The sequence below is a fragment of the Cydia pomonella genome, chromosome 4, assembly GCF_033807575.1.
Source record: "Cydia pomonella isolate Wapato2018A chromosome 4, ilCydPomo1, whole genome shotgun sequence".
Lineage (NCBI taxonomy): Eukaryota > Metazoa > Arthropoda > Insecta > Lepidoptera > Tortricidae > Cydia > Cydia pomonella.
The window spans coordinates 26534882-26606970 of record NC_084706.1 but is presented as its reverse complement, the minus strand read 5'-3'; the positions used below and the strand labels follow the sequence as shown (position 1 = coordinate 26606970).

At 37.0% G+C, this 72089-nt stretch overlaps 5 protein-coding genes across 8 annotated transcripts in view; 1 reads left to right on the top strand and 4 right to left on the bottom strand.

Annotated features, from left to right (window-relative positions):
* Positions 1 to 4670, bottom strand: part of LOC133517365 (juvenile hormone esterase-like) — a 7688-nt gene extending 3018 nt beyond the window's left edge. For 2 of the 3 annotated variants that reach the window (XM_061850662.1, XM_061850664.1), the window contains exons 1-3: positions 4116 to 4670; positions 2586 to 2686; positions 949 to 1091 (exon numbers count right to left, since the gene is read on the bottom strand). In XM_061850662.1, the coding sequence (XP_061706646.1) occupies positions 949 to 1091; positions 2586 to 2670 (228 nt within the window). In that variant the 5' untranslated portion in view covers positions 2671 to 2686; positions 4116 to 4670. Of the gene's footprint in view, positions 1 to 948; positions 1092 to 2585; positions 2737 to 4115 lie in introns of those variants that run through there. The other variant, XM_061850663.1, reaches the window with a different exon arrangement.
* Positions 4671 to 5975: 1305 nt separating this feature from the next.
* On the bottom strand, positions 5976 to 11548 carry LOC133517364 (juvenile hormone esterase-like). The gene is made up of 5 exons (XM_061850661.1): positions 11513 to 11548; positions 10943 to 11046; positions 10343 to 10485; positions 8207 to 9462; positions 5976 to 7500 (listed from the first exon to the last, which is right to left on the bottom strand). Exons 2-5 carry the CDS (start codon positions 11028 to 11030, stop codon positions 7305 to 7307), a joined length of 1683 nt encoding a protein of 560 aa, XP_061706645.1. The 5' UTR covers positions 11031 to 11046; positions 11513 to 11548; the 3' UTR covers positions 5976 to 7304.
* Positions 11549 to 27902: 16354 nt separating this feature from the next.
* Positions 27903 to 34856, top strand: LOC133517363 (acetylcholinesterase-like). Its single transcript, XM_061850660.1, has 5 exons — positions 27903 to 28042; positions 31169 to 31269; positions 31957 to 32099; positions 32563 to 33815; positions 34454 to 34856. The coding sequence occupies exons 2-5, from the start codon at positions 31185 to 31187 to the stop codon at positions 34659 to 34661; spliced, it is 1689 nt and encodes a 562-aa protein (XP_061706644.1). The 5' UTR covers positions 27903 to 28042; positions 31169 to 31184; the 3' UTR covers positions 34662 to 34856.
* LOC133517362 (esterase B1-like) lies at positions 31569 to 51244 on the bottom strand. 2 transcript variants are annotated; one of them, XM_061850659.1, is made up of 4 exons: positions 50591 to 51244; positions 49776 to 49918; positions 47948 to 49209; positions 31569 to 31720 (listed from the first exon to the last, which is right to left on the bottom strand). In XM_061850659.1, exons 1-4 carry the CDS (start codon positions 50955 to 50957, stop codon positions 31639 to 31641), a joined length of 1854 nt encoding a protein of 617 aa, XP_061706643.1. In that variant the 5' UTR covers positions 50958 to 51244; the 3' UTR covers positions 31569 to 31638. The 2 variants fall into 2 exon arrangements, with proteins under 2 accessions (XP_061706643.1, XP_061706642.1); XM_061850658.1 differs by lacking the exon at positions 31569 to 31720 and adding an exon at positions 42322 to 42563 and having other exon boundaries at positions 50591 to 51240.
* Positions 51245 to 62068: 10824 nt separating this feature from the next.
* Positions 62069 to 64908, bottom strand: LOC133517360 (uncharacterized). Its single transcript, XM_061850654.1, has one exon. It carries the CDS (start codon positions 64634 to 64636, stop codon positions 62411 to 62413), a length of 2226 nt encoding a protein of 741 aa, XP_061706638.1. The 5' UTR covers positions 64637 to 64908; the 3' UTR covers positions 62069 to 62410.
* Between the last annotated feature and the right edge of the window lie 7181 nt (positions 64909 to 72089).

Sequence of the window (72089 nt, the reverse complement as noted above, 5' to 3'; positions counted from 1 at the left end):
TCTCCATCATCAGATGAGCTCGATGGTACTATAATATTGCATTGTCACTCGACTTACGATATGTATGCTAAATTTCAGCTCAATCGGAAATCGGGAAATGGGTCAAATTTCGCTTCCGAGATTTGACCCACACTAACTAATAACAGTAATAACTAACGGTAAGATAAATAAAAGCTTGTAAAAAGCTTATAATAAAAAATAATGGTATGTAAGATCAAAGACATAGGAAGTTAGATCGATATTAATATAACAGAAAGAAGGAACTTAATGCAAACGGTGAATTGTTCAAGCTTCGTGATTTATTTTTCACCAGTTAACTACGAGTGCGAGTCGGTCTCGCACAGGAAGGGCTCCGTACCATTATCTATAAAAACGGTCACCCATCCAAGTACTGACCCCGCCCGACGTTGCTTAACTTCGGTGATTGGATGAGAACTTCGATATTGGAAAGAAATATTTATTTTATTCTGTTTTTAGTATTTGTTGTTATAGCGGCAACGGTAACACGGTTCATAAGATACAGCCTGGTGACAGACGGACGGACGGACGGACGGACGGACGGACGGACAGCGAAGTCTCAGTAATAGGGTCCCGTTTGACCCTTTGGGTACGGAACCCTAATATTTCTAACTGTTTGTGAGATACAGCTTGTTAAATAATACTTCTTCTTAATGTGTTGTATTATTTGTATTGTTTCTGTATTGAAGTGTGCAATAAAGAGTATTTGTATTGTATATTAGTGCAAATATTTGCATGTTTCAACCCTAGCAAGTAGATCCGATGACGTCATCTAGACTTAAGTATTTTTTAGATATCTAAATAAGACCTGTCAATTCGTCGATTTGTAGTAAACAAGCTCAATGACACCATGCGAGCGAGAACTGTACAGCACTTCAAAAGATTTCCTATTTTTTTAGTTCTTACACCGAAAAACGTTTTAGTACTTACACCAAAAACATTTTCTGGATCAACTCTCGCATACGGGATACCCAGGAACATGGAGTAATCCCCATCCTGAGCCCGAAGACCTCGAAAACAGCCTACTGGAGTGTGCACTATGGGTCTGGACGACTCAGAATCCAATAGAGTTTCTGAAAAATAAACAAGGTGCAGTAAATAAACATTTTTAAAGAGATTTCGAAGCGCCTCGTGGAGGCAACGGGTGACAAGAGGGCTGGCTCTTACCTCTAACAACGCATTGGCATTGCTGTCCAGCGCGGCAATGCCGCCAGCCTTCTAGGCACCTTGCCACAAGGCACCGAGCTGGAGCCGATTTTTTATTTATAACTTTAGTTGTAGTTTTAGTTTTTAATCTTTTTCCTTTTTAGCTTTATGTAGTTTTGTTTAAGGTAGGTTTATTTTAATGTAGTTTTTATTTTTTTATTTTTCACAAATTTTTCATTTTCGTACTTCTTACACTTTTAAAACGAATATAAATAAAATAATTGGGTCAAATACTTTTTACTCTGAGTAAATGTTATGCATCTGTGGAGATCATGTAATAAACGAACAGGTGCAGTATATGTAATTTAATTTCTGGTTCTTCCTTGCGTCACTCGTAAGATTGTATTGGACGTGGTCATCATATCAGTAGAAATATGGGTGGACAAATTTAATAAACCATAATCTAGCATATAATTGCAGAATAAATTTATTTCATATTGTAGCTTGGCACATAATAGTTAATTCTGAGACCTGTAATTTCTTAATATTTGGAGTAAAAATCTTTTCATTCTGAACCACATATACAGTGTAAATAGCCATTGGGAAATTATTCTTAAACATAACATCTTTGGTCGTCGATGAGGTGACTGAAAATTGTTCTTTAAAAATAAAAGCCCAGTCGTAGGAAAAGTACTGTATGCATCGTTGTACAAAGACTCACGCTAGAATGACCCGGGTCTGGGCCAAGGTAATTAAAAGACGAAAGGAGTGGTCATTTCTCCATGCAAACGTACTCGACTGTTTCCTCCTTGGTTTTTGAAGCAAAAGCAATTATTTTTCAACACAGATTATTATCATTAATATCTGTGTCGGACTGTTTTGCTTTTTTTTATATTTTTGTTTCTTTAGGCGTTAGTGGACTTCAAATATTCGCAAAAACGGCCCTATTCACCAGGTGGCAAAGAGAAGCATGTTATTCAAAACTGACATCGACTAGCCTAAAAAGCAAAACAATGCGACACACATAATTTCATTACCATTTAGATGACAAAATTTCTTTACATTTGGTTAAGTTTTGGAGGAAGAAACAGTCGCGTAAGAAACGTCGTCGCCTAACCTGGTGTTGTCCTCATCGCGCTAGTTTTAGGAGCTGCTTCCATTAGCGAGACTGATATATTGAAATCTCAGCTCCCGTATCCTCTTAAGCGATGTTTTCTATAGAAAACAAATTGTCGCCCTACTCGGCCCGGACCTGGGTCCAAAGTGTTGCTGCTGCTGATGCTGGGTCCAATAAGTCAAAAATCCTCATGGCGACTTTCTTAACATTTTCGTCTGCAGCCTCACGCCATTCGCCTCTTTCGACTTATTTCTTTTACGTTTTTCCAATATATGTTTTTGCTGGTAAGGCAACAATAGTTTACCTGGTACAGAAGCCTGGGATGATTGGACACTTATTATTACAAGGAAGAAAACCACCTGATTGATGACCTGGACTGCGTTGAACATCGTGACCTTGTGGTTTCTGGTAGAAATACAAATAATTAAATTCAATATAGTTATTTAATTTATATTATTATTATTATATAATATAGTTATATAATTTATACTTCTGAAAATTTATTTTCTGGCATGTTCCATCGTAAGGTATACTTTTTTATTTTATTTTATTGTGATGTATGTATTAGTTCGTAAGTCTATTTTAATTTTAGAAATAAATCAATGAAATAATTGACTACCTACTTCATGAAAAACTTCGTTGTATATGGACGAATGTATAGACCAAAAACGGTATTTTGATAAAATTCAACTTAGAAGATAGATAGGTATGACGTTTATTTGGCTGTATACAAATAATTTACAATAATTTAATGAAACATAAAAAACGAACATAAACTAATTATTTTTTAGAAAAAGATTAAAATAAATATTACAACACAATAGTATTTCATACAATCGTTATATAATAGAGAGCTTTTCAGTTCAGTGTTTAGGCAACGAAGCTAGCTGAGTTACCTAAGTAAGGTACGAGATTGAAAATCTTGATTTTATCACTATTATATACAATACTTTTTCTACGAGTCATCTAAATGAATACTTTTTTTTTCCCATAAAACCTAAATCATTTATGAAAATCGGTAAGTATGCCAGTAGACAAAAATGTTTAGTCTTTTCTATGGAAGCGCGGCGGCACGTTTTTGGTAAAAAAAAATTATAGATGACTACAGCGTATTGAAGTGAATCTTATAGTTGAGTTGGAAGCCCATGTATGAAGTACGCAATTATAGTTTGGTATACGAAATCTTTATTCAACTATTACAGTTGACGAATAGACAAAAAATGTTACAGCGAACATAAAAGGGTTCTTACTCAGTTATATGCTTCGCTCTTTCGAACATAGCAGTAATTAATGTTCTGACGGAACCCCGATAAGGTCACAATTCACCGCCAAAGACGTCAAGTGACGTTGGCAGCGATTTTTATAGCCCAGACGGTGCAATTTTCAAGTAAACGTCACGTCATAGTTTCATAGAAGTTTGACATTTAAAATAACTCGTGCCCCATCAGGGCTATCAAAATCGTTGCCAACTTATCTTGGTTTGAGTCTATAAACTTTTGGTCATTCCGCCAAGGTTTATGATGAGGCGCTGCGGACGACTGGCGTGGCGTTCAAAGTAATAAACCAAAAACCTTTACGGGCCATAAGGATAGTTTTATTTAGTGTTATTTATGATGTTATTTTTAGTAAATAGTACTAATTATTAATTTATATGTTTACGCCCGAACTATTATAAATAATTTCATTTAAGATGGTATTAACTCCGATGAACGAACTTATGACTAAAATAAATATTATATTTATTTTATTATATAAAAACACTTTTGACGATGGTATCGCTTGCTTTTATTTTGGTTTTAAAAAGATTACTTATATAAATGTATGAAACACTTACCAAATACAACAGTTGAAATATAATGTCAGCAAATTAAATTTCAAATTGAGTGACTGAATATGTACTATAATTAATTTTTTGATGAATTATACTTTATTTCCACAGTTAAATATGATATTTTAACTCAATTTTTACTGACATTTATTTATTTTATAAAATTGTTTACAACAAAATGAACAATGAGCAGTTCCTATTTTGCCGCGGCCTCAAACTTCTCTAAAATGAATAAATTGAGGTAGGTTATTAAAAAGTCATTTAATTATTCACCATGACTGAATATAACAATAATATCATCAGACAAGGTATTGAAAAATGATGCATTACCAAGACGAATTTGTTACTGTTTTTCCCGAATAACGTGATGTGAGTAAAAATTAACTTATTCAGTTGCTTATAGGCCAATTGGAGATTTAGTTATTCGATCTGTTTCCGATATGATACCGATCTGTTAGTGTCAAAAGTGACATTTATCTTAAGGTCTTTTAATCTGATTAAGATAAAGAAGACGGAGGACTTTTGGGGCGTGTGAGTCAAGGTACTAGAAACTATTCTGGATGTTGTATGTTGTGGCACCCACTCTAGCTTGTATCCTTAATAGTTGTAGAGACAATGGCTTTTTTCCGAACTTGATGAAGTATAGTAAAGTAGTTCCCATTTTTAAATCAGGCCATAGAGATAAATTTTTCCGAAATAGCAGTGGAGATGGGAGTAGCCCAAGGATCTATTTTAGGCCCATTTTTATTTCTTGTGTATGTGAATGACCTGCCATATATAGTAAGCCGAAGATCAAGCATTGTTATGTTTGCTGACGATACTTCTTTATTGTTCAAAGTTTATAGGAAAGATACTGACTTTTCAGTTGATACTGAAAATGTAGTCTCTAATATGTCTGAATGGTCAAACTTTAGAATTTGTTAAGAAAAGACTACTATTTTTCTAGGAATAACATCAGACTCCTAATTACAATGGGGCTCCCATATAACTTCATTAACTAATAGGTTGAGCTCCACTGCGTTTGTAATAAGAATAATAGGGTCGCTTACCAATGTAGAGACGGCACGGTTATTCGAATTCGCTTTCCTTAACAGTATAATTACTTATGGTTTCATTTTATGGGGATCAGCTGCTGATATTGATTCAATATTTATTTAAAAAATATTTATTTTCTAAAAAAGTGCAATTTACAAGCTGGGGTCGCGTGAGTCACTAAGAGAATTATTTAAGGAAATACATATTCTAACTCTGCCGTCGCTTTATATACATATATTTGAAATGATAATGTTTGTAACAAAAAATTTACACAATTTCTCAACGAATGTTGAAAAGCCAAAGGCTACAATAAACACAGGAAAGCTTAAAGTAACATCTTACAGACTGGCTAAAACAGAAAGTCGTTCTTGGGAAATTGTATAAAATTCTATAACAAAAATGTCACCGAGCTTACAGTACCCCTAGTGTAAATAAATTCGATTTCCAAACGTGACGTACGCGTTTGCGTTTAGTCTCATTTTGTATTGGATTTCGAAAGAGCGCGCCAAGCGGGACGTTTTGGAAACTCAAAATCCTATACAAAATGAGACTTAACGCAAACGCGTTCGTCACGTTATGATGTCGATCAAAGTTACACTAGGGGTACTGATTCTAAATTCAAAACTGTTTTTAGGCAAAAACTCATTTCGCGAGCATACTGTAAAATAAAATAAGCAATTATATCATGGATAAGGATGTTTGGCAATGATAACGTCCTGCATTAGCATTATTAGCAATCTAGTGCCTCAAATTTGCTATAAGAAAATATCTACTGTATGTTATTATATGATTTTTTATAATTTACATTGTATTTTTTTATTTAATGCATGATAGTTATAAGATGAAATGTTTTGAAATGATGTGCCCGCCGAGTTTCTTGCTGGTCCCATATTGGGAAACTCTCCTACAATTTGGGAGCGATTTAAATCTTCTCGGGTTCTTCTGGGCACCCTCAGACATCCTCGTTTCTCCTGGAGTATGCCAGGTCATCAGTTTCGTCTAGCATACAAGAACGCATGCAGAGGGGCCACGTGTCTGCCGCACGACATCCATCGCGGCTTAGACGTTCTTGGTGATGCTGCCGGACTGCATGGATGAGACGTGACGGTTTCGCACGGCACGCCTGCTTTTCTGACATTTTTGTCTCTCACTACATTAAAAGACAATTAAATTGTGTAAACAAAAGTGATAAGACGTCACAGTGATCTTTGCCACGAACTTTAGTGCCCTGTACACATTAACTTTCAACGGCTTCATCTGAACTGCCTTAATTATATTCCAAATACATTAGTTAAGTATCTTGTGCTGCTAGAGCAGCCTGCTTGTATCTTAGAACTAATTTAAACTAACTCTAATGAATCGCTGGTTAACTAAATTCAACTTCTAGTATTTTGAGCTCAAGCAAAATAGTTTATTTTATCTCATTACAGATCTACCTTCTTTTGTACGCTTTAGCAAGCTTGCTGGCGTCCAGTTATTCTTATCAATTTCCTTTGTCTATATAATAGAGATTTCTAGGAATTTCACAGACGGGTAGTGAGGTAGTATAGCGTTGAACCTACGAACCCTGAGAAAAACAACTGATAGTCCAATCTCATAGAAATTTCAAGTGTAATAAACACACGTAACTTGCAAACTGAATTCGGGAAGGTTTGATGTTAATTTTAAAAAAGTAAGCAAGATTGGGGTCTGATTATATTTTTCCTGTAAAATATATAGTAATGTTAATATCATGTAAAAAAAATCATAATTTTTCTTCGGTAAACTTCGGAGATAAGGGGGGGGGGGGCGTTATTTTTATTACACATTTCCCTTGATAAACCATTTTTAGTTTTAACAAAATAATACTTTCAATGTGTCTGGGTTAGCGTTGTTCATAACTATTCCAAATTTCAAATCAATAGCTTAAGTGGTTCTCGAGATATTTAGCGATGTGACAGACGGACGGACGGACGGACAGAGTCGCACCATAAGGGTTCCTTTTTACCATTTTGGTACGGAACCCTAAAAATGATTCTTAGGGGATATTGTGCTCGTCAGTTATTAAAACATTTTTCTTTACCACACCAGCTCGTAAAGGCTCTCTTTATTCTTCAAAAATGAATAACAAAGTTTCTTTTTATCCACAAGCTACAGTTGTAGTCATTTGTTTGTTCGGTTTCATTGTCCAGTCCACAAATGCTCCTTATGATAACGTCCAATATGCTTGTACAGAAGGTCTAGAAAGCTCATCCGCTCGTGCATCGGTCTGGAACCTAGGCGTAGTTCAGTGTTTATCTCCAAATATGGCAGTTTGTCCTGGGATACGCGTGGCCATTGGAGAGGAATCAACTTCGATGGTTTCGGTGTCGGATTTCTGAAAATTAAAATTCCTTTTAACTTTTTTCGCATTTTGTAAGTAAAAGGTCAATAAAGAAATTTAATTGGGGTAAAATAATATTACATCGTTAAGAATAGAGTGAATGATTAATAAAGAATAGTAATAGATTACATCATTGCAGTCGAAAAACCAAAAACCAAGGTCTGACTAGAAGATTATAAATAAAAAAAAAAAAAAAAAAAAAAAAAAAAAGATAAAAAAAGATAAGAAAAGAAAGGTAAGATTATAAATGTGATTGTAAATGTCGTTTGGCATTTGTCAATGTACGATTGATCTTGGCTAGGCCCCAAGTGGTCAGCCTTGTGAGATCATTACAATCTATACGTAGCCTTAAGGTAAGTTCATACTACTTTAATATACCTATTTGCCTCTTACTTCTATAGCTGCAACTTATAACCACGTTAGCTTCTGCTGCTTTTTCGGATTGTTTTTGAAAGTAGGATTGGGCGGGACAAATCTGTCGGGTGCTCCCGGACATATGGACCAAAATGGCGACCGGATGGCCATCACAGATAACTCCAGGCAGAGGTAACCTAAAAATGACATGACGAGACAACCTGGACTCATTTCGTGGTGACTGGCGGGAACGAAAAGCCGTGACGAGTGGCAGAAGACAGCAGAGGCCTTTGCCCAGCAATTGGACATAATAAAGTCTATATTTAAAAAAAAGCAAAATACGTACCCATATTTAGCAAAATTAGTCCAAAATTCAGTCATCCTGTCTACAATTAGCATGTCTTCGTCATGCAAAAGTTCTTTCAAATAAGATACATCAAATAAATATCCCAGCTCATCTCCGTGGGCAGCACCACCTTTTATGTGTGATGTATTACATTTATACTTGGAAAAACTCCTGTCACCCAAATACGAAAACATATAAAAATACATGTTTTCTACACCACTGTCCAGATATTTTTTAACAGTTCTTAATACAGGATTGTACATAAAAAAATCAGCAATTATATTCATCCCCGGTCTCCTGTTATCGGCACTATTGGGATTATCGCCATAATAAAACTTCCGTACAATGTCTTTTATTTCATCTGAAAGATGACTTTCATTTTTAAAATCATAATTATCCTCCAAATTCTCAGACACGAAGTCTCTACTCTCAAAGTCCTCTTTTTGCATCGTAATGGTTTTATCGAAGAATTCGTCATTATTAAAACCAATTAATACATCGACATTTCTAACACTGCTCATATTAGTAGGATATTTCGTTATGTAGTTATCAACATTCTCGAATTGGTTTTCAACACACGGTCCAACAATCATACCAGAATCCCTTGTTGCAGCAATAAGTTCATGTGGGTCTACTCTGCTAAGAAACGATAACGCATCGTTAATATCATTTGTTATATGATTCAATTGCTTTGATAATTTCAAAGGAGCATCTGGATCAGGATGTTGAATTACTCCATTAGTTAATAAAACACCGCTTTGTAAAATCACTCTATTATAAAGTGGTTCTTGTAGAAAGTGCTGAAGCAAATCCACAGACATTGAACCTGCACTGTTTCCCCCTAAAGTAATCTTGGAGTCGTCTCCGCCAAAATATCGTATATTTTCTTTAATCCAGCGTAGCGCTTGTACTTGATCTTTTAAACCCTGATTCCCTGGTACTTTAGGAGTGTTTAGACAAAAAAATCCATACGGGCCAACGCGGTAGTTTACAGTAATTAAAATGACGTCATGTCTAACAATGAAGCGTGGCCCATGAACGTCTCTGGCAGCACAGCCGAATTGGAATCTCCCTCCATGTATGTGTATCATAACAGGCAAATAATTATCTATACTGGCACTATTTGGTACAAAAATGTTAATGTGAAGGCAGTCTAGTTTCCCCATTATTGTGTTGTTATATTCTTCTACTTGAGGACACCTTACTGTGTCCTCGACTGCTTCAAATGTGCCTTCAAATCCAATCGGTATGGAAGGCTGAAATATTAAATGCTTTTGGTGCATATTTAATTTTAAAATCACATTGTTACTTTATTTTGGAATTTATTAACTAAAGGGTTGAAATGGAATGGTAAATGGTAAATGGAGCGCTACGTTGTAGCCAATAACCGGTTTTCCCAGTATGTTGTGAAAATGGTTCGTAGAGGCAAAACGATAACGTGTCGTGATTAGCGATGAATAGGTTAAAAAGAAAGTAGGAGATAAAAGTAAAAGATTTTAAAATATTTTTATGCCTGTATACCTCGAGTACTTGTTAAAACAACAAACGAATTTAACACATTAACAAATGTTAGATCAAATATTTTGTGTAAATATGTAGCGTAATTTCCAAAATCAAATATTCTAAACGTAGGACAAAATATCGTTAGAAATTTCGCAATTTATACATTTTAAACTTAGGTCAACTGGACGTAGGAAATATTAATTAATTATTTCATTGTCATTAGTATTTTCTTTAGTAGTACAAGTGATTGGATGTCAGTGCACGTTCGAATTGACATGTAAGGTACCTATAATGACATCAGAAAAATATGAAGTAGATAGCAATAGTAACACGTACCTAACTTAATATTTTATATTGTATTTTTGACATTTTATAAATAGGTTGATTAATCTTTAGGAATTTCACACATTAAACATTTTGTATTTCGATGTTTAGAAAATATGCTACGTACCCGTTATTTAGATCCAATGAAGGAAAATAAAGACAAAATGTACCAGGGACAAACGTATAGTTTGAAAATAAGTGAGGAGAGAACTGCAAAGCACTGCTGATGTGCAAGTTTAGCAACGTGTACAAATGCACATCTTTACGCAGCACTGACAATAGATTTTCTGTAATTTTTTTAGAACTTACACCAAAAACGTTGTCCGGATCAACTCTCGCATACGGGATACCCAAAAACATGGAGTAATCCCCGTCCTGAGCTTCAAGACCTCGAAAACTGCCGGATGGAGTATGCACTATGGGTCTGGCTGACTCAGAGTCTAATAGAGTTTCTGAAAAATACACAAGGTATTGTGTGCTGTGTGCGTTGCAGCAAAACAAAAGGGTTCTGGCTCAGTAATACGCTCCACTCTTTCGGGTGAAGCACTGATAATTCTGCTAACCCAGATCACGAACAGATTAACGATGTAACAAAAAAACATATATATACATAAATAATTAATAAGTGTCGTAGTAAGGATTATGTAAAAGTGTGGTGTGTGTTGGTGTATAGTATTATATCAGATGTCGAGTATAAAACGGCCTACAATAATATAAAGAATTTGTACACATACAGACTAGATTCAGTAATCTGCAACCAAGTACCCGTGCGGAATTCCTGCAATTTGTTTATTTGCAGTTATTGTGTTTTGGTTTTTTTTAGAATTGTCTTAACGGGTATTAGTTGCCTGTTGAAAGAAAAATACAGTCAGTGATAAAAACTTGTATCAAAAATGAGATTTAATTTACCCGTTATAGAAGACTGGGATGATTGCTGTACACTTATTATTAGAAGGTAGAAAACCACTTGATTGGTGGCCTGGACTCCATAGAACATCGTGATCTTGCAATTTCTGTTAAATAAGATAATAATTAATTTGTAAAACCTGTTCAACTCCAAATTATAACAGGGGTGTTTACGGGCCATTATGGGGTCAAAGGGGTTTTGGCCAGGATGGGACACTCTGACAACACCGATTGTCGAATGTGAGGTGAAGAGGAAGAGACAGTAACACACCTAATGTGTGAATGTCACGCCCTCGCCAGACAAAGAATGAAGGACTTTGGAGCAGGCTATCTGGAACCAAAGGAATTCAAAAGGCTACCCATAAGCTCCATCATCCGACACATGGAAATGGTCAAAAAGGGTCTTTCCTTAGGGGGCAACTACACAAAAGATCCTTATGGGTCGAAGTGTATCCGCAAGGGCCCCCGGAAATTAGAAGATAAGATAAGATAAGAAAACCTGTTCGGAAAACCTTGTAAGGCAAAATTTAGACACAAAATGTACTCCTGTAAAATCACTAAAATGGTACTTACAATGGTATGCCTTTCAGGTACGAATTTCGTTCAAGTTTAACTCGAACTCTATTACTCGAATATCGTATTTTTATGTCAAGATATTTATTAAAATGTAAGAAACAACACACAAATTCAGTTAACACAGTAGGTGTCTTAGTAGTGTAAAAGTACACTGTTATTTATATTTAAAATTGCATACCTGTTAAATTTGTGGACTATTAGGTAATTTCATGGTATTAAGAATATAAATCTTTTTATTTACCATGACTGAGGAATAATATTATCAGATGAGGTAGATATTGAAAAGAAGATGCATTATAAAGACGAATTTGTTACTGTTTCGCCGCAAAAGATTTGTTTTGAACAAAAATTTGCATAAGTTTAAGATAGGACGTAAAGTCAAAAAATTAGAAAGAAAACAACCGGCCAAGTGCGAGTCGGACTCGCGCACTGAGAGTTCCGTACAAACCTGTAAGTATATAAGTAAAAGTTCAACCATCACGACAATCGAGTCATATTAATTGTTAAAAATATTTATATTAAATGTTGTAACAAAAAAAATACGGTTTTCGCAAGTTTTTCTTTATTTGTGCTATAAGACGTTGCTTCGTACCAAATTTCAAGATTCTGAGTTCACGGGAAGTACCCTGTAGGTTTTGATTCCTTTGCGAGTGTCGAAAATTTGCGGCATAATCGGCTGTATCTTTTGATTGCGTTGGCTTAGAAGTTTGATTTTTTCACAGCTCCAAGGGACAGTAGACCTGAGTACTTGATATAAATTTTAGCTTGATACCTCTACGTGTTCCTGAGAAAAAGGCTCTTGACAGACAGACAGACGGATGGACGGAAAACAAAGTGATCCTATAAGGGTTCCGTTTTTTCCTTTCGAGGTACGGAACCCTAAAAACTTGCGCCGCGCTAAATTTGCGATGGAAGATTTGGCATTCGCGCGGGTTTTAATATTTTACCTCTCAATAGACAATAACTCTAATCAATGGTTTATTTTTCTTGGATATATATTTATTTATTTGTAATTTACAGCGTTTAATATAATTGGTATAAATAATTTACTGATTAAATATAAAAAGACATTCTGATAAAAAAAATATAACTAGAAATAAGCCCTATGTCCCGTTCCGACTGTCACCTGATCCAATTCCAAATATGCCAAAAATGCTAGCGGCATTGCCGCGTCGCACTGCTAGCGATATTTGCTGAACCAGGAAAGAGCCGGCACGGGGGTCCCTGCCCCTATCTCTCAAACGCCGCCCCAAAGTACTACCTAATAAGTTTTTTGGCCTCCACACACCAAGGCGCCGCAGTTTCTATAGCGACCGGAACAAAGTCGTACGCTGGTAACAAGTTTATATTTCTTGTATATTTTTACTGAGGTGTGCCAATAAAGAGTAGGTATTCTATCTATCTAACTCTGAGCATACTTGTGTTTACATTTTTTCTAGTCAAATCCCTTGACTACGTCACTTGGTATACAAAATTGATATTGATGTGGTTAGCAGGGTAATGATATAAAATTAGAAATAAATGAAAATTAGACACGTTCTCATGATTTTTACAAACTATTATTTAACTTGCAATGTCCCTATTAAGCAATGTTTGTAACGGGTCAAATTTTGCAAATTAAATTTGACCCACTTCCCGGTTTCCGATGAAGCTGAAAATTTGCATACATATGTAAGTCGGGTGACAATGCAATATTACGGTACCATCGAGCTGATCTGATGATGGAGACGAGGTGGCCATAGGAACTCTGTGAAAAACAACGCAACCTAATTATGTTTGGGGTTTTTAGAATTGTCTCGATGAGTATGAGTGGCGATAAAAGCTTGTACCAAAAACGTCATTTTTGCCCAAAACTTTTTTTCTACCAAGCCAGCTTTAAGCTTTTAAAGTTTTGGTTAGTCTGTCCTCGTAAATATAGTCTAGATTTCGTGTTTTTTTTATGGAGGATAGGCAGGCGTTTGACCATAATGTGATTTTTTTATCGCATTTGCCCGTGATAAAAATGTGTGAATATTCAATATAAAAACTACCTACATTTTTGCGTTGGCCCCCTTTTAATGCATATTACTACAGAGTAAGTTGCTTAGAAGCCAATTAAAATTTACACAATGACATCAAAATGACGTCAGTCGTGCGTGCATTTTTCTCGTACATTTCCGTACATGTATGAGCGCGAACGAGACGCACTGGCGACTGGCGATCATTTTGATGTCACAATGTAAGTTAAAAAAAAAGTTTAAATTGACCTCTAAGTGAAGTCGAAATTAATTTGCTTGGTAAAAACTCATGCATACAGTGTATTCATCCTTACGTGTCTTATATGTAAACAAACATGACGTTTCCACAATTCGATAGACAATCTAGACACCGTATGTCAGATAATATGTCCGTTAGTGCAATTATTTATTTATTTATATTTAATTTTTTTTTTATAGCCTATATTGTGTCCCACTGCTGGGCAAAGGCCTCCCCTGTTTTCCGCCACTCGTCACGGCTTTGTGCATGCTTCCGCCAGTCGCTACGAAATGAGTCCAGTTATTTATTTATTATATATATTATTGTTGTATATAGTTATCTACATTTTACATTTATATATGTACTTATATTTACATTACATTAGTAAGTACTGTATATTAAGTTTTTAGTGTTATTTACATATCCCGCACCAACTTTGTTTCTCTGTTTGGCCCAAAGGTTGACTGGTAGAGAATGCCTTGTGGCATTAAGTCCGCATTTTGTAACTGTATATTTTTACTGTGCAATAAAGTTTAAATAAAAAAATATTGATAAAAATCATATTTTTCAATGGCTCTTAGTTCTGACACTTAAGAGACAGACCTCTAAATAATTTTATATTTTTTTTATATGTTTGTGTTTATTTTTTAATTTTTTTTTTATTTTTATTTTTTTATAACATTAAGCGTTTATACATCTCCAAGTAATACTAATACTTTAGTTTGAATTGATATTTTCAGTTAATTGTATTTTATAATTGTTTTATATGTAAATTCCATGTTGACATGTAAAAGTGCCCTTGTGGCCTATTTGCTGAATAAATGTCAAACGCCACAAAAACATTGAACAATGTATTTAAGTATTTATATGTATATTATATCGTGTCCTAGTACTCACAACACAAGCCTTATTGAGCTTACTTTGTAACTTAGCCAATTTGTGTACTAATGTAGTGTGTGTGCCAGTGTTGCCAGGCGTACGATAATTGTCGTACACGTACGATAATTTGGGCTCCGGTACGTTGTACGTTCCAAAGAGCATTATCGTACGCAAATGTACGATAATTTCAGCCCTTAGACGATGGCACCAAAAATTTAAGCAAATTATGACACTTCCTTGAGAAATAGGCTACAATTAGCACCTTTTAGGTGTTCGGCTCCTTGATTTACGTCAAAAATTTCGAAATTTCCTGTTAATCGTTTGGATCTATCACAAAAATACACAAATATAAAGCAGATTTTTGCGCAATTTAGACGAAAATTGCATTTTTGTTTGATTACACATTGGATATGTAAGCTTATTTTGCAAGAAATTTTGGGAGTAGTGCCTTTTTGACAGGCGTACGATAATTTTTTCATCGGTACGATAATTTTGACAATCAAATACGATAATTCTCTTCCGCTTACCTGGCAACACTGTGTGTGCTCCGTTAGTGGCATTGTTTCAGTATGTATGTGTTCCACAATAGCTGCTTCGGTTCCAGTCAGTCGTACTGCTTCACCGAGTGAGGTAGACTTAGAAAAGCTCTTCCCTCAAGTCACTGCTTTACTGCGTAGAAACGGACTCCTTGTTATTTAAGACACACACACTACACTAATATCCTATAATATATATTTATTTATTTATAATCATCGTTATTATTCCTCGTAAATGATGTTATGGACAGAAGCTAGTTCATAAAAAGGTAAAAACCCTTTGTTCGCGCCCTTTTTCATTCATTATCATTCATATTCATCCATCTCGCTCGCTTTTCTTTCATACTATCTACTCTATTCAACCTCATTTTTATTCTCATATCACCCGCCTTTTTGCCGACCTACTTAAACGCAAAACAAAGAAGCTAAAAATTTAAATACATGTCAATTGTTGGACAACGTCAATGAAGTAAAAAATCAATATACTTTTTTCCTGATAATATGAATAGAATAATACGATGAAATAATTATAATAAACGAGAGTGATAAACGTGAGTGTGAAGGAGTAAGGAGAGAGAAGAACGAACCAAAAATTAAATACGGCGGCCGCCGTTAACAAATCGGAATCTATATCCAGGTACGGTCGGCCTCATAATTAACATCCTTTTAATTTTATTCTCATTTTTAGTTTTCTCATAGCCATAGTCCCTCTGTATTTCTTGGACTGCGCTTTTCCTCTGGTCCTTCGGCATTCCTCGCGTTAACATTTCTGGTCCTTCGAACCGGATTCTCTTTTCTTTTCCTTCTCTCCTCATACATTCATTGCTAATCGTTCTCCTCCCGCACCGCACCGCCCTTATAAATATTACCTAAATTATTCTATATTAATCGCTCCCGCAGTTTAGGTATTTATTTATATGAGTATTACTATTCGCCGCGCCGCCCTTATAAATTAATTACCTAAATATAATTTCTTAATCGCACCCGCAATTTAGGTATACGTTTATAAGAGTTAATCCTTATTCATAGGAATATAAATTGTTTTACCGCATAAATAAAATTAAACCACTTAACCCGTCTCCTGTATTATGGCGAAAGATACAAGAAATATCGAAAGCGTCGACAGCGCGTATTATGAAGACGAGCTGTCGATGCTTGAAGCAAAACGCAATATCTTCTTTGAACTCGTCCAGGGTATTTACAAAAAATCGCTAGTTGTCGATACCGATTTAGCCAGTCGCGAGAGTTTCCTTGATGCTGCTGACACTATCGACGAACTCCGATCAGAGTTCAAAGAGGTGGTTAATGAGTATAATCGTACGTTGCTAAGAGCTAGGGCGGCTGCTGTCCCTAATTATCAGCCGATTATAGCCTTCGAAGATTTGTACTGCCGCATCAGGAGAGTGGTTAAGCGGCTGCAACCAGCCGCACCGCCGGCCTCTTCGCTGCCTTCTATAGTGGAGAGAGCCAGACCTTCTTTGCCAACGATGGAACTGGTAGCGTTCGATGGAGATATACGTAACTGGCCGCTTTTCTACGCTAGTTTTAAATCCAGAGTGCACGAAAATCTGTCGCTTACTGATGAAGAGAAGCTCTTCTATCTTATTGGGAAATTGTCACCAAAAGCTCAAGCCGTCATCGCGGGTATAACTCCGAGCGCTGAAAACTATCAGCTTATCATCGATAGTCTAATTGACAGATTTCAAGACAAGCGCACTCTTGCCTCGACCTACATGGATCAAATGCTCAATTTAAAGATTAATGGTCCCGCTTCCTCGTCTAATTTTCAAACATTCATCGATAAGTTTGTCACAGCTGCGAATGCGCTTAAGTCGCTTAAGCTCGATGATTTATCCGATTTCATGCTCCTTCATATGGCATTAAAGAAGCTAGACCAGGACACTCTTCGAGCATTTGAAATGTTACACCGAGATACGAAATTGCCTACCTTCTGCAATTTGACAGATTTTGTGAAGAGTCAGTTTAGGATTTATCAAAATGTGCAACCAAGCACCGTCGTCGTCTCCGCCGCAGCAAATCCATCGCGCGAAAAAGGTGTTAAGTCGTCTCAACCGCGTAGTGCCGCACCAAAACTACAAAGTTATGTTGCTTGCGCGAGCACTACTAAATGTATTTGTGACAATATTGTTCATGAACATTTATTTAAATGTCCGTCCCTCAACAGTTTAACGCCTTCTGAACGCTTCAAACGCGCTAAAGAGCTTAAGGCATGTGTTAACTGCCTAAGTATCAAACACCGCACCCGCGAGTGCAATTCCGAGGTGAAATGTCGAGTTTGTCATCAAAAGCATCATACTCTGTTGCATTTTGACAAAGACAAGGATGAAAGAGCTACGACGTCTGATGTGTCAAGTGCATCTGCGAGCGCCGTAGCTAAGTCGTCTTCACCGCCGCCGGAAAGCACATCTTGTAACACGTCTATCGTGACTCAAGCATTAGCGGCCTCTAACAATAAGATGTCAAAACAAAACTCAACATCTTCGTGTGATACGGTTTTGCTGTCCACCGCAAAGGTTATCGTCCGCGATAATAAGGGTGGCACGCAAGTCGTCAAATGTTTACTTGACACCGCGTCACAAAGTAACTTCATTACTGAGGAGTGTTGTAAGCGCTTAGGTTTGAATTTTGATAAAAAGCCAAGCGCTGTATTTGGCATTGGAAAAACTAAAAAAATTGTTAAGGGTAACGCAGATATTAAAATATTTTCGCGATTCGACGAAAACGTCAACTTTGACGTTTCGAGTTTTGTGGTCGATCGCATCACCGACGATCTGCCATCAGTGCCGGTGGACATGTCAACCCTCACACATGTTCATGGCCTCCCTTTGGCTGACGACACGTTGGATACGCCCGTCGCAATTGATGTACTGGTGGGTGCAACTATATTTCCACATTTGTTACTGCCGCACATTGTTAAAAGCGATGTGGACTATCTGCCACCGGCTATTCAGACAGTATTGGGGTATATTTTAATGGGTTCGGTCCCTGCTTTACAGTCACCGCGTAAATATACTTCGGCATGTTGTACTTCTGTTCAAGACTCCACAGACAACCTTCTCAAAAGGTTTTGGGAACTTGAGGAAATATCCGCTCCGCCCGCTCAAAGTCAAGATGACCTTGAATGCGAGGATTATTTTCGCGCCACCACTACGCGCGACGCTAGTGGTAGATATACTGTCGCATTGCCTTTCCGAGATGACGTGTTCAAGCTCGGAGAGTCGCATTCTGCTGCTAAGAGGCGCTTTCTTTGCCTTGAAAGAAAGCTAGAGTCATCGAGTGTGTTACGTGCCGCCTATGACGATATCATTCGTGAATACGTCAGTAAGGGTTACATATCGGAGGTAACTATCTCCATGAAGGCCTCTCCAGCTGTCGCATACATAATTCCTCACCATGCTGTCATACGCGAGGACAAATCAACGACCAAAGTGCGCATGGTCCTGGATTCGAGTAGCAAGACAAGCACAGGTCTGTCGCTGAATGACGTTTTGCACTCGGGGCCCAATCTTCAAGGGGATTTGTTTTCAATCCTTCTGAACTTTCGCTTATTCAAAATAGCGCTTTCGGCCGATTGTCGCCAAATGTTTTTACAGATTGGTGTTCGCGAAGCGGAACGCAAGTTTCAACGAATCTTATATAGATTCCGCCCGGCAGATCCCATTACCACATACGAATTTAATCGCGTGTGTTTTGGTATGAAGTCGAGTCCCTATCACGCGCTCCGCGTCGTCCGTCAGCTAATTGCAGACGATGGGCATAAGTACCCAACGGCAGCGGCGATCGCGTCCTCTTGTACATACATGGATGACGTATGCTTTAGCATTATGTCAGATGACTCGCAGCAGCAGGATGAGTCTGTTGCTATCGCCGCGGCTAGGGAGCTGATTGATTTATTCAAATGCGGTCAATTTGATCTTGTGAAATGGACCTGCAATTCAGATGCCGTGCTACGCGAAATACCTGCTTCGCATCGGGCTTCCGTAGACATTGAAATCGACCCAGGGGTCTCCCAAAAGGTCCTTGGCTTATGTTGGAATAAATCTGGTGATTACTTTCATTTCAAGGTGACAGAGCCAGACTCAACGTGCACTAAAAAGACGATCTTGTCCGCAGTGGCACGTCTATGGGATAACGTGGGCTTAGTAGCTCCAGTTGTCTTATACGCAAAACTCCTCATCCAGGAGCTTTGGTTGATCAAATGCGACTGGGATGAGACTCCCCCACCCCATATTGTGGATTTATGGGAACGATTCTGTTCGGAGTTGCCAAAGCTCAATGGAATCCAAATACCGCGCCATCTTGGAGTAGCACAGGGTTGTACTATAAACCTTTTAGGCTTCGGTGATGCATCCGAGCGTGCATATGGAGGCGTCGTATACCTTCAGGTTCTAAAGGGAGACGAAGTGGCAGTTCGGCTGGTGTGTTCCAAGTCGAAGGTCTGTCCCCTTAAAACAGTCTCCGTCGCGAGATTGGAACTGTGTGCTGCGGTCCTCCTGGCAAAGCTCATGCGGAAGGTGCAAGATAACTTCGAACCTCGTTATAACATTAACGAGGTCTACGCGTTTACAGACTCGAAAGTTGCTCTCTGCTGGATTCAGTCATCCCCCCACCGCTGGCAAACGTTTGTTGCCAACCGGGTAGTTAAGATTATCGAAGCTATTCCGGCCAACTGCTTCCATCATGTGGCGGGCTTAGAAAATCCCGCGGATTGCTTGTCCCGTAGCCTGACGCCTTCTAAGCTCGTGGACCATCCTTTGTGGTTCACGGGACCGGCTTGGGCTTCCAAGCATCCATCGGAATGGCCTTTAAGGGAGCTCGATCGAGAGTCCATCGGTGAAGTGCCGGAGCTTAAGCCTCTTGCACACGCTGCAACTACGGATGTGTCAGAGTCACCACTTTATTCACTCGCTCAGCGAATATCGTCGTGGTCTCGATTATTGCGCATCGTGGTATACGTGTACCGCATTCTTAAACCGAAACCGCGCTTCTCAGCACTTTCCCGAAATGACCTAGAGTTCGCTGAGGGTAAAATTATTTCATCGTTGCAAAGTGAACACTTTAGCGACGACATTGATAAAATAAAGAGCAAAAGGTATTGCTCACCTGCCATGCAAAAGCTTAAACCATTCTTAGATAAAGACGGGCTGATTCGTGTTGGAGGCAAGCTGTCAAATGCTGACATGAAATATTCGCAGAAACACCCAATTGTGCTTCCACGACGTGATCATGTAGTCAATATGATCGTCGACTATTTCCACAGAAAGCATTTGCACGCTGGTCCTGAGTCATTAATGACTATACTTAGGCTTCAGTATTGGATACTGTCGGCTCGTCGTGTCATTCGCGACCGCGTTGCCAAATGCAACACGTGTTTCAGAGCGAATCCACAATCGTCTCTCCCGCTTATGGCAGACCTACCGAGCTGTCGCGTGAATCAAGTGAATAAACCGTTTACACATACGGGGTGTGATTATGCAGGTCCCTTGCAGTACACTCCTACTCGAGGCAGAGGAGTCAAGAGTCGCAAGGCTTGGTTATGCATTTTCACTTGCCTCACGACGCGCTGCCTTCATATCGAGATAGCGACGGAATTGAGTACCGCCAATTTTTTGGCTGCTTTAAAGCGCTTTTTGGCGCGGCGTGGCCCCGTACAATGCATATATTCGGACAATGGGACTAATTTTACCGGTGCCAACTCTTACATGCGTGACCTCTACAAGTTTTTAGACGGTCATCGTCCACATTTGGAGATGGAGCTCGCGGAGAACCGCATTGATTGGAAGTTCATTCCTCCCGCTTCTCCACACTTCGGAGGCGCATGGGAAAGCATGGTGAAAATAGTAAAAAATCACCTTTTCAAGGTAATCGGTACGCAAATACTGTCATATGAGGAGCTTCTGACTACGCTTGCGCAGATAGAGGCCCTTGTAAATTCGCGACCACTGACAGCTCTGAGTAGTGATCCCGCTGAGCCTTCAGCTCTCACCCCGGCTCATTTCCTCAACACTGCTCCGCTGTTGTCCTTACCTGCTCCATTGGTCGAGTCAGGTAATTTGCGTGACCGACATGCACTTCTGGATAAGATAGTGCAGTCCTTCTGGCAACGTTGGCGTGCAGAATATCTGCATCAGTTGCAGTCTCGAGCTAAATGGACCACGCCATCAGTTCCTATCGTAACTGGTACAGTGGTTGTCATAAAAGTAGATAATGCGCCGCCATTTTCATGGCCTTTAGGCGTCGTAGAGGCAGTACATCCTTCGAAGGACGGCTCAACCCGCGTTGTCACTGTCAGGACAAATAAAGGAAGTTTCGTCCGTCCTGTCGTGCGATTATGCCCTCTGCCTAACCAATAATTAATAGGAGTATACTTCGTTAGAATAATACTTTTTCTTTAGTTCATTATTTAGCTATATTATTGTGAATGTTCGTTTAATTTGATGATAAGGGTTATTATTTATTATATTTAGTTTTTCTTTCCTTTAAAGGAACCCTTTAAGGTCGGGGGGAAATGTTCGCGCCCTTTTTCATTCATTATCATTCATATTCATCCATCTCGCTCGCTTTTCTTTCATACTATCTACTCTATTCAACCTCATTTTTATTCTCATATCACCCGCCTTTTTGCCGACCTACTTAAACGCAAAACAAAGAAGCTAAAAATTTAAATACATGTCAATTGTTGGACAACGTCAATGAAGTAAAAAATCAATATACTTTTTTCCTGATAATATGAATAGAATAATACGATGAAATAATTATAATAAACGAGAGTGATAAACGTGAGTGTGAAGGAGTAAGGAGAGAGAAGAACGAACCAAAAATTAAATACGGCGGCCGCCGTTAACAAATCGGAATCTATATCCAGGTACGGTCGGCCTCATAATTAACATCCTTTTAATTTTATTCTCATTTTTAGTTTTCTCATAGCCATAGTCCCTCTGTATTTCTTGGACTGCGCTTTTCCTCTGGTCCTTCGGCATTCCTCGCGTTAACACCCTTGACATCACCCAGTTTCTAACAAGTGGCTGCCAACTTTGGTGATCAATCTTAACCTTTCGGACGCTCACAATATTATATTTTGTCATGTGTCTTTCACGTTGATCGATGAAATAAGTCAACTTTATGTAGGAAAGGGCATGGGATAAAATAAGAAGGAAGATTCCATTATAAATAAGTAAGTAAATATTCTTTATTGCACCTCAAAGAAAACAAATTTACAATGTAAATATAGGTAGCAACAGGCGGTCTTATCGCTTTAAGCAATCTCTTCCAGACAACCTTAGGGTAGCAGGATATAAATAGATAATAAATAAATAAATATTATAGGACATTATTACCCAAATTGACAAGTCCCACAGTAAGCTCAATAAGGCTTGTGTTGAGTGTACTTAGACAACGATATATATAATATATAAATATTTATAAATACTTAAATACATAGAAAACACCCATGACTCAGGAACAAATATCCATGCTCATCACACGAATAAATGCCCTTACCAGGATTTGAACCCGGGACCATCGGCTTTATAGGCAGGGTCACTACCCACGAGGCCAGACCGGTCGTCAAAAGTGTTAAATATAAAGAACAGTAAGTTTTTATAACAGGTAGTGCATGAATTAGAGAAATATATGTATACTGGGTGTTTGCTGTAACACTAGCAAATAATTAAACCATATGTTGTACTCCTAAAACGATATAACTTTTGATTAACAACTTTTAAAAATTATGAAATCTTTAGATTTTATCTTTTTCATACAAATTTAATATTATTTTCAATGTACGCTGACATCAGTGTGTTTGAAATTGATTGTCACAAGATTGTCACGCTTTAAACATAACAAAACTCGAAATACATTGCGTCTTAATAAACTTTAAAGTGTTCCAAAAATATCAAAATAATAGTTATTTTTAAAAGTTGTTGAACAAATGTTGGTCAATTTGAGGAGTAGCCCACACCCGGTATACGTAAGTAACTACATAGTAGTACATTGTGATACAAATGTGCTAAGTTGGTCATTACACACGAGGCGATATTGTAGGCGCAATAAGAAAGCCAATGTGTGTAATGACCAATGCACACGCGTTATACGACGTTTTTCAACACACTTGCGAGAAAAAAGAAGAAACTTTCATATTAATCAAATTTTAACTGTTAAAACAGTAAAATTCTAAAAGCTATCCTACTGCCTGCCGCCCCTCACCCCGCCGCTGGCGGCTGGCGGGCCCCGGCCGGTTGTAAAATCTACACGACCAATTTAAGGCTCCGTTTCCATACATATTATTAGCCATCAGCTACTTTCTTAACTCAGTCGGATAATATAATAAATAAATAAAAGAAAAAAAAATGTTTTGCAAATTTTGAAAAAAGGACAACCTAAAAACCTAGTTTTTCCTTGTGTGGGGAATGGAAAATATTTAGAAGTGGAAAAAGAATTAACATGTAAACATATTATGTTTATCTTATTACCTATGGTTTCAAATTTTCTAACTGCCCTGTTTGGATGAAACACATATGTGGCTTTCCATCAGATGCATTACGTACATAAGCTGAGGTCCTGAGGATCCTTCTTTGATGGAAATGTCCAAACACATGAAGCAATCCTTATTCTGAAGGAAAGCCACATATTAAAAGGTCTAAGATACAATAGATAGGTATGAATAGATTAAGTCACAACAAAAGTTCTTTTAATCCGTTAGTCTTTTTGTGAGTCGCTCGTAAGTTTTTATGACGTTCTATCCGCCGGACGCCCGGTTCGAGTCCGGACTCGATCGATCGATTTAAGCCGCTCATATTTACCGTTTTAGTATTTATACTATGTTTTGGTATTTATATTATCTCCTGTCTCCTAGGTACTCACAACACAAGCCTTACTGAGCTTACTGTGGATATAAGTTGATCAGTGCAAAATTATCTTATAATATTTATTTACTTTATTTATTTCTTTTCTTAGGCTAGGATTTTTACAATATGTATATAAAAGTAAAATATAAAAACACTATCTACCCCATTCCCGTTATGTATAGATTACATAGGAACAAACTCTGCATAAAAATCTAACCGCTAACATTACTCCGAATGACACTACTTTGCTAACTTCTCGACCTTCAGTGTTACCGCGGCCTGCTTTGGGGCATTCCTAAAATATACCAGCGAAGTCACTCCATCAAATTTCCCGTCCAAGCTTGCGTATACTACGAGTATTCAAATATTGATAGACTGACTTGGGTATTCTTATGTACTATGTTATAAGGTCCATTTTTGGCTGTCTCTAGTTCTGTTTCAACTAGTTTTCCATGTTCCGAAATTTAGTTTTTGATTTCGGGTGCGATATTTATTTCACTGGCGATATCGTGCCGCTATATCTAATCTGATCGTGTTACTTTATTACTTTTCCAGTTGAGTTTTGTTTTTGTTTATGGTTCTATGAAACTTAATAGAGGAATTTAAGTTGATTAGGTATAGTGTTTGGTTTTACAAAAGAGAATTTGAAATAGAGGTGTATTTTCAAAGAAAACTTTGTAGCGACGTAAATTTACTGCCATCTTTCGACACATAATTAAAACTTTTAGAACGCGATTTGACTTTGATCCTTATTCTTTTACTGATATGTGTTCCATTTGTTAAATATCAATAACCGGCCAAGAGCATGTCGGGCCACGCTCAGTGTAGGGTTCCGTAGTTACTCTTCCGTCACAATAAGCTAAACTGGAGCTTAAAGTATAGTAAATTGTTAACCAAGGGATGAAACGGTACCTTTCATCTGAGTTAAACAAATAGGCAAATTTGCATAATCAGTACCTAATTAAAATAAGTCTTTTTACTATGAAGGGAAAACTTTTTGCGATAACTCAAAAACAGCTAAGCTGATCATGTCCGCTATAGTTTTCATTTAATGTCTTTCTTAAGCTCTACTTCCACGATTTTTTTCATATTTTTTGGACCTACGGTTCAAAAGTTAGAGGGGGGACACATTTTTTTTTCTTTTGGAGCGATTATCTCCGAATATATTCACTTTATCAAAAAATGTTTCTTGAAAACCCCTATTAGTTTTGAAATACCTTTGATACCCCACACTCTAGGGTTGAAGCGAAAAAAAAATTTCATCCCCACTTTACGTGTAGGGGAGGTACCCTAAAAAAAAAATTTTTAGATTTTATTGTACGACTTTGTCGGTTTTATTGATTTATATATCCATGCCAAATTTCAGCTTTCTAGCACTAACGACCACGGAGCAAAGCCTCGGACAGACAGACAGACAAACAGACAGACGGACATGGCGAAACTTTAAGGGTTCCGTTTTATGCCATTTGGCTACGGAACCCTAAAAAGTGGCGCTATCTATTAGATCAGGCCAAAGGTATAGCATGCAGTATCGTTTCGAGCGATGGCGCCATAACCTTTAGGAAGTGCCCGGTAATATGGCGCCACTTTTTGATATTTAATCAATTTAACTAAGAATTTAATTGAGAGAATAAGGATCAAAGCCAAATGGTTTTAATTATGTGTCGAAAGATGGCAGTAAATTTACGTCGCTGCAAATTTTATTTGTCAATACACCTCTATTTCAAATTCTCTTTGGTTTTACCCACAGGCCTGACTGAATTTTAGGAATTGGAATGTACAGGTACGGAATTTGAAGGTTTGTCACTTTTCGATTCTATGTAATGGCATTAAGGTTCTGAAGTGACAATTGGACAAACCTTCAAATTCCATGACTACAAGATTGCTTGTCAAAAATCAAGAATTCGACCAAATTTGCCCACCTGCCGCATGCATCCTGCCAGGTGGGCTAGTGTAACTACAAACTGGATACCAGAAAAAGGCCGCAGTCGCGGCAGACCTAGGTCTGCCAGTTGTTGAGGAAGAGGCACTAAATCGGGAGTCATGGAGAACAAGGGAAAGGCATTTTCACTTCAGCAGCTCGAACCTACAGGGAGTGAGACAAAGTAGCTTTTTAATTTAGTGAAGGCCATGGCCCATGATTATATGAATATTTCTAGAAGCTTTCGTCATAATGATGATGCTTTTCATGCATGAATGTAAATAAATGTGGTTAACTTTACTTGATGTTTAATTTTTTTAACCTTTAATATGTTCTCACTACTGAGGTGAAAAGTTGTATGTGTCACACGAGAGCAAAGAAATTTTACGTGTTTTTGAGTCCCGAGTAAGCAAAAGATTCTAAGTTAGAATCTTGAGCGTCGCGAGGATCACCACTCGCAAGCAAAACCAACTTTCCTCTCTTGTTGCACAAATAACTATTGCCCAGCAGTGGGATACCAGAATAGGCTAGTAAAAAAATATTTATGAAATAATTAGGAGGTCATTTCTAACTTATGCCACGTGTCACCACCTCGCTCATTGGCCGGGCGGCAGGAGCAGCGGCTGAATTGGGGCGGCGGCGCTTGAGAGAGAGAGAGATCATGACTCTGATCCATGGTCTTGCTTGATGCAGACGCTATTTAAAGTGATTCAGCGTGGCAACGCGGCGAGCTTGATAGGCATAGGCACCTTTTCGTCCGCTTTGAACTGTTTAGACACGACCTCGATGATCGTGTTCATGAATGGCGTCTATCTCATGGACGACTTTCAATTAATTTCGCATGCACCAATCAGCGTCAGTAATCTTCAAGCTCATATCAGAATAAGATCAAAACCGTAACAGATTATTCAGTTTGATTCGGGCTCTATGTTTTAAAATACATAATTCTAAGAAAGGCCATCAGCACCCCTAGTGTAAATAAATTCGATTTCGAAACGTGACGTACGCGTTTGCGTTTAGTCTCACTTTGTATTGGATTTAGAAAGAGCGCGCCAAGCGGGACGTTTTGGAAACTCAAAATCCTATACAAAATGAGACTTAACGCAAACGCGTTCGTCACGTTATGATGTCGATCAAATTTACACTAGGGGTACAGGTCAAGAGCTCCCTAAATCGACGAGCGTGTATGAGGAATGTATGAAATCCGTGGTCTCTGTCTACCCCTCCGGGAAATAGGCGTGATTATATGTATGTATGTATGTAACATTTTAATAGATAATAGTTTTGAAGGAGATTTTGCAGTATCTTCAACTTTTTATAGTTTATACTACGTCGGTGGCAAACAAGCATACGGCCTGCCTGATGGTAAGCAGTCTCCGTAGCCTATGTACACCTGCAACTCCAGAGAAGTTACATGCGCGGTTGCCGACCCTAACCCCACCCCCCCTCGTTGAGCTCTGGCAACCTTACTCACCGGCAGGAACACAACACTATGAGTAGGGTCTAGTGTTATTTGGCTGCGGTTTTCTGTAAGGTGGAGGTACTTCCCCAGTTGGGCTCTGCTCTAGATCTGGAATGACATCCGCTGTGCTGTGCCCTACCACACAAGGCGAGATGACATTCACATTGCCCATACCTCTCTTTTGGACGTAGTTTAAGGACATACCCGGATCCATACATAGTGTGTGTAAAAAGACAATGAGTGCATTGTACAGTGTACATGCACAACACACGATCACAATATTATTTTAGTTTTCAATAGATAACAATCAACTATGAAATTAAATAAGTATGGTATCGAATGTTATGCTAATTTTGTCTCGAAACAAATTAAGCGCAGCGTACCTAACGGTGACAAATGTTTGTAATGATTCTTTTCATTGAGTATTAAATTAACCTTGACTAACTGTTATTCTCAGGTATCATTAAAAATTAAATGTCACCTTTTTTAAATACCGATATATCTTTATTTAAATTTAAGTACTCGTCGAAGTAAGCTGTTTATCATTTTAGAGTTAAATTATAAATCAATATAATATGATCACGTGCTGATTTTAAATTCGTATTTCTTATGGCCGAAAATAAATAGGTAACATTTTTTTAATATTATATTTTATAAAATACAAAGAAACATAATATCATAGTTAAAATATTTTAGTACGGTTTATTTGGGTAATTAAAATATTGGGTAATATTGAAAATTATTTAAAAATCACTCATATTCCGGTGCATAGCCGGGCAAACGAAAGTTTTTTCAGTTTTTGTCAGTAGGAAAAGGCGTGAATTTAAAATTTTTGTATGAAACGATAACCTTTCACGCCTACATTTTTAAAATTTTCTGCCGTTTTCTACTGACCGAAATGGCTTGACAGACTATAAGTATTTTTTCCGTTCGGAATTACCCGAATACACCTTACGTATATATTTGGAACTCTTTAATTATAGTGTAATTTGCTATCAATTATAAGTATGTTTTTTATTGGTAAGTTTATCGGTTTTACTTATCTCCTTTTGATAGAAAAATAACATTTTATTTATTTATTTTATTTATTTAAACTTTATTAAACACATAAAGAAAAATGTACAAATGGCGAACTTAATGCCAAAAGGCATTCTCTACCAGTCAACCATTGGGTCAAACAGAGACATTTGTGTATGTTGGTGCAGGAAAAAATAATAACAAATAATAAGGAAAAAATTAAACGTGAAGTCAAATAATATTACAAATATATAAATAGTTAAATACTACTACTTATATAATGTATAAAAGATAGACTAATACATATAATTATGTACATATACATGATGGTGAACCTTATTTAAGTTCTTCTGACAGAAGATGCTTGCGAAGTAGTCGTTTGAAAACGGGTTTGCTTGGGGCTTGTCGAATAAAGAGAGGGAGTGAATTTACGTTTAAGATAACCAGGGGAGGAAGGCTCGAACAAAATGGAGAATAAAATACTCAGGATTCTAAGGGACCTACGACGACGGATGGAGAGCCAATTTAGCTGACGGCGATAAAAAGAAACATGGTCGTATTTGCGAAGTCCGAAAATGAAACGTATGCCATATACATGTATATATATGTATGTATGTATTTTAGTTAGTAGCTTTAGTTTAAATGTACGACAATACTAAGTAAAAATAAGAAAAGTATGTTAAAATATTTTAGTTGCATACCTACTTACTTATCTCATCTATTTACAATAAAAATATACATAATGGATATACATAATGGGTATATGCAGAGAATTACTATAACTAGCTTTAATCTGAAATAGACCCTTGAGGCATTGTCCTTAGGATGCTGGCGGCATTCCCCCGTACAACATCGCTAAGGAACTAGTGGATGGCCAATTCGACTTGCAACATGAATGGTCCAAGACGTGGTACTCCTTAATGGCGGAAAAACTAGGCTCCGGAATTACACCTGGCTCCAAAATAAAAGGATCGGACCTTCCGAGGCGATACTGGTGCAAACTCAACAGGCTTCGTACCGGCCACGGACGTTGCGCTCAATATAAACACCGCTGTGGGTGGGTGGACTCTCCTGCTTGCGCTTGCGGTGCTGAAACCCAGACTATCCAGCACATAATTGAAGACTGCCCCATATTGCGCTATACTGCCGGTCCTCCAGAAGACCTGATATCCCTGTGCGACGAAGCCGTCAAATGGCTGACTGGTCTTTGTGTTGACATTTAAAAAAAAAAAAAATTGGTTATTATATGCTTCTGTATTATGTTATGCCATACGATTAAATAAATAAAATTTCCTCGTTGTATCGCAATACTGATACGTTGTGCGAGGACGCCGCCAGCTCTTCGGTCACCAGTTACGTCAACCAGACGCTTCACGATTTCTGCAAAAAACTTGTGCGCGCCGGGACCCCATGGAACTAGAGTTTCGACGCCAAATGGTGCAAAATGGTACTCTCTACCGAGGCTCTTATATTTATTACGTTTCAAAATTTCGGCGCTTTCCGCCGCTCCGCCCGCTTTTACATTAGTCCGTTGGAGGTGGGACGGCGGTTCATTGCCTGGCTTGAACTTACCTTATTGCCTAATAGTCGTATCTTCGAGTCGAAACTGTCGTGAATTATAAATACAGGGTGGGCAAATAAGAAGTATACATTTTGTTTTTGAATTTTAACAATACAAAATTTAAGGATTATTAAGTATTGTTTTAAAAATATACTATTCATGGTTGGCAAATGCATGCGAAACATAATGTCTGAAATATGTCCACTTCTAACAGCAGGCAAATGTAAGCCCTTATCAGCATATTTTCGCACATTTACCTCAGTAAAGTTGTGTTATCTTAGCAAATTTGTGTCGGATAGCTTTATCTGTTTAAAATTCATCAGCATATTAGCAGAGACACGTTATTTTAGACAACTCCACAGAAATAAGTCAGAAGCAACAAAATTTGGGGAATTTGGGTGTAAATCATTGTCACTATTTTTCGAAATAAATCGAGCAAACAACGTGTTTTAAACAACACAAACATTTGATAAAAAATTGCTTGCTGCTAGAGGTAGACATGTGGCAGAAATTATCTTTCGTAAACATCTGCCAATCCTGAATAATATATTTATGAAAATTATTTAATAATTTTTACACTTAATATTAATAAGATTGATTCACTTATTCGCCCACCCTGTACTAACATTAAAATGTTTCTACGCTTTAACTCTCGCATTTTTAATTACTCGCACGACATGTACAGAATTCCAGTACATGTTGTGACAGTGCAGTGGCCATATTGAGTTCCTTCTGTTCGTCATGGCAAGTGTTGGGTGACCCAAACCCTCCACCGTGCCCGCCTACAACAACAGCGCAAGACCACCCCCAACCGATTACCTCATAGTGCTCCCAGCAAGCTGCGCGGCGAGCGATAGTACGCGGCGCGCAGCAATCGTGATCACTACTCATGCATTGTTATTGCTTGAAAATGGAGACCTAGGCTCTCCGAAACATGTCGCGCGAAAGACTAAAAATACCCGAGTTAAGCCGTAAAATTAGTTTCAAGTTTCAATCTTGATATCAAATGTATGAACTTGATACCGTGGTTAGAAAACGGGTTAAATTTCCAACCCATTGTCATGTACTTGGCGCAAAACCTTTTAATTTCGGTTCGCTCGCCGATATTTTGAAACCGGTTTTATGATAGCTTAATTTATCAGAAGTACCTAGTCTATCTAAACTTTTTTTTTCAGAAGTGAGAAGGTCACAATGTTCTCTAAGGACCAGGCCAGTCAAATCATTTTATACTTTCTACTAAGTATTGCTCAGCAGTCAGCCCAGTCTGCAGTATCTGGTAAACTATTTCCTTTTCTGACCGTACAGTTCTAGAATGTTCCTCAGATTGACTGAAAATTTGTCAAATCTCAGTTCGATCGGTAACGCGATGATGGACATTCAAATTTTTGGTGTATAGAGGGATGAAGGATGCTGCGAGGTTTGATAACTTCACAAATTCATTACAATTCTTAATGCGTATAAAACTTGTGGCGCACACATTTGCGTAAAACTCTTTTAGTGTGACATGAGGTTATAAAACTTTTCTGTGGCATAAAATAATATAATTTTAAAGCGTACTTTTTATTTATTAAAACACAATCCTTACAAGTCCAATGGGTAGAAGAGTAAGACAACATGTTTCCCGCTAAAGACGGCCAGCTTGAGGTTATTGAATTCTCTGTTGACTACAGCTATGGCTGTGATGTCTGGGGCAGGCTTCTGGACCTTCAGGACACAGGGAACGCTTGCTGGAATAGGATCACATTGCGAATTTAGTTACAAAATGTAATATTAATGTCATATTTTCTTAACAAGCATATTAAAACCCTTTACTTCTGAACGGCACGATGAGTCTTAGAAAATATCCACAGAAAAGACGCCGAATTTCCAGAAAGTATAATATACAAAAAAAAGCTATTTTTGCGAAGATCCTAGGTAAACCTACTGTGTCCACTCTGTAACTAGAACATATATATTTTTGCAGAAACTGTTCTGGATCTTGAGTCGTCCAGACCCATAGTGCATACTCCAGTAGGCTGTTTTCGGGGTCTTCGGGCCCATGATGGGGATTACTCCATGTTTCTAGGTATCCCGTATGCAAGAGTTGATCCGGACAACGTTTTTGGTGTGAGTACTGAATTTTCTCAATTTATGAAATACAGGAAATCTCTGGTCGGTCCAGTATTTGTTGCAAGTTTCTTTACGACAATTTATATATTTATATTTTCCTATGTTGAAACATAATATTTTTCCTTTCTTTGTGTATATTAAAATTAAATATAATGGTGTACATTAATTATTTTTTACTAATTTTCTTTTTTATATAAAAGCCTCTGGAAGTGACTTCAGCCACGAAGAAATTTTAAAGCTATCCCTCGTTCTCCTTACCTCCCCCCCACTCCCCTGAGCCCTTTTTGTACACGAGTACTAACTAACAATCCGATTTTATCCCCATAGAGAATAATTTGTTATTCTGTAATAGCAACCATTTAATCATTTAGACAATACATTTATACACTACTACTAAGTTTGTACTTCACCTATATCATTTTACGACCAATTAAGTAATACAAGGACGTTAAAATTTCAGCCTCCTATTCCGCACAGATTTGAAGGGATATTTGATGCAGTCGACGATACGGCAAGGTGCCCTCAAATTGAAGAATTTAACCACACAATTACTGGGACACTGGACTGCCTTCATGTCAACATTTACGTACCAAACAGTGCCAGTATGGATAATCCCTTACCTGTGATGATCCAAATATTTGGAGGAAAATTCCAATTCGGATTTGCAGGCAGATACCTTTACGGACCACGCTTTTTAGTCAGACATGACGTCATTTTCATTACTTTCAATTATCGACTTGGCCCTTACGGTTTTATGTGTTTAAACACTTCTAAAGTACCAGGGAATCAAGGTTTCAAAGACCAAGTACAAGCACTACGCTGGATTAAAGAAAATATACGATATTTTGGTGGAGACGACTCTAAGATCACGATAGCGGGAAATAGTGCAGGCTCAATATCTGTGGATTTCCATGTGCACTTTTTACAAGAACCATTATTTAATAAAGTGATTTTGCAAAGTGGTGTTATATTAACTGAAAAAGTATTCAAAGATTCTGATCTAGATGCTCCTTTAAAGTTGGCAAAGCAATTGAACTATACAACGAATGACATGTATGATGCTTTATCGTTTCTAAACAGAGTAGAGCCACATGAACTTATAGCTGCAAACAGAGATTCTGGTGTAGTTGTTGAACCATGTGTTGAAAAGCAATTTCAGGATGCTGATAACTATGTAACCAAACATCCAGATAATATAAACAGTGTGAGAGGTGTCGATGTTTTAATTGGTTTTAATAACGATGAAGGCTACGTTGGCGTTATTACGATGGAAAAACAAGAATATGAAATTTTTGACTTCGTGTCTTTTGTTTTAGATAAAGATTTTGAATTCGAAAATGAAAGTAAGCTAGATGAAATGAAAAACATAATTAGGAATTTTTATTACGGTGATGACGTTCAACATGCAGATAATAGGAGACCTAATATGAATGTATATGCTGATTTTACTTATTACAGTCCGATATTAAGGACTATTAGAAAATATTTGGACAGTGGGTTAGACAATATGTATTTCTATATGTTTTCATATTCTGGTGAAAGGTGTTTTGCGAAAGATATAGATAATATATCATACACAGAAGGAGGCGCTGCTCACGCAGATGAGCTGGGATATTTATATGACATTTCATACATGAAGGAGCGGTTGCGTGATGAAGACATGCTAATTGTTGACAGGATGACGGAACTTTGGACAAATTTTGTTAAGTATGGGTGCGTATTTTTGATTCATTATCTTAAATACAACTTGGAAAAGTCCTCGCACTCTAATATTTAATGTAAGGTGCATTTTTATGTAAGGCGGAAGCGGTGGTGGCCGAGTGGATATGACGTCCGACTTTCAATCTGGAGGTCGCGGGTTCAAATCCTGACTCGTACCAATGAGTTTTTCGGAACTTATGTACGAAATATCATTTGATATTTACCACTAGCTTTTCGGTGAAGGAAAACATCGTGAGGAAACCTGCATACATCTGCGAAGAAATTCAAAGGTGTATGTGAAGTCCCCAATCCGCATTGGGCTAGCGTGGGGACTATAGCCCGAGCCCTCTCGCACATGAGAGGAGGCCTGTGCCCAGCAGTGGGACGTATATAGGCTGAATTATTATTATTTTATTATTATTAAGGTGCATTTGGGTAAGACCGAATCACTTGCGAATGTCTCCGAAAATGAACTTTAAAAAAGAAATATGAATAAATTTCGGATTATTCAAAATTATCAGAACAAACTTGACAAGTATTTCAAAAGCTGCCTGGAAACTGCTTTTTAGAGAAAATACCGCCTGTTGCTTTTATTTTTACTATTTTTTTCTAAAACTGTCTTCTTTGAATTCGTTTTTGCTTTGTTCTAGAAATCCAACACCAAAACTATCAAAGTTGATCCCTCTTCATTGGCCACGGGTAACCCAGGACCAACTTCCATATTTGGAGATAAACACTGAACTAAGCCTAGGATCAAGTCCTATGCATCGGCGGATGAGTTTTCTAGACCTTTTGTACAGAGAATTAGACTCTATCGCTGGTCGATATAGAATGAACAATGAAACGGGGAACGTGTAATTCATGTGTAAGAAAAACGTATAATCATAGTTTCACTAGACTTAAATCGACCGGGATATGGACCGGGATTACCTTTTATATTGCTTTTGTCCTCCCGATATTTCAATTCAGTTACATGCATCTTGTTCACCTAACCTGGGTAACCTGTGAACAATATGCGTAAATAAAACTAAACGTGAATCATTCAAAACTGTTGATTATAGTTTTATTTCAATATATTCTGTTTCTTCCCCAATTTTGGAATCAAGAAGTTACGTAATTAAAGATTTTTCCTATAATATAAAATATTGATCTTCGTCTTTTAATTCCATCAAATTTATGATGATTTTACCACTGTCAAAAGGTGCTCAAAGCGAATCACATTATTCGGTAGTTGCTTTTAGTAAAATGATAGCTTAAACGACGCATATTTTGCAGTAGCAACTACTTTGCCACAAATTTCTTAGGCAGCTCTCGAAAAAATAAAAACATGTAGATCACCGAAGACCATAATTAAGACAGGCTCGTTTCGCGACCAACTGATCAGCGTAAAGATCTAAAACGCAGCCAGCCTTATGTGAATCCTTCCGCAGGGGTTAGACCTGAGTATTCTTATTATAATCATATTAGGCTAGATCCCACTTCTTTTTATTTGTTATATAGTTTCGTAGGTAGTTTTAAGAGTCATCAAAGATATCAGACATATGTTACTTGAATGTCTATGTCTCATGTTATTTTAGAATGTCGTTTAAAATAAGAGCCTAATTTTAATTGTATGGAGGCGCGTTGCTTCGTGTGACTACATGTTAGGTTACATTTTATTCAAATTCTGTTATTAATTTGTTTTTGTTTGTTGCTTGATTTAATAAAGGTTTTATTACAAAATATATTTTCAGTTTACAGATTACTGACTGAACTGAATTAAACACTTTGTGTTTCAACCCAAAAAAGGTTTCATTACTGTCTCTGTGAACTACAAGTTCTATACCTCGCGAACCTCAATGGCTTCACCATTCAGAAATAATATAAAAACCGAATCGACAAAATCTAATGATCAGTACCCCTAGTGTAAATTTGATCGACATCATAACGTGACGACCGCGTTTGCGTTAAGTCTCATTTTGTATAGGATTTTGAGCTTCCAAAACGTCCCGCTTGGCGCGCTCTTTCTAAATCCAATACAAAATGAGACTAAACGCAAACGCGTACGTCACGTTTCGAAATCGAATTTATTTACACTAGGGGTGTATTACTTATCGAAGCTGCTCATCAAATTTCACGAGAATCACAATGTAAATAATGTTATTAATGTCCATAATTGTATTGTCTCGAATCGAACCTTCACATCGAAAACAATTGCACTCTTTAATTATTAAAAAAAACACTACTAGGGTTTGCACGACGGATTCGTAATGTATGGGAAGATCCGCGGATCCGGATAATTTCATACATTTCGCATCCGGATTGTAAGCCCTTGACACAACTCATACTGTCATTCAGTACCATTCAATATTCGTTCATTAATAAATAATAAATAAATATTATAGAACTATTACACAAATTGACTAAGTCCCACAGTAAGCTCAATAAGGCTTGTGTTGAGGGTACTTAGGTAACGATATATATAATATATAAATATTTATAAATACTTAAATACATAGAAAACACCCATGACTCAGGAACAAATATCCATGCTCATCAGTCTCATCACACGAATAAATGCCCTTACCAGGATTTGAACCCGGAACCATCGGCTTCGTAGGCAGGGTCACTATCCACTAGGCCAAACTGGTCGTCAAAACCAGAAATCATGTTGTTCATTAAATTTAATTGTGCAATATAAGTTGTAGATGCACGCCTGATATCCTTAAAAATATAAGTTATGCAGTCTCAGATTTTATTCACACAATCATACTCAACTGTCTTATGAGAGCGAGACATGTAATTTAGTTTATCTTCTTCTCTCACTCTATCCTATAGCTTGAAATGACTTGAAATGACCCATGTAGACGCGGTTATAATAATAATTGACTGTTTGCATTGACTTTTCTTAGTGGGTAAATATTTTTACAAGGTAATAAACAATAGATACAGTAATAACTTCCCGCCCGCTAAAACCGGACAAAATTTATTAGATTTTTTTTAATTTGATTTTGTCCATAAGGAAGAACTTCTCGTTCTATTTTTGCTACAATAAAGGGGCCCACTGATTAACACTGCCAACGGTATCGGCCTGACAGTTAGAACAAAAATTGGACAGTTTCGAACACCTGACAGACCCATACCGTCCGGTGGACTGTTAATCAGTGGACCCCTTTAGGTGAACATTCATAATGGAGAAAACTATTATTTTTCAAGTCCTGATCACCGATTAAATTTCATCGTATATATACACCGTCACTAAAGCTCTTGTTTTGTTAATAAAAGAAGTATCGGACGAATCAGAAACAATATTGGCGTTGTTATTGACAGGGTAAATGTGCCGTGAACCTCCGGTTCTCTGTTATATTCCCAAAGCTTTGTGTTCGTCGTCTCCTACACGATTACACTTTTTGACACGAAGTCAACAATCTCTCACTCACACTCACACACACACACACACACACACACACACACACACACACACACACACACACACACACACACACACACACACACACACACACACACACACACACACACACACACACGCACACGCACACGCTCTCACGCACGCTCACGCTCTCACGCACGCTCTGAATGATTGAATTTACGCATGTAATTTGAGTCATTATATAGGTACTATGAAATACAATTTGCAAATATACCTAGTTTATTTCAGAAACAGCTAATGGTAAACCTGAAACAGAAGAGCGGTTTCTAACACAGATGTATACATTCATCTGCTAGGAAAGTCCAGCCTATATATATTGTTATTGTAATTTATTTGTTACCCATAATCATTTCATTTCAATTTCCTTATCGCACGGTACGGACTTGACGAGAAAAGTGTAGTAGTTTTCCTTCTCGATTTTCCGTCACGACCCTTTTTTGCTAACAAAAAGTATCAGCAAGTAAACAAACAAACATTTATTCAGCAAATAGGTCACAGGGGTACTTTTACATGTCAATTTTTTACAATCAATTAACAAAAAAAAAAAAACAAAATACAATTACAAATATGGAATCAATGAAATATTAGATACTTTATTCGAGATGTATACAGTGTCTCGAATTACACAGAAAGTATGATAAAAAAAATACAAACAACAAATACTTTCTATAGATGTAAAAGTCTCTGTCAGAGATAAAATATAATATAAAAAAGCGGCCAAGTGCGAGTCGGACTCGCCCATGAAGGGTTCCTTTATGACGTATTAAAAAAAACTACTTACTAGATCTCGTTCAACATTTTACCACTTTGGACACACATTTTACCACTTTGGTAGTGTCTCTCGCGCAAACTATTCACTTTAGAAAAAAAATTATATTAGGAACCTAAATATCATTTTTGAAGACCTATCCATAGATATCCCACACGTATGGGTTTGACGGAAAAAAAAATTACTTTATTTTATGACGTATTAAAAAAAACTACTCACTAGATCTCGTTCAAACCAATTTTCGGTGAAAGTTTGCATCGTAATGTATATCATATATTTTATTTTTATTTTTCATTTTGTTATTTTAGAAGTTACAGGGCCCCCCCCTGTAACACACACTTTTTTTCACTTTGGAAGGTCTCTCGCGCAAACTATTCAGTTTAGAAAAAAATGATATTAGAAACCTTAATATTATTTTTGAAGACCTATCCATAGATACCCCACATGTATGGGTAGGTTGAAAAAAATTTTTTATATAAATTTCATGACGTATTAAAAAAAACTACTTACTAGATCTCGTTCAAACCAATTTTCCGTGGAAGTTTACATGGCAATGTATACCACAAATTTTTTTTAGTTTTTTCATTCTGTTATTTTAGAAGTTACGGGGGGGGGGGGGGACACACATTTTACCACTTTGGAAGTGTCTCTCGCGCAAACTATTCATTTTAGAAAAAAATGATATTAGAAACCTCAATATAATTTTTGAAGACCTATCCATAGATACCCCACACGTATGGGTTTGATGAAAAAAGATTTTTTGAGTTTCAGTTCTAAGTATGGGGAACCCCCAAAATTTATTGTTTTTTTTTTTTTTTTTTTTTTTGTGTGAAAATCTTAATGCGGTTCATAGAATACATCCACTTACTAAGTTTGAACAATACAGCTCTTATAGTTTCGGAAAAAAGTGGCTGTGACAGAATCGGACAGACAGACGGACATGACGAATCTATAAGGGTTCCGTTTTTTGCCATTTGGCTACGGAACCCTAAAAACGATCATCAAAATATCCTTAGAGATGTAAAGGGTATCTTATACACCGTATAGATATACACCGTGTTTTTCTATCTAAAAATATAAATCATAACCAATAGAATCGATTGATATGAAACTTGTAGATTTAAAAAATCGTTTCTAATTTGCATTGTCACAGCCCTATAATTGATTTTTGCCATGTGTCAAGTTTGAAAAATACTATAGTGAGCCTGGACAACTATTTGTCAAGCAATGTGAATATAATCTTGTTTGCGTTAAATTTTGTTATTTTCTTTTGTTAACCGCGATCGGTTATGGTATCGGCGCTCTTTTGTTTTTAAAAACAGTGTAACTAACTAACTGCTTTGGCTCAGCGATCCAAAAAGAATCTTGGCCTCCGAAACGAGAGAACGCCACCTGTCCCGATCCAGCGCGGTTTCCTGCCATGAATCAGCATTCAGCCGATGCAGGTCCGCCTCCACGACATCACACCAGCGGTACCTGGGGCGCCCGATCGGTCGACGGCCGGTTGGTCGCCTCAAGTACAAACAGTGTAAAATAAAATAAAAAGAATCTGCTGTTAAGCTATGGAAAACGAACCAAATACAATAAAACCAGCTTGAGAGTGACACGAACTATGCCGCCACTATACAATTGTTAAGTCATTTTAAAACTATAATCTGAAACAGCATACAATTTGACATGAATATTCAAGTAACATCTGGGGGCACGGTAAAGGGGGCACGGGCAAAGTGAAGCGCAAGCGCACTACCTACCTTTTCTCGAAGCTCTTCGTCGTTTTATTGAACCCTCATAATTTGGGTTTGGATAATACCAGATAAACAAAATTCTCGGGATATAATATCAATAGTCGACTTATTGGGCATAAAAAAATTCAACCGCATAGCTCATATACTTTAGATTTTATTCATATAAAAAATCGTCACTGACTCACTCACTCACTGATGATCATCAAAACCTTTAGGGTACTTCCTGAAGTCCTAGGAAGCTGAAATTTGGTATGTAGGATATTATTAATACACAAACAACAAAAAAAAATCAAAAATTTAAGATTATTATGCCCTAAAGGGATGAAAATGGGGGTGAAATTTTGTATGGAAAATAAATAATCGCTGGACCGATTTAGTCGAAATTTGGTATGTGGATAAGTTTTGTTATGGGGAAGGATATAACATGTAGTTTTCAATCCAAAAACACCCCGTAAGGCTGAAAAGGGGGACGAAAATAACTTTAGAGGGGAAAAGGGGTTGAAGTTTATATGAAGAATCAGTAAAGAAGCAGATTGTATAAAAGATGCCCCCAGATACGTATTTCAGTATTATTAATAGTAATACACCACCCCAACCCCTTAAATTAGGGGATAGAAGCTTGCCATAAGCAACTAAAAAAATAAGTGAAATCCCACCAAAACATTTTCTTGTGAAATGTTGCCAAGCCATATGGTTTCGTATGGCTCGCACTGTCCTAAAGTTATCAGATCTCTTGAAGAGCCAAGCTTGTATTTTTTTTTTATACTACGTCGGTGGCAAACAGGCATACGGCCGGCCTGATGGTAAGCAGTATCCGTAGCCTATGTACGCCTGCAACTCCAGAGGAGTTACATGCGCGTTGCCGACCCTAACCCCCTCCCACCCTCGTTGAGCTCTGGCAACCTTACTCACCGGCAGGAACACAACACTATGAGTAGGGTCTAGTGTTATTTGGCTGCGATTTTCTGTAAGGTGGAGGTACTTCCCCAGTTCGGCTCTGCTCTAGATCTGGAATGACATCCGCTGTGCTGTGCCCTACCACACAGAGCGAGATAACTAGTAACTCTACAAGGCCTACAACACACAAACTCTACACCTTAATCAAAATATATGGCTATTTGCTACCGTCACATGGGCGTAAGGTAAAAAAATTACTCACTATTAATTATTTTTTATTATACTTATACAATATTTCTTGTAGTAACGAAACGGCCAAGCCACATATTTTATTTTGAATAAGGTGTAGAGTTTGTTAAGGCTTGTAGAGTTAGAAGCTTGGCTCTACAAGATATCTGATAACGTTGGACAGTGCGAGCCTTATGGTTTTGTCTTGGGAACATTTTACATGAAAATATTTTTGTTGGGATATCTATGTCTGTTAATATATTTTATGGTTCCGTTCTGTCTGTCTGTCTGTCTGCCACCAGGCGGTATCTCATTAACTGTGATAGCTAGACAGTTGAAATTTTCACAGATGATGTATTTCTGTTGCCGCTGTAACAACAAATATTAAAAATAAAAACTGACTAAAATTTTTTTTTTTAAGAGGGGCCCGAACAACAAACGTGATTTTGCCGTTTTTTGCGTAATGACACGGAACCTTTCATGGGCGAGTCCGACTCGCGCTTGGCCGAATTTTAAAATAAATTTGATCTAGTTAACGTTTAAAATTGTATCAAATGTTCAAATTCATTGAAAACCATCACGGCTAACATAACTAAGAATTTGATGATGATGATGAAGTTGATCGATATCTTCTCGTCCAAATACCGCAGTATCTTAAAAAGAAGGTTTCCAACCAGTGCGTGTTGCCAATGATGACTTACCGAACAGAGAATCAGGAAATTAAACTTACCAATCAGGAATCTGATTCATCAAATGGAATTGTAGTTAGTAATCCCTATATGTATAGCCATCTATGGAAGTGAAACGTGGACAATGACCCTAAGAGACAGGAAGAGAATGGAAGCATTTGAAATGAGGTGCTGGAGACGAATGGAAGGCATTAGTTGGAGAGACAAGATAAAGAATGAAGAGGTGCTACGAAGAGTGAGTGAAAGAAGAGCTATTCTACACACTATAGAAAACAGACGCGGAAAAATTATTGGACATCTAATACGGCACGATCACTTCCTTAATACTATCCTGGAGGGGCGGATAGCACGCAAGCGAGGTAGAGGAAAACCCAGACGCAGTTACTTAGACCAAGCGAAAGAAGTAGGGGTCGTGTCGTATCAAAAAGTCAAAGAGTTGGCGCAAGATAGGAAAAGCCGGAAGATACTCCACCGACAAGATAATAACTCTTAAGTTCATGATGATGATGAGTTAGTAATCCGGTAGTCAGATTACAAAGTAATCTGGGAATCGGTAATCAGATTACAAAGTAATCTGGGAATCGGTAATCAGATTCCAAAAGTGATTTCCAGTAATCATGGAATCAGGAATCAATTACGAAATGCCCATCTCTGGCATACGTCCAGCAGTAAACGTTTTTTGACTGATATGATGCTTAAGTGTGTTTAATTTCATAAACCAGTCCTATTCTCCCATCACTTTCAAATAAAACCAAATTAAAAAGTGTTTTGTGTTTATATATTTTCTTATTGCTCATTCCATATTTCGTTGTTCAGTCCTTGCTTATCACCCTTTGATAACGTCCAATATGCTTGTGCAGAAGGTCTAGAAAGCTCATCCGCTCGTGCATCGGTCTGGAACCTAGGCGTAGTTCAGTGTTTATCTCCAAATATGGCAGTTTGTCCCGGGATACACGTGGCCATTGGAGAGGAATCAACTTTGATGGTTTCGGTGTTGGATTTCTGAAATAATTAGTACATTATGGAAGGTTCAATTATTTTGACAAATGTCATTTCGTAACCAATTATACGTATTAGTTAATTTCGCAGAATGATCGAAGGCTAACTCAAAACAATAATTAGTAAGATTTTCCAACCTAACAGGAACTAAATGTTTGAACAACTACGACACTTTTTATACTTTTTATAACGCTACTTTTTGTGTAGCAGAATGACTTTCAAAAATCAAAAGTTAATTCACATATCAACTCTGTGTAATATGATAAATCCTGTTGCTTTTTATTATATACACTATTTGCTATCATAGATAATATTATTTACCTATAGACATTTCAGATACTCTCCCATACACACGGACACGCGCGCGTACTCACAGACACACACACACACACATGCACATGCACACTCACACACGCTCACGCACACGCGCACACTCACACACATACACACCCCCCCCCTACTCCCCTCTTAAGTGAACTGGAAACCTGGCATCTTTACCCTGTAAATTTATTAATTTTCTTTTCTATTTTCTACTCAACTCATCATGTAGTAATATAGTATTTTCTGTTTTTTAAGTTAATCTGTATCGCCTTTGTTAGTTAAGATACTTTACTGCGGAAGAGCGGTGTCTCTTATCACAAGTATCTCTGAATACTTAAAAAGAGACATCTACCCTGTTATTGTTACCCTGTTTCCTCTATGCTCCTCCGAATGCGATATGACAACGACTCCACGAAATACAACGTGAAATCATTCATTTCGCCAGGCGCCACGTCAGACATCATTATGGACTCTGTTAAAGACTATACCTTTGTAAAGGGTGATAAAGTTGTTTTATCGCTTGGAGAACACGACACTAACCCCATGAAGATTGTTACTGCCTTAAATAGTGTCCTAAAATCATTAGAAAATTGTACTGTTTTTATTTTAGGGATTAGAATTAGTAAGGACATAGATGTAAATGTCTTGAATTATCTGCTTCGCCAAAGCTGCATACAAATCAATAACTTTAGATTTGTTGAAATTTTATGTAATAAAACAAGTAAACTGAAAAATAAATATATGTACATGAAAGAAATTTGTAAAAAAATAAATGCAATTCTTGATCAAATGGATTATAAGGAAGCATATTATAGCTTTGTAAATGATGTTGCTGCTGCTGATCTCAAATGTTCTGCTGTACCTTCGGAGGCAGCTGAATCAATTGTACAGAACTCTGTAAATATATGCACAACATCAAATTTGCAGGAGCCATTACCGAAAAAAGGAACGATTCCTTATTATTTTTTTCGAAACCGGGAAGAAAACCCAAACTAGCAAAGCTTTTTTACCTAAAAGTGAGACAAATTACCTTAGTATATTTCATCAAAATGTCCAAAGCCTGAAATCTAAGATAAATCAAATAGAAATATTAACATCAGCCTCAAACATAGATATATTATGCTTCTCTGAAACGTTTCTTAAAAAAAATGAAACTTCAATTTTACAAATTGATGACTATAAATTGGTCACATATTTCTGTCGAACACATAAATCTCGTGGTGGTGTTTGTATTTATACAAAAAAGTCGTTGAATTGTCAAAGCATAGACTGGATATCAGAAATGTCAATCGAATTACACTTTGAGGCTTGCGGAATTAGTATTTCCGAAATAGACCATATAGTTGTATGCGTATACAGATCGCCTGATGGTGACTTTGACTTATTTATCTCTCAGTTTGAAACTCTTGTAAGCAAACTAACACTTAGATCTCGATATTTAAATCGCAAAATTATTATAGCTGGTGATTTCAATGTAAACATTTTAAATGCAGATAAAGCCACAAACACATTTCTAAATACACTAGCCAAATTAAACCTTAGACATACAATAGATGAGCCTACAAGAATAACTCCTACTTCAGAAACATGCATTGATAATCTACTGACAAACTCCCATAAATATACATCTAAAGTAATGAATTTAGGAATGTCAGATCATACTGGTCAACTCATTGAATTACCAACAAATTATAGCTATAATCAAAAGTACTGGTTTGTTGAAAGACGAAGGATTGATTATCATCTTGACATCTTCAAAAAGTATATTGCTCAAATTCACTTCGCGGACGTTTATAGGGAATCAGATCCTAACACAGCCTATGAATCATTTGCCGACATTTTTTCACTGGTCTTTAATCTCTGCATCCCACTAGAAAAAACCAAAGTCACATATATGAAAAGACCAAACTGGAAATCGAAAGGTATTTTAAAATCCAGTAAAATCAAACGAAAGTTACACGTTACCAATCAAAAAACAAAAAATAATAGGCTCACTCTGATGAAGTATAAAAAATACTGTAAAATATTAAAAATGCCATTAGAAAATCTAAGATTATATCAAACGATAGATACATTTCAAATAGTACGAATAAGCAAAAAGCTACATGGGGCTTAATAAAATTAAATACCTGTTCCACGAATACAATACCAATAACTTTAACGAAAATAGACAAAGATGGAACAACATTTGAAAACCCTCAAGACATAGCACAAGAATTTAATAAACATTACACATTCCAAAATATATTAAATACGTTTGACCCCAAAGAATATAAATATAAATTAAATTGTATCCCAAATAGTATTTTTTTGACTCCGGTTGATACTAGTGAAATTAAAAAGATTGTGGCCTCCTTAAAAAATAAAAAATCCTCGGGTCACGATAATATACCAATTCAAGTAGTTAAATCATGTGTGGACTATATTTCAGACCCTCTTATGCACATTATAAATTTAACGCTTGAAACTGGAATATTCCCCGATGACCTTAAGAAAGCAATAATAAAACCACTTTATAAAAAAGGAAACAAAACCAACTTGAGCAACTACAGACCCATAGCTTTATTACCTACTTTTTCTAAAATTTTTGAAAAGGTAATACACATTAGATTAACTAAATTTCTTAATCAAAATAAAATCCTGAACTCATGCCAATTTGGATTTCAAAAGGGGAAATCTACTACAACAGCTATATTTGAAACGTTAAAGCTTGTTTGGGAGAGTGTAAACAACAAAAACCTTTGTGCCTCCCTCTTGATCGATATGTCAAAAGCTTTTGACTGCGTAAACTTTGACATTATTCTAAAACAGCTTGAAAATATTGGAATAAGAGGAAATGCTCTTCAACTATTTTACACTTATTTGTACAATAGGGAGCAAGCTGTAGAAATTGTTAGTTACAATGCTCAGACAAAAACAGTTGCACGGGTACAGTCATCATTTGAGAAAGTTCAGCTTGGAGTTCCCCAAGGTAGTATTCTCGGCCCACTCCTATTTTTAATATACCTAAATGAACTTCCAAATATAGTTGACGTACCGTGTACTTTATATGCAGATGACGTTACTCTTTTGTTCTCAAATGAAAATACATATGAAAACATGCAAGAACATATAAACAGTGTACTAACAAACATTTTAAAATGGCTAAACAGTCTTAACCTCCATGTCAACCTAGATAAAACTAAACTTATACAATTTAGAAATTATAAAACTGTGCCTGAATCTATTGTAGCGTCAAATGCAAATACGTCAGTAGATGACGTAAGCCATGTTAGTTTTCTCGGCGTTGAAATAGATACACATTTAAATTGGAAGGCACATATAAATGAGCTAAACAAAAAAAATTCTAGTAGATGCTATGCTTTATCGATATTGTCAGAAACTTGCTCCGAAAAAATTGTTATCAGTGCATATTATGGAACAGTCTACCCATTACTGACGTACGGAGTAATTTTTTGGGGAAATTCTGTTGATGTTGATAAAACATTTATATTGCAGAAAAGATGCTTAAAAACTGTTTTTAGAATGTACATGGATGAATCGCTACGTGAAGTGTTTAGAGAGAAGCGCTTTTTGATCCTTACCGGTATTTATATATTAGAATTAAGCCTATTTGTAAAAAAACACCCTGAATATTTCACAAAGCGTTCATGCAAAGAAAATATCAGATCACAATATAAGTACAATATGGTACTTCCGAGAACTAGCACCTCAATATATAAAAAAAGTACGTTCATATCTGCTATTAATGTCTTCAACCATCTGCCAAACGAAATAAAAAGCCTCGAAGGAAATACTTTTAAAAGATGCTTAAAAAACTTTTTAATAGACAAAGTTTTCTATAATTTAAAAGAATTTTATAACTATGTAAACCTAAATGTATATTAAAATATAGTTTAAGATAAAATATTAAAACCTAGTTTAAGTTAAAAATAATTGTATACCCGAGAAGGGTAAAACTGTTGATACTCATCAAAAAATGTACCTAAGTCATATTCTTGTACCTACACAGTTTGCACAATAAATATTTCTGATTTCTGATTTCTGATTGTAAAAATCATGTATGCTAACGAATAAATACAATTTGTATTTTTATTTTATTTATTATCATAATCATAATCATTTATTGTATAATTTTATAAATTACATGTCAATAAACACAAAAACATATGATGCAAAAAACTAGGTTGAAGTTCATAGAGCCGGCTGACAAGGCTCGGAAATCGGTTAAATTTCCAAAACCGCAAAACATTTTAATTTAGGTTTCCCTCGAAAAACCGAACGTTTTACATAGATACATTATTTTAAACCGGTTTTTATGCGAATAATTCTTGTCAAATTAACCGGTTTAGAACATTAAAAACCGGTTTCTTCGTATGTCGATGTCTATGTTTACGTGACTCACTACCAGGCTGTTGCGTCGGTTGTAAACAGGTTTTTTTAGGGTACAATCAAGTTCTTAAAACGTTCGCGTTCTTATAAAAGTTCGGACGAAAATCGAAATGAACCGGTATTTTAAAAACTGGTTTCGAATCTTGCCAGCTGATACCGCGGCACGCTCGCATATTGCTCGCTTGGTTACGACGCGCACTGTCTTCGTCGCAACTCAGTTGACTCTGACAAATAACTGGACGTTATTATATTAGTAAATTTAATATGCAGCTAGTTAATGATTAGACGAAATGAATGTACAATATTTCAAATATTTGATGATAAAATTAATCTACTTAACAATAATTTTATCAAGTGATACGTTATCATATCATGAAAATTTGCCGAATGTTAGTTCCCAAAGTAAATCATTAGCGAAAATATAGTTGGCAGATGATATTAGAGCAATATAACTTCGGCGAAAAGGCAGAACACCATTATGGACACGGAAAAGCAATTCTGTGCCAATTTGACATAATCGAAATACTATAGGTATTATTTTCAAAGTTGTTCAGAATTTTAAAGGACGTCAGAGCTGTAAACAATAAGTTTTCCATCTTATGTACAAAGCCAACAAAACTTAATAACGAAGTGTTATAATTTTAATTATAAATTTTTTAAAGCAAAATACTTACCCATATTTTACAAAATTAGTCCAAAGCTCAGTCATCCTGTCTACAATAAGCATATCTTCATCACGTACCCGGTCTTTCATGTAAGAAATATCAAATAAATATCCCAGCTCATCTGCGTGAGCGGCACCACCTTCTGTATTTGGTATTTTCATTAGATCCTTGTGATAATTCCTTTCACCAGCAAATGAAAACATATAGAAGTAAGTGTTGTTTACCCCACTTTCCAAATATTTTCTAACAGTTCTGAATATCGGACTGTGAAAAACAAAATCGGCATATACATTCATTTCCGGTCTCTTATTATCTGCACATTGGAGATCATCACCATAATAAAACAAACGGACAATCTTTTTTATTTCATCTGAAAGCTTAATATCATTTTTGAAATCATAATAAGTTTCCAACATTCTAGACACGTAGTCCGTACTTTCAAATTCATCTTTTTCTATTATTGTTATTATCGCATAGGCTTCGTCGTTATTAATACCAATTAAACCGTCGACATCTCTACGAGTAATTGTGTTCATATCAGCTGGATATTTCGTTATATAGTTATCAGTATTCTTGAATTGCTTTTCAACACACGGTCCAAAAACTACACCGGAATCCCGTGTCGCAGCAATAAGTTCATGTGGCTCTAGTTTATTCAGAAATGTTAAAGCTTTGCTAATATCATTAGTTGTATAATTCAATTGCTTTGCTAATTTTATAGGAGCATATGGATCTGGATCTATGCTAAGTGGACGAGATATCCCAACACCACTTTGCATAATGACTCTATTATAAAGTGGTTCCTGTAAAAAGTACTGATGTAAATCCACCGACTCTCCACCTGAACTGTTTCCCCCTATAGTGATTTTAGACTCATCTCCGCCAAAATATCGTATATATTTTTTAATCCAGCGTAGTGCTTGTATTTGATCTTTCAAACCCTGATTCCCTGGTACTTTAGATGTGTTTAGACACATAAACCCGTAAGGACCAACGCGATAGTTGAAAGTAATGAAAATAACGTCATGTCTGACCAAGAAGCGTGGTCCGTAGACGTATCTGCCTGCAAATCCAAATTCGAATATGCCCCCATATATGTGAACCATCACAGGCAAGGGATTATCAATACCAGCGCTGTTTGGTACGTGAATGTTGACGTGAAGACAGTCCAATGACCCTGTGATTGTGTGGTTAAATTCTTCAATTTGTGGACACCTTGAAGTATCGTCGACGGCTTCGAATATCCCTTCAAATTTATGTGGAATCGGAGGCTGAAATTTTAAACATGTCATTTTAGAAATCGTTCTTTATATTAACTAGTTATTATATACTTGGATGGAATTGTTATACATTGACAACATAACTAGGAAAAAACAATGTAGGTATGGTACGCAAAATCACGATAGCTTTATATTGATTCACATGCATTTGAATAATGCGTTGATTTACCATCCCCATGACCACCTTCTGTCTCCACCATTATCATCCGACTTACATATATATGCAAAATTTTTAGCTCCATCGGAAACCGGGAAATAGGACAAAAGCTTCCAAGATTTGACCAACACAAACATACATACATTCTAATAGGGTAAGTTAAAAAAAGCTTGTAATTAAAAATGCAGATGCAGATGGTTTTATAGTATATATTAAAAAAATATGAAAGTAGGTTTGTAACAGGAGGAAAAAATATAATAAAAAATAAAATTATCTAAAGTCTTTTATTTCTGACCAAGCTTCAAATTTCGAAAAAAAAATGCTTAAAATGATAATACCGGAGTCGAAAATGCACCGAAACGAGTCTAAATATTTATAACTGAGCAATTTCAGTACTCACACCAAAAACGTTGTCCGGATCAACTCTTGCATACGGGATGCCTAAAAATAAAGAGTAATCTCCATCCTGTGCCTGCAGACCTCGGTAACTGCCTACTGGAGTGTGCACTATGGGTCTGGGCAACTCAGGGCCCTTTGTAATTTCTGTAAAATTACAAAGATTAGTCACAGTCAAGGCTCGGAACCGGTTTATAAAATATCGGTAAATACCGGTTTATTTCGGTTTTCATCCGAACTTTTATAAGAACGCGAACGTTTTAAGAACTTTATTGTAACCTAAAAAAACGGTTTTGCCGCGTCAACGAGCGACGAAACGGCCGGCCGGCCTGGTGGTGTGCTACGTAAACATAGACACCGACATAGGCATAAACCGGGTTTTATTTCTCTAAACCGGTTAATTTGACAAGAACTGTTCTCATTAAAACCGGTTTAAAAATAACGATTTTTCGAGCGAAACCGAAATTAATAGGTTTTGCTCCAAGTACATGATAACGGTTTGGAAAGTAAACCGGTTTCCGAGCTTTGGTCACAGGACGGACACGCTATTTGATGGAAGTCAAGTTTGATTGAACCGTATAGCGTACTCGTTTCAGCTTGAGCAAAAATGCTATGGTTTATGCTCCAGTCCAGCTGTACTCTACATTTCACATTTCTCAACCGTTTATCGATTTGATAATTATACTCGTACCTACAGCCAGAACACCCACTGGAAAATTAGTCTGAATTTATAATTCCTCGCGCGAGAATAAGGCAAGCAATTGAACGGATTTTCCGATATCTGTTACTGCTGTTACACGTAGTTGGACAATAAAATACCTGGTACTGAAGCCTGGGATAATTGCTGTGCAATTAGTAGATAATACAAAAATGCCGGACCAATAACGTGAATCTCAGGGAACATATTCTTTGCAATGTTCATGCTGTTCCTTATAAGTCTGCCTATGATGGACTGGCCACTACGGTACCGTAGTGTGGTACCTAGACTGAGCATAGCCTGAAATGCTCTTGGACGGTTTTTATTGTCAGTCGTGACGAGGACTTTATAGCAAGCACTTGAGTATCTTAAGCGCAAATGCATGAATGACGTAAAACACGGCAGGCGATTAAAATAAAACCACGTGTATTCATTGTGAGTGCTGAGTGCGATTACACACTGACATCGTATATACCTACTAAACGACATTTTTCAACGGGTTATTTAATCCTGCATCCCCTACGTCTCTATCAGAAAGATTTAGTTTTCTGGCTCCTGTTAGCAGTCACCGTCTGTGATCCAGTGCAAATCTGAATTTAGCAATTCCGCCGAAAAAGTCGCGTGTGTACTCTAGATCTTTCACTGCCTACGATAAGCTGTGGAACGATCTACCAGTGGACGTAAGGAAATCGCAATCTATTGCCTCACTCAAGTAGAAGTTGATAAATTTGTGGTTATTAGATTCCTGATGTTAGAACTGAGTATTTTTTATTTATATACATTATCTTAAGTGTATGTATGGGTATGCATATATGTATTTATAAATTATAATGTATATTTTATATTTAGGTGTATATAGATTTATGTGTATCCAACATTCTCATATTGCTACTATTCATATTGATTTATATTTCACCTGTTAGTGTTTAATTCTTTCGCATTTTCTCAAAGGTTAGCTGGAAGAGATCTCTTTTAGAGATAAGTTCGCCTTTGCATGCCTTCTTAAAATTATTTTCTTAAAACAGTACCGATTCCTAACTTTTGAGCTGTATAAACTCCAGAATCAATTTACTGTTAGAAAACTACACTACATTGACATAATATCTAAGGACGGGCCTCACGGGCAATAAGAATGGGGCCAGTACAGCGGTGTCACGCATACGAATTTGAGGCAATCTTATAGTATAAAGCCACAGCGTGATTGGTTGATGAGTTCGCATCACGCGCGTTGGTCGCAAGTAGTTGCGTTAGACTGCAAGATTGACGCGAATTCGTGAGTTAGACCACTGCGAACTCGCGAATTCGCAGTGGTGTAACTCATGAAGCTTTAACATTTTTGAATAAACTAGAGCCATATGAACTTATTGCTGCAACACGGGATTCTGGTGTAGTTTTTGGACCGTGTGTTGAAAAGCAAAGTTCAGTGGAACTAGCACCATTCTTAGTGCCCGTAAGGCCCGTCCTTAGATATATGTCAATGGTATACTAAGCATCCATACTATTATTAATATTATGCGGAAGTGTGTTTGTCTCTCTCTAAATGTCTGTCTGTGTGTGTTCTTTACGATTAAAACGCTGAACCGATTTAGTTAAAAATTGGTATAGATATAGTTCCGGAGAAGGACATAGGGTAGTTTTTCTTCCATATGTTATGGAGTCCTATCCGATAATATTTATATTTTCTTTAATCCAGCTTAGTGCTTTGGTTATGGTTTGGTTTGGTTTGGTTTGGCCCCCAATGCGCCCAAATTTTAGACATTTTCATTGTTCCAGCAGCACTTAGATCAAAACGCAACGCTCTAGGCTAGGCTAGGTAATGCAACCAAGTCTAGACATAGTAAACTGTGTCATGCGACGGAAGCGGTAGATTGCAGACTCCGCTATTTCCTGTTCGAGTCCCGCGAGGATATTATAAGCCCGGTTATTGGCTACGTGCTCGATAGTGGCGCCAACTGAAGGCCTTAGGCAGGTATTTCAGCCTATTTGTGTCCAGTCGATTTGTCTCGGAGATTAAATTTGTCCACTATGCTGTTTCAGTATTCAGGTCATAATATTCAAAATACAAAAATTTATTCTGCAAGTAGGCCTCAAGGGCTCTTTTACAAGTCAACACACTTAGACTCTAAGAGTGTTGTAGAATACTAGTAATATTAGTAGTATTCTACAACACTCTTAGAGTCTAAGTGTTGTAGAATACTAGTAATATTAGTAGTATATAAGCAGTTTTCGATATATTCAAGGTAGGCGCACTTAAACGGCATGGCGCACTTCGAAAACTGCTTATATACTACTAATATTACTAGTATTCTACAACACTTAGACTCTAAGAGTGTTGTAGAATACTAGTAATATTAGTAGTATATAAGCAGTTTTCGATATATTCAAGGTAGGTGCACTTAGACGGCATGGCGCACTTAGAAAACTGCTTATATACTACTAATATTCGAAGTGCGCCATGCCGTCTAAGTGCGCCTACCTTGAATATATCGAAAACTGCTTATATACTACTAATATTACTAGTATTCTACAACACTCTTAGGGTCTAAATGTTGTAGAATACTAGTAATATTAGTAGTATATAAGCAGTTTTCGAAGTGCGCCATGCCGTCTAAGTGCGCCTACCTTGAATATATCGAAAACTGCTTATATACTACTAATATTACTAGTATTCTACAACACTTAGACTCTAAGAGTGTTGTAGAATACTAGTAATATTAGTAGTATATAAGCAGTTTTCGATATATTCAAGGTAGGTGCACTTAGACGGCATGGCGCACTTAGAAAACTGCTTATATACTACTAATATTACTAGTATTCTACAACACTTAGACTCTAAGAGTGTTGTAGAATACTAGTAATATTAGTAGTATATAAGCAGTTTTCGATATATTCAAGGTAGGCGCACTTAGACGGCATGGCGCACTTCGAAAACTGCTTATATACTACTAATATTACTAGTATTCTACAACATTTAGACCCTAAGAGTGTTGTAGAATACTAGTAATATTAGTAGTATATAAGCAGTTTTCGATATATTCAAGGTAGGCGCACTTAGACGGCATGGCGCACTTCGAAAACTGCTTATATACCACTAATATTACTAGTATTCTACAACACTTAGACTCTAAGAGTGTTGTAGAATACTAGTAATATTAGTAGTATATAAGCAGTTTCCGATATATTCAAGGTAGGTGCACTTAGACGGCATGGCGCACTTCGAAAACTGCTTATATACTACTAATATTACTAGTATTCTACAACACTTAGACTCTAAGAGTGTTGTAGAATACTAGTAATATTAGTAGTATATAAGCAGTTTTCGATATATTCAAGGTAGGCGCACTTAGACGGCATGGCGCACTTCGAAAACTGCTTATATACTACTAATATTACTAGTATTCTACAACACTTAGACCCTAAGAGTGTTGTAGAATACTAGTAATATTAGTAGTATATAAGCAGTTTTCGATATATTCAAGGTAGGCGCACTTAGCCCATTTAGATACAGTGCAGGGTGATCTCCACGAGAAAGACTTCACAAATTTATTTAGTAATAAGCCACAAAGAGACCATTTCAGGTCACATAGTATACTATCCATATATTTTATATATAAATAATTTATATAATATAATAATTAATATTTATTATTAATAATTTATATATTTTAATTTTATTAATTTTTTTTATTAATTGTATATATTTTTTGCACATGTTCCGTATCAAAAAGGTACAAAAGGAACCCTTATGGTGCGACTCTGTCTGTCTGTCACATCGCTAAATATCTCGAGAACCACTTAAGTTATCGATTTGAAATTTGGAATAGTTATGAACAACGCTAGCCCAGACACATTGAACGTATAATTTTTTTTTATGAACTATGGAAAATGCCTAATATGAAGAGGGGGCAAAATTTCAAAGTACGTCACTAGGACATATTTTTCTTAATTTTTCATAGAGAAAAAAAAAAAGATTTATAAAGGAAAATTGGATTTATAAAAAAAAATACAGTTCCTTCCCCCCCCCCCCCCCCTATCTCCGAAGTTTACCGACGATTTTTGTACATAATATTAACATTACTATAAATTTTACAGGAAAAATATAATCAGACACCTCTATCTTGTTAACTTTTTTTTTAAATTAACAAACAACCTTTCCGAATTCAGTTTGCAATTTAACCAACTTTACGTATGTTTTTTACACCTGCAATTTCTATGAGATTACATTAAATACACCTTTTTTAAAAATAAAAGATAATTTTTTGAAATCGGTTCACTTGATAGAGAATTATCCTCGAAAAACCAACATACGTGCATTTGACGTGTAAATATGTTGTGTTTATAAATAAACGAAATGAAATGAAATTACATAGCGCAAATTAGTTAGACAATTTGCCGATAGATGGCGCTGTACTCAAATATACTTAATACTTAATTATACTTTATTTTGCTTTATAGTTACACGAGATAATGCAAAGTTTGTACGGAACCCTCGTTGCGCGAGTAAAACGAACTCGAACTTGACCGGTTTTTTTTAAGTGAATCAAGTCGAATAAAATGGATTACTGGAGCGATATTTTGATTTTAGAACACAATATTATATAGCTTGTAAGTTCTCTTTTAAGTAAACATGTATTTGTTTTGTTCTTATGGAAATAAATTCTTTAAACAGAACTGACACTGATATTAAAGCTGTCATATTACGAAATGTCATTATATCACTCCAAACGTCCGCCAGTCCCATCACGGTGATAAACGACTTTGACTTTGAAACTTCCAACAGACGTTTCATGTCCCCCGTCGGCATCGCCCCTTTTTTAACCTTGACCGATAAATTATGCTGACTTGACTTTTCCCACCGCTAGAGTTGGGCCACGCTGTCATAGTATAAGCACAAAATAAAAAATAAACAGAAGGTCCGTTCTCGCTGTTCTTGAAAATAAACACCTAAACTTGCCCGACTCACTACGGTTGCTTCTGTATTAATTTCGAATTTTAAAACCGGCCAAGAGCATGTCGGGCCACGCTCAGTGTAGGGTTCCGTAGTTACTCTTCCGTCACAATAAGCTAAACTGGAGCTTAAAGTATAGTCAATTGTTAACCAAGGGATGAAACGGTACCTTTCACGCGAGTTAAACAAATAGGCAAATTTGCATAATCATTACCTAATTAAAGTGTCTTTTTACTATGAAGGGAAAACTTTTTGCGATAACTCAAAAACAGCTAAACTGATCATGTCCACTATAGTTTTCATTTAATGTCTTTCTTAAGCTCTACTTCCACGATTTTTTTCATATTTTTTGGACCTATGGTTCAAAAGTTAGAGGGGGGAGACACAATTTTTTTTTTCTTTCGGAGCGATTATCTCCGAATATATTCACTTTATCAAAAAATGTTTCTTGAAAACCCCTATTAGTTTTGAAAGACCTTTTCAACGATACCCCACACTCTAGGGTTGAAGCGAAAAAAAAAATTCACCCCCACTTTACGTGTAGGGGAGGTACCTTAAAAAAAAAATCTATTTTATTGTACGACTTTGTCGGCTTTATTGATTTTTATATCCATGCCAAATTTCAGCTTTCTAGCACTAACGACCACGGAGCAAAGCCTCGGACAGACAGACAGACAGACAGACGGACATGGCGAAACTATAAGGGTTCCTAGTTGACTACGGAACCCTAAAAAGGCAAATATAGCCGTTACTGAGATTTTGGATCCAATTTGAATTTAGGTTTTAGACACAAAAATACGGCAAACAAATTAATGAATTCCCCAATGGCTAAATGAAAATTATGAATATTATTAGGAAAAACCAATGTTTTCAACTTTGGGAATCAAAAAAGGTGAATGAACACTTTATGACCCCTGTTTCGTTGAAATAGCTCATAAAAACGGTTCAAAAAGTCCATTACGAACTCCCTTGAGAATAATAATACCTATTGCCGTGGAGATTATACGTCTCTGTAATATTCTATAATATACTTGACTTTGGATATATACTAGTTATGTACTCTTAGTTTATAAGACTGCTAGCTTAACAGTCTAGACGCGATTGATTGATTTAGTATAAATTTCATTTTGACACTTAGAGAGACTTTACACCTCCAAATCTTATTAGTATTAAGGTGAGGTTGGGGAAGTGCGCCATGCCGTCTAAGTGCGCCTACCTTGAATATATCGAAAACTGCTTATATACTTACTACAAATATTACTAGTATTCTACAACACTCTTAGAGTCTAAGTGTTGTAGAATACTAGTAATATTAGTAGTATATAAGCAGTTTTCGAAGTGCGCCATGCCGTCTAAGTGCGCCTACCTTGAATATATCGAAAACTGCTTATATACTACTAATATTACTAGTATTCTACAACACTCTTAGGGTCTAAGTGTTGTAGAATACTAGTAATATTAGTAGTATATAAGCAGTTTTCGAAGTGCGCCATGCCGTCTAAGTGCGCCTACCTTGAATATATCGAAAACTGCTTATATACTACTAATATTACTAGTATTCTACAACACTCTTAGAGTCTAAGTGTTGTAGAATACTAGTAATATTAGTAGTATATAAGCAGTTTTCGAAGTGCGCCATGCCGTCTAAGTGCACCTACCTTGAATATATCGGAAACTGCTTATATACTACTAATATTACTAGTATTCTACAACACTCTTAGAGTCTAAGTGTTGTAGAATACTAGTAATATTAGTGGTATATAAGCAGTTTTCGAAGTGCGCCATGCCGTCTAAGTGCGCCTACCTTGAATATATCGAAAACTGCTTATATACTACTAATATTACTAGTATTCTACAACACTTAGACTCTAAGAGTGTTGTAGAATACTAGTAATATTAGTAGTATATAAGCAGTTTTCGATATATTCAAGGTAGGCGCACTTAGACGGCATGGCGCACTTCGAAAACTGCTTATATACTACTAATATTACTAGTATTCTACAACATTTAGACCCTAAGAGTGTTGTAGAATACTAGTAATATTAGTAGTATATAAGCAGTTTTCGATATATTCAAGGTAGGCGCACTTAGACGGCATGGCGCACTTCGAAAACTGCTTATATACCACTAATATTACTAGTATTCTACAACACTTAGACTCTAAGAGTGTTGTAGAATACTAGTAATATTAGTAGTATATAAGCAGTTTCCGATATATTCAAGGTAGGTGCACTTAGACGGCATGGCGCACTTCGAAAACTGCTTATATACTACTAATATTACTAGTATTCTACAACACTTAGACTCTAAGAGTGTTGTAGAATACTAGTAATATTAGTAGTATATAAGCAGTTTTCGATATATTCAAGGTAGGCGCACTTAGACGGCATGGCGCACTTCGAAAACTGCTTATATACTACTAATATTACTAGTATTCTACAACACTTAGACCCTAAGAGTGTTGTAGAATACTAGTAATATTAGTAGTATATAAGCAGTTTTCGATATATTCAAGGTAGGCGCACTTAGACGGCATGGCGCACTTCGAAAACTGCTTATATACTACTAATATTACTAGTATTCTACAACACTTAGACTCTAAGAGTGTTGTAGAATACTAGTAATATTTGTAGTAAGTATATAAGCAGTTTTCGATATATTCAAGGTAGGCGCACTTAGACGGCATGGCGCACTTCCCCAACCTCACCTTAATACTAATAAGATTTGGAGGTGTAAAGTCTCTCTAAGTGTCAAAATGAAATTTATACTAAATCAATCAATCGCGTCTAGACTGTTAAGCTAGCAGTCTTATAAACTAAGAGTACATAACTATTATATATCCAAAGTCAAGTATATTATAGAATATTACAGAGACGTATAATCTCCACGGCAATAGGTATTATTATTCTCAAGGGAGTTCGTAATGGACTTTTTGAACCGTTTTTATGAGCTATTTCAACGAAACAGGGGTCATAAAGTGTTCATTCACCTTTTTTGATTCCCAAAGTTGAAAACATTGGTTTTTCCTAATAATATTCATAATTTTCATTTAGCCATTGGGGAATTCATTAATTTGTTTGCCGTATTTTTGTGTCTAAAACCTAAATTCAAATTGGATCCAAAATCTCAGTAACGGCTATATTTGCCTTTTTAGGGTTCCGTAGTCAACTAGGAACCCTTATAGTTTCGCCATGTCCGTCTGTCTGTCTGTCTGTCTGTCCGAGGCTTTGCTCCGTGGTCGTTAGTGCTAGAAAGCTGAAATTTGGCATGGATATAAAAATCAATAAAGCCGACAAAGTCGTACAATAAAATAGATTTTTTTTTTTAAGGTACCTCCCCTACACGTAAAGTGGGGGTGAATTTTTTTTTTCGCTTCAACCCTAGAGTGTGGGGTATCGTTGAAAAGGTCTTTCAAAACTAATAGGGGTTTTCAAGAAACATTTTTTGATAAAGTGAATATATTCGGAGATAATCGCTCCGAAAGAAAAAAAAAATTGTGTCTCCCCCCTCTAACTTTTGAACCATAGGTCCAAAAAATATGAAAAAAATCGTGGAAGTAGAGCTTAAGAAAGACATTAAATGAAAACTATAGTGGACATGATCAGTTTAGCTGTTTTTGAGTTATCGCAAAAAGTTTTCCCTTCATAGTAAAAAGACACTTTAATTAGGTAATGATTATGCAAATTTGCCTATTTGTTTAACTCGCGTGAAAGGTACCGTTTCATCCCTTGGTTAACAATTGACTATACTTTAAGCTCCAGTTTAGCTTATTGTGACGGAAGAGTAACTACGGAACCCTACACTGAGCGTGGCCCGACATGCTCTTGGCCGGTTTTAAAATTCGAAATTAATACAGAAGCAACCGTAGTGAGTCGGGCAAATTTAGGTGTTTATTTTCAAGAACAGCGAGAACGGACCTTCTGTTTATTTTTTATTTTGTGCTTATACTATGACAGCGTGGCCCAACTCTAGCGGTGGGAAAAGTCAAGTCAGCATAATTTATCGGTCAAGGTTAAAAAAGGGGCGATGCCGACGGGGGACATGAAACGTCTGTTGGAAGTTTCAAAGTCAAAGTCGTTTATCACCGTGATGGGACTGGCGGACGTTTGGAGTGATATAATGACATTTCGTAATATGACAGCTTTAATATCAGTGTCAGTTCTGTTTAAAGAATTTATTTCCATAAGAACAAAACAAATACATGTTTACTTAAAAGAGAACTTACAAGCTATATAATATTGTGTTCTAAAATCAAAATATCGCTCCAGTAATCCATTTTATTCGACTTGATTCACTTAAAAAAAACCGGTCAAGTTCGAGTTCGTTTTACTCGCGCAACGAGGGTTCCGTACAAACTTTGCATTATCTCGTGTAACTATAAAGCAAAATAAAGTATAATTAAGTATTAAGTATATTTGAGTACAGCGCCATCTATCGGCAAATTGTCTAACTAATTTGCGCTATGTAATTTCATTTCATTTCGTTTATTTATAAACACAACATATTTACACGTCAAATGCACGTATGTTGGTTTTTCGAGGATAATTCTCTATCAAGTGAACCGATTTCAAAAAATTATCTTTTATTTTTAAAAAAGGTGTATTTAATGTAATCTCATAGAAATTGCAGGTGTAAAAAACATACGTAAAGTTGGTTAAATTGCAAACTGAATTCGGAAAGGTTGTTTGTTAATTTAAAAAAAAAGTTAACAAGATAGAGGTGTCTGATTATATTTTTCCTGTAAAATTTATAGTAATGTTAATATTATGTACAAAAATCGTCGGTAAACTTCGGAGATAGGGGGGGGGGGGGGGAAGGAACTGTATTTTTTTTTATAAATCCAATTTTCCTTTATAAATATTTTTTTTTTTCTCTATGAAAAATTAAGAAAAATATGTCCTAGTGACGTACTTTGAAATTTTGCCCCCTCTTCATATTAGGCATTTTCCATAGTTCATAAAAAAAAATTATACGTTCAATGTGTCTGGGCTAGCGTTGTTCATAACTATTCCAAATTTCAAATCGATAACTTAAGTGGTTCTCGAGATATTTAGCGATGTGACAGACAGACAGAGTCGCACCATAAGGGTTCCTTTTGTACCTTTTTGATACGGAACATGTGCAAAAAATATATACAATTAATAAAAAAAATTAATAAAATTAAAATATATAAATTATTAATAATAAATATTAATTATTATATTATATAAATTATTTATATATAAAATATATGGATAGTATACTATGTGACCTGAAATGGTCTCTTTGTGGCTTATTACTAAATAAATTTGTGAAGTCTTTCTCGTGGAGATCACCCTGCACTGTATCTAAATGGGCTTTGTAAATATCATCTCGCTTTGTGTGGTAGGACACAGCACAGCGGACGTCATTCCAGATCTAGAGCAGAGCCCAACTGGGGAAGTACCTCCATCTTACAGAAAACCGCAGCCAAATAACACTAGACCCTACTCTTAGTGTTGTGAGGAAGGTTGCCAGAGCTCAACGAGGCTGCGGAGTGTTAGGGTCGGCAACTTGCATTTAACTCCCGTGGAGTTGCAGGCGTACATAGGCTACGGAGACTGCTTACCATCAGGTGGGCCACATGCTTGTTTACCACCGATGTAGTATTAAAAATAGGTTATTTTGGTCATGCTATTGACACCCTTCAAAGGTGTCAAACCTTCATGTTCATAGCCGCCATGGTAAAATTTTCAAATTTGAGTGTTATATCAAGAATTTGCTATCGAGGCAACATATGAAACAGATGTTATTTTTTCGTGTTTTCGGTGCTTTAGTATGTATAATTTTACAACTAATTTATACCACTAAAAAGAAAATATTTTAATACAAATACAATTTATTCTATCAACTAACCACGACCACGACCAATGAAACCTGTGCCAAAACGTCGGTAATTAAAGTTAATAAAATAAATTCGGTATAGTCGGTTATTAATATTTAATGTTATTTAATATGTGTTCAAAACGTGAAATTTATAAATGTTTTATAAAAAAATCTACCTGTATTCATTGAGATATATGTCTTTGCCTAGTTTTCTAAAACTAAGCCTAACAGCCTAACATAGATCTGTCACACTACACCTGCACTGCGGAGGCTTGCCGTGAAAAATGCACTCTGCATTGCGAATGATGCACCCTAAATACATTGTCCAAAAGAGAGGTACCTATGGGCACTGTGAACCAGAAACAGACCCTCAACAACTCCAACATCATTTGAGGATGCCTCGTAGAGGCGAAATACATGTCGAGTTTTGTATGTGGTTTGTTATATTAATTTGCGTATTTAGGTTTCCGGATGGGAGGGTGGGAACATTAATTGTATTTAAAAATACGCAAGTAAGTATAACGGGTTAGCATTTGACTAGCACGTTATTATTTCGCGGATTAGTAAAGTAATATTTTTGTTTTAATTATCATAATCAATTTCTTTCTTCAAAACCTGATTGACGCCGCGCCTAATCACCGTATCAAGTGGAATTCCGCCATAGTAAATTAAATGGGGTATAAATGTGGAATATTTTTTAAGACATAAGTACCTTAGAATGCTTATTGTATATGTCGCGCGTGGATCTGGCTAAGGTTCAGCTCGTAGCCTCTTGGAGCGGGTTCAGCAGCAATAATGTAACGACGCCTTTAGTTTTAAATACTTTTAATGACCAACTAGTACATTTGGTACAAAAACAGAATAAAGTAATTATGTATTAAAAAAAGGGCACGTATGCGTGCGTCTATTAATGAGGCGAATAGCGAATGCGTGGAGTGGGGTTCGGTTCCTCCGTGGCAACATCCTGGGCCAATCACAGGGGCTGTAAATGACGTGATATCGCCGCTGATTGGCTGCCGATGATGCGATATGTGTACGGTAGGCTGCGTAAGTTGCATCGGGTACGGTCTCCCACATAAGTTGCATTGACATACTCCCGGCCTTGGAAACTGGTGGTTTACAAAACGTGATAATGGGACTGATGACGTGGCTAACAGTCTGGCTGAAGAAGCGGACACAGTTTCGAGAAAGCGCGTCTCACAGTTCCTCCAGAAGGCATCCTTACGTCGGCCACTCTCGAGACGCCGTCCTTGCCTGGATACGTTTTGACGATTCGGCCTAAACTCCATTTTAGCGGGGGAGCATTGTCTTCCTTTATGACGACAAGCGTATTTTCTTTGAGGTCATCAGACTGAAACCTCCATTTTGATCGGGCTTGTAACTCCGTTACGTACTCTCGCGACCAACGACTCCAGAAATGCTGACGAAGCTGTTCGACTCTCTGGTAACGCGTTAACCGATGCTCAGGAACGTCGCTCAGGCTAGCGCACACAGGTGCGGTTAGCGGACGACCAATCAAGAAATGCCCTGGACTAAGCGGTAAAAAATCGTTGGGGTCAGATGACATAGGAGTAAGTGGTCTAGAATTAAGCAAGGCCTCAATCTCGGTCAAGGTCGTGCTTAATTGTTCAAACGTCAAATGTGCGTTGCCTACAACGCGTCGCAAATGGTATTTACAACTTTTAATACCTGCCTCGTATATCCCACCGAAATGACTGGCGTACGGCGGGTTCATGCGAAATTTAATTTTCTGAGACAAGGCGTACTCTTGTATATCGCCAGATATACTTGAAAGAAATTTTTCAAAATCGTTCATTAGTCCGACAAAGTTTTTTCCATTATCGCTTATTATTTCAACAGGTTTACCCCTACGCGATATAAAACGTTTTAATGCTAATAAGTAACCATCAGACGAGAGGTCACTGACCAGTTCTAAATGAATAGCGCGCGTTACTAAACATACGAATAAACAAATATATGATTTTATTAATTTCGCACCCCTACCTTTGCGATTCAAAACAAGCACTGGACCACCATAATCCACGCCGCAGTATATGAACGGATACCCTGGTTCCAATCGTTCGCGAGGCAGATTGCCCATGATAGGTGTCAATGTTTGACCTTGCATCCGTTTGCACATGACACAATCATGAACAATCTTTCGTGCTAAATTTCTAGCTCCTACTGGCCACCAGGTTTCCTTTATAGTAAACAACAACAGCTGTGGCGCCGCGTGCAACAGTCGCTTATGTTCGAAACGAAATAATAGCACGGCTAAATAATGTTTACACGAAATTAAAATAGGGTGTTTTTTCTCGTAACTAAACTGGCTAGCATTTTCTAAACGGCCGCCTACTCTTAACACATTCGTGTTGTCAAGAAATAAATTTAATTTAGTAAGGCTTGCACCGTGTTTGTTTGTTAACAGCCGTTTACGTGATAAGCAATTATGCACATCTCGGTATGACTCATACTGCGCCAGCCTGGCTAGCAACAGAACGGATTCATTCAACTCGTCTACACTTAAAAACCCAGTTTTTTTGCTAAGTTTATTGCGCGCATTATAAATAAATCGCAAAACATACGCCGCGGTACGCTGTAAACGATTGAATTGAGAAAATCTATGGAAAGGAAAACATCCCTCATTGTCACGATTAGGTACACAAACAAGTGAAACATTCGCCTTTAGCTCGGGCAAATCGTCATTATTTTGGTTATTTTTTAAGTCAGAGTTAGGCTCGAAATTAATATCGCGAAGGAACTCTGGGCCTTGTCCCCAAAATGTAGAAGACCACAACGAATTTAACGGTCGAGATCGCGAGATCAAGTCAGCGGGGTTGTTTTCACTTCTTACGTGATGCCAGGGATGATTTTGCGTTAAATCGTGTATTTCGGTAACCCTATTTTGTACAAACGTTTTAAGTAAGTTAGGTGGCGTGCGTAACCAACCTAGGACAATTGTGGAATCGGACCAAAATACTACTTTGTTAAACCGACTGCGAAGTGAACTATCTATTTTTGCATATAGTCGTGCCGCTACTAGCGCCGCACATAATTCTAATTTTGGCAGGGTCACTGGTTTTATTGGGGTCACCTTCCCTTTTGCGCATAATAACCTGACTGTAACACTGTTATCATTATCGATAGCGCGAACATAAGCGCACGCTCCGTACGCGGTTATAGAACTATCACAAAAAATATGCAACTCTAAATGTTTAGGGTTGTCATTTAATACGTAACGCGGAATGCGAATTGACTTTAAATTCGAAAGATCAGCGACAAATCGTGTCCATGTTTTTGCGATGTCGTTCGGGACCGGGGTGTCCCAATCGGCCTTTAACATCCACAACCTCTGTAAAAGTACTTTCGCGATCATAATAGTTGGGCTAAGCAAGCCGAGAGGGTCGTAGACTTGAGACGAAACCGACAAGATAATGCGCTTTGTTATCGGCTTAGAATTTATTTCAAATCTAGTGTGATAAAACAATTCATCAGAGCGGTTGTACCATCCTAACCCTAACGTTTTATTTTGTACGTTTTCACCTAATGATAACTCTTTGGACGAGTCCGTCGATTCGGTAAATTCATCAAAATCGAAATTAAAAATACATTTATGCAATGGAAAACATCCCGACTGCAAGACCCTGACGACCTTTGTGCAAATTTGTTTTAATTTATCCTGGTTAGGGTTGCCACAAATAAGGTCATCTACGTAAAAATCATTGTTAATTACGTTGGCTATTTCAGGGTCATCACACTCTAGCGCTAACTGCTTAAGGCACCTACAACTTAAAAACGGGGCGGAATTCGTGCCATAAGTCACAGTTTTTAATTTATATACTTGCAGTGGGTCAGACGGATTTTCCCGCCAAATAATTAATTGCAAGTCGCGTTGTTTCTCGTCAACCAATACCTGGCGGTACATTTTTTCGATATCCGCACACGCCACGTACTTGTTTTCCCTAAAGCGCAATAGTATGGATAACAAATCGCCCTGTATCGCGGGGCCTACTAATTGCAAATCATTAAGTGAATATCCCGACGTGGACGCACAACTACAGTCAAAAACAACCCTTAATCGTGTAGTTTTGGCGTTTTCACGAAAAACGCCATGATGTGGCGTAAAGTAGTGTGGCGTACCATACGAATCTACTTGCTCCATGTGACCTAAGTCGCAATATTCCTTAATGAAGTCGCTATACATTTTTTTATAATTCGGATAACGTTCTAACCGTTTCTCTAATGCGAAGAATCTATGTTCGGCTTGTTTGCGCGTATCGCCTAAAATCTCAGGTGACTGTTTGAACGGAATGCATACACAGAACCTACCGTCGTCGAGCCGTTTTGTGGTCTGCATAAACAAATCCTCACAGATACGTTCTTCCTCACTGCGCGATTCATTAACCCGTTGACTTATCGGCGCGTCTTCGAGTTCCCAAAATTTACGTAACTGCTCGTCTATAGAAACTTCCATGTCTATAGTTTGCATGAAATTACATACAACGTTAGGTTTTGTTGTATTTTTGCGCGTATTATAAGAATTATATGTACGCCCGGATACGAACCAGCCCAAATGCGAATTTTGCATAACCGCTCCGTTACCTAGGCGAATAATACCTTCTTGAATCACGTCCCAATATATATCTGCCCCTATTATAAGGTCTATCGGTTTTTTTTCATAAAAATTGGGATCCGCGAGCACGATTCCGTCCGGTATAACGAATTGTTCTTTGCGCATATTAAGGTATGGCCGCGGGGGGGTTACGCGTGGTAATACTAAACACTTAATGCGAGTAGAATAAGTGCTAGTTAAGGATTTAATGCCAATATCACAAAATCGCGTGTGCTGTGAGACCGGCACCTCCCCGACGCCAAACAAGCTTCGTGTGGACTGTATAACGCGCGTATTTAATTTATCGCATAATGATTGAGATATAATGCACCGCTCGCTTCCATTGTCGAGAAGCGCGCATGCCTTCGTAAGTTTACCTAAATCATCGACTATTTCAATGATAGCGGTTGTCAACAAAACCGGTTCATCGAATGATGCCTGTGCGCATTGGACATCTGTGTTTAAATCAGCCACCTGACCGTTGTCAATGTGTGCGTGATTTGTTATGGAATAATTGCTGGATTTAGCAGTGGAAATATGGGGCTCATTAGGTTTATTTTGGCTTGCATTCGACATGCCGGTACAACTGTTTGTACTGATAACATTAACTTCATCGCGATGAATAATGGAGTTATGTTTTTTGTCGCATTTCCTACAAGGCCCATACCTACACGCATCAGCTGTATGACCAGTTCGCAGACAATTTTCACAAAGGTTTTTATCCCGTACTAATTGCAATCGATCCTGCATTTTCAAATCCAGAAACGACTGGCATGAATATAAAGGATGTTTCTCACTACACATCGGACATAATTTAAATTGTTTTTTAAAAGGTGTTTTCACCTGCGGTTTTTCCGTCGCGACATTGCAATGCAACTTTGGTGTATAATTACTGTTTGTATACTTTTTGTTGTCTTGCGAATTGGCCTTACTGTGCGTTACAATTAAAGTTTCAAGCATGTCTGCCCTGCCTCTTAAAAATGTTAATAAATCGTCAATAGTTAATTTTGACTCAGTTGAATCGGCCGACAAAGAACCTTTATGCTGCTCCCACTCTCGCTCAGTGGTGGAATCTAATTTAGAAACGATCATATAAATAAGTAAAGTGTCCCACGAGTCTACAGGCTCCTTTAGGGCTTTAAGAGCGCGTATATTTTTTAACACGTTATCTATAAGTTTCCTTAGCAACACCGGTGATTCTTTTTGCAGCGTTTGCATTGAAAATAAGGCCTTTACATGATTATGAACAAGTAAGCGGCTATTATTATACCTATTCAATAACAACTCCCATGCGATATTGTAATTGTCGGTTGAAAATTCAAGTGAGTCTATAACTAACTGCGCGCTTCCCGTAAGTGACGATTTGAGATAGTGAAATTTTGAATGTCTGAAATTTCTCGCGAGTTGTGTACTAACGACGAAAATGTATCTCGAAAGGTAATCCAGTGTTCATGAGAACCGTCAAAGCTAGGCAAAGAAATGGTAGGTAATTTCACCGATTTTAATGCAATCGCGGACTTTTCGGATTCGATTTTAACCTCGTCCTTTACCAATTTCTCAGCTTGGGCCATTATACTATAATATTCGGCTTCAAACTCGTCTCGCGCGTCGAGTTGAGCGTCCAGTTCGGTTTCGGGAAGAACATCTTCAATTTTTGACTGAATATTATTAAATTCGGTATATAAACCCGTAGCGCCCTGAGTGCGAAGCCTAACTTCGGCCATTTGATTAATGGATAAACCTTGGTCGAACGTTTCTATATATTTAATGAATTTTGTGAGTCTACCTTTAACAGAACCTCTCTTTTTAATAAGATCTTTTAACAACTTTTCTTCCGCCATGTCGGTAGGATGTAAGAAGCGAGGTACTTACAGTTATCCGGATTAGGTACTAAGCTCCCTGCAACTGCTAACGATGCAGCTGCCGGCCTGGCGACCTTTTGCGTGTAGGCAGATCACAAAGACGCCACGTTACAACCACTGGAATTAAAATATGAACACGTATATCACAACTGAAATGAGACAGGGTCGCTATTCTTGATTGGTTCGCCTCACCAAAGCACTGAGTAGCTGCCGATGGCTATCTTTGCCGATTGCGTTACTCTTGCCAAGTATCCTTTGTAGCCACGTTGCTGGTTGCATCCGAGGTCGAAGGTCCAAACTTTATGTCGCGCGTGGATCTGGCTAAGGTTCAGCTCGTAGCCTCTTGGAGCGGGTTCAGCAGCAATAATGTAACGACGCCTTTAGTTTTAAATACTTTTAATGACCAACTAGTACATTTGGTACAAAAACAGAATAAAGTAATTATGTATTAAAAAAAGGGCACGTATGCGTGCGTCTATTAATGAGGCGAATAGCGAATGCGTGGAGTGGGGTTCGGTTCCTCCGTGGCAACATCCTGGGCCAATCACAGGGGCTGTAAATGACGTGATATCGCCGCTGATTGGCTGCCGATGATGCGATATGTGTACGGTAGGCTGCGTAAGTTGCATCGGGTACGGTCTCCCACATAAGTTGCATTGACAGTATACAGAATAGGAAACTATCTGTCCACCAAATGTTATCGTAATCTGTGATATAAAATATCGATAACAAAATAAAATAATCCTTTAATTTAATACTTTTTAGTGACATGCTTGTATTAGACATGTGTCGTTCTCGAGTGAGTGCTTTAAATGAACTATATCTTTTGATTAAACTTACTCACTCTTCAACTCATTGAAGATTTAACTCGCTCAGTAACTCATCCTTTCCCAATCATGATTCGAATAAGTCAACCGAGCCCATCGAGTGAGAGTGAGACGATGCGAGTATGCGAAACGACGGTTTTGGAGCGGTTCGGAAAAAATCAGAGGGTGTCGGGAAAACATGGGATCGTATCGCGTGATTCGCTATCTTGGTCGCACTTATGGCTGTATCTGATTTATTGACATCTCTCTCTACTCACTCATGAACAATATAGTCCACAGATCCACTTAGCGAAATTAGTGATAAGAGTGAGTGAGAGATATCAATCAATCAGATACTCACAGCCATAAGTGCGACCAAGATAGCGAATCACGGAGATATACACCGTGGGCCAATTACACCCGACAGATTATAACCACGTATTCCTGAGGTCACGAGGAGCAAAAAATGTTATACGAGTTTTAGCCCAATTCGCCAAAGACAATTAGTTTTTGCTGAAATAGTACATTACGATACAAGTGCGAAAAATAGGAAATTCGAAACGAGTGGTGATAAATTAAAACACGACCGAAGGGAGTGTTTTAAATCGACACGAGTTGCGAATTACCTATTCGCACATGTATCGTACAACGTTTTACAGTACATATGGCCCTTTAAATGTTCGACACAGTAACGTAATATGCTACTTCTCGCACTAGTGCTATAAAGTACTGTACCCCATATGTACTGTAAATTTTAGTTTTAGCACACGACACGTTATTTGGTGAAAAAAAAAAAACATTACAACCAATATTTTTTTTACAGATAAAAATTGCGAGTTTCCTTTAAAACTTTAATGTATGTCAGTAGGTATGTCCAAACCAAGTCATTTAGTGGCAACATCACAGCTAAAAAGGCGTTTTTAATAAGTTTTAACAAAAACAAATTTTCACAAAAATTGTCAGTAGGTATCTCTAAAACAAAACCGATTTCAGATAACATTGTAAGACATTTTAATCTTTAAATGCGGCTTTAAAATCTGTCGCGTTTTTGGCCCATGGTGTATATCTCCGTGATTCGCTATCTTGGTCGCACTTATGGCTGTGAGTATCTGATTGGTTGATATCTCTCACCCACTCGTGAACAATATAGTCTACACTCTACTGATCCACTTAGCGAAATGAGTGTTAATAAATCTTATGAATCAATCTTTTCAACTCAGTGAAGCGTTTTCCGCATGTCTAGCTTGGATCGACTATGTTAACACAGCATGAGTCCCTAGGGCCCCATTTCACAATTATGGCAACATTAGAACGTTTCGTTCGCGCGCTGGTGGTTGCAGTTTTGAACATCACAAAACGACTCGACACGCTCCGAGCACGCTAAGGGACAGATTACGTCATGTATACAGATACGTCACTTTTGTGGATAATATATGTAGGTAGATAGATATATAAATAAATAAATATTATAGGGACACTCTTACACAAATTGTCTAAGTCCCACGGTAAGCCGAGAAGGCTTGTGTTGTGAATACTCAGACAACGATATATATAATAAATACTTAATTACATAGAAAACATCCATGACTTCATTTTCATGAGCATTTATTTGTGCTCATCACACAAATAAATGCTCTTACCGGGATTCGAACCCAGGACCATCGGCTTTATAGGCAGGGTCACTACCTACTAGGCCAGACTGCTCGTCAACAACCATCATAAATTACGACGCATAGATAGATAAATTCTTTATTCACACCCACAGCATACATGGCATTACATCAAAACAAAAAATAAGAAAAGTGTACAAAAAAAAAACATTCTAATTTATTTTCATTTTTTTTACATAATTTATATTTGTGTACTGATATATAACTTAAAAATAATATTGACCTACCTAGTCCCAGATTGTATTCTGTACCTGATATGTATGCATTTGTATACTTTCTGTCCTAAATTTCGCAGTGCATTAGTACATACTGTAATGCTGTGTAATTTTTGTTGTTAAAATAAAATAAAAAATAAATAAAAAATTATGCCGTGTGTCGTAGCACAGAAAAGGAGAAAGAAGATAGCAACAGGTTGAATGTACTGCTTACTATCAAGCGGGCTGTGCACTAGTTAACCACTGATCTGTTATAAAATAATGATCGCTTAGATAATCTGGAAGCAGATACTGAAACAAATAAATAAACGAACGCATTGAGTAATTCAAAAAATAAACTGAACTTAAGTACACAATAATATAACAAATATCAAATATTAAACATTTATTCAGCAAATAGGCCACAGGGGCACTTTTACATATCCATTTTTACAAACAATAAAAAAAAAAAATTACAAATATGGAATCGATGAAATAATAAATACTTTATTAGAGATGTATACTGTCTCTAAATGTCAAATTACACAAAAAAAACTATGATAAAAAAATAAAACCATAAAATACTAAAATTCTTTAGAGAAGTATATGTCTCTAAGTGTCAGAGATAAATTATAAAAAAAGATATTAAATTATCCTTAGAGTTGTAGAGGGTCGCCAAGGCTTGAATTCTTATATAAATAATTAAAAGACAAAAAATTAAATAATTAAAACAGACAAGAACCGAATGAAGTGTCTCACGTTAATGCCACTCAAAAGTAAAGTTACATACTTTAACATAACATGTACCCCGTGTAAGCTTAAACAGACCGGTCTCCACAAACAGCACCCGTAAATAAAAACATAAATATCTATCTAGTAGAGAATACCTTATGGCATCGATAGTCCGCCATTTGTACTTATTTTTATTGTGCAATAAAGTTAAAATAAATAGATTTTGATAAATATCCTAAACTCGATTTTGTTGTTAAAAACTGAACTAATTGGCCAGTGTAAAACATAGTTCGCAAGTCCCAATTTTTTATAACAAAATATTTTGTAACTGTTAAGGAAACATTTCAGTGGAGTATCTACTAAACTTGTGTAATCTATAAAGAAGCGTCCACTCGCTAAGTGCAACTTAGCTCTAGTGTAAGAAATGTGTGCGTCGCGTTATATACGTCATAATGAGCGTGGCGTACAGTGAGAGCGGGACATCGCCATATACGTATATAGCTGTCTCGCTCACACATCGGTGTGATAATAGCGTAAAGTTTCATATCGTAAAGTGCCTTTGGAGCGGTTCCAACGCCCTTCCACTTGTGTGTGTGTGTGTGTGTGTTCCACGTAATTAAGGGTACATACAACGTGTGGTTGTGCGTTCGGCAGAAACTGAATGAATGAATTTTTGACGACCTGTCTCACCTAGTGGGTATATATTTATCTACTTATATACATAGAAATTATGTGTATCGTCGCTTAGTTCCCATAACACAAGTCAGCTGCAGAGAAAAGATTTTCAGAAATTTTGTATACAGGGGGAGAAATTTTGTATACAAATTTTTTCTCTGCAGCTTACCATACCCATCACACAAATAAATCCCCTAACCGGGATTCGAACCCAGGACCATCGGCTTCATAGGCAGTGTAACTACTCACTAGGCCAGACTGGTCGTCGAAAAAAAAAT

Bases quoted from the DNA above. Each gene is read 5' to 3' on its own strand.
- LOC133517364 (XM_061850661.1), bottom strand. From the start codon at position 11,030: ATGTTCTATGGAGTCCAGGCCACCAATCAAGTGGTTTTCTACCTTCTA. The intron at 10,486-10,942 runs GTAAATTAAATC...TGTATTTTTCAG, and splicing joins ATCCCAGTCTTCTATAACGG to AAACTCTATTAGACTCTGAG. The intron at 9,463-10,342 runs GTAAGTTCTAAA...TTAATATTTCAG, and splicing joins ATCCGGACAACGTTTTTGGT to CCTTCCATACCGATTGGATT.
- LOC133517363 (XM_061850660.1), top strand. From the start codon at position 31,185: ATGTTCTCTAAGGACCAGGCCAGTCAAATCATTTTATACTTTCTACTA. The intron at 31,270-31,956 runs GTAAACTATTTC...ATATTTTTGCAG, and splicing joins AGCCCAGTCTGCAGTATCTG to AAACTGTTCTGGATCTTGAG. The intron at 32,100-32,562 runs GTGAGTACTGAA...TTAAAATTTCAG, and splicing joins ATCCGGACAACGTTTTTGGT to CCTCCTATTCCGCACAGATT.
- LOC133517362 (XM_061850658.1), bottom strand. From the start codon at position 50,957: ATGTCGTTTAGTAGGTATATACGATGTCAGTGTGTAATCGCACTCAGC. The intron at 49,210-49,775 runs GTGAGTACTGAA...TTAAAATTTCAG, and splicing joins ATCCGGACAACGTTTTTGGT to CCTCCGATTCCACATAAATT. The intron at 42,564-47,947 runs GTAAGTATTTTG...TAATTATTTCAG, and splicing joins ACTAATTTTGTAAAATATGG to AAATCCAACACCGAAACCAT.
- LOC133517360 (XM_061850654.1), bottom strand. From the start codon at position 64,636: ATGATCGCGAAAGTACTTTTACAGAGGTTGTGGATGTTAAAGGCCGAT.